At 29.0% G+C, this 72,089-nt stretch overlaps 5 protein-coding genes across 5 annotated transcripts; 2 read left to right on the forward strand and 3 right to left on the reverse strand.

Annotated features, from left to right (window-relative positions):
* The first annotated feature begins 10,245 nt into the window (after positions 1-10,245).
* Positions 10,246-13,947, forward strand: LOC127291410 (uncharacterized). Its single transcript, XM_051320540.1, has one exon. The coding sequence runs from the start codon at positions 10,292-10,294 to the stop codon at positions 13,469-13,471; it is 3,180 nt and encodes a 1,059-aa protein (XP_051176497.1). The 5' UTR covers positions 10,246-10,291; the 3' UTR covers positions 13,472-13,947.
* A 2,732-nt stretch (positions 13,948-16,679) lies between these two features.
* LOC127291436 (uncharacterized) lies at positions 16,680-18,150 on the reverse strand. Its single transcript, XM_051320574.1, has 8 exons — positions 18,048-18,150; positions 17,861-17,950; positions 17,655-17,786; positions 17,469-17,549; positions 17,305-17,382; positions 17,136-17,207; positions 16,887-17,045; positions 16,680-16,801 (listed from the first exon to the last, which is right to left on the reverse strand). The coding sequence occupies exons 1-8, from the start codon at positions 18,148-18,150 to the stop codon at positions 16,680-16,682; spliced, it is 837 nt and encodes a 278-aa protein (XP_051176531.1).
* LOC127291440 (uncharacterized) lies at positions 18,067-21,115 on the reverse strand. The gene is made up of 4 exons (XM_051320587.1): positions 21,070-21,115; positions 18,603-18,698; positions 18,356-18,520; positions 18,067-18,265 (listed from the first exon to the last, which is right to left on the reverse strand). Exons 1-4 carry the CDS (start codon positions 21,113-21,115, stop codon positions 18,177-18,179), a joined length of 396 nt encoding a protein of 131 aa, XP_051176544.1. The 3' UTR covers positions 18,067-18,176.
* A 10,235-nt stretch (positions 21,116-31,350) lies between these two features.
* LOC127291447 (uncharacterized) lies at positions 31,351-34,760 on the reverse strand. Its single transcript, XM_051320600.1, has 5 exons — positions 34,430-34,760; positions 34,104-34,328; positions 33,333-33,599; positions 33,037-33,252; positions 31,351-31,749 (listed from the first exon to the last, which is right to left on the reverse strand). Exons 1-5 carry the CDS (start codon positions 34,634-34,636, stop codon positions 31,432-31,434), a joined length of 1,233 nt encoding a protein of 410 aa, XP_051176557.1. The 5' UTR covers positions 34,637-34,760; the 3' UTR covers positions 31,351-31,431.
* A 4,783-nt stretch (positions 34,761-39,543) lies between these two features.
* LOC127291456 (uncharacterized) lies at positions 39,544-42,177 on the forward strand. Its single transcript, XM_051320612.1, has 2 exons — positions 39,544-40,127; positions 40,188-42,177. Exons 1-2 carry the CDS (start codon positions 39,544-39,546, stop codon positions 42,175-42,177), a joined length of 2,574 nt encoding a protein of 857 aa, XP_051176569.1.
* The last annotated feature ends 29,912 nt before the right edge of the window (positions 42,178-72,089 follow it).

Below are 72,089 nucleotides of genomic sequence, written 5' to 3' on the forward strand. Positions count from 1 at the left end.
GTTACGAACTATCGTAACGAAATTATAAATAAAAGATAAATAAAATGATAATAAATAATTTCAAGAATAATTGAAAATTATTTAAGAATAAAATCTCCAAGTCGATGCCACAATGTATATAGGCATGTAATTTGAATCCCCGATAATCGCGCGCGTTGAGTGATACTCCACACACACAGTCTTATATTCTCGTTGCTTCTAAAAATGTATCTATGACTATGATATTATAATATAACTTTGTTAAACTGTTATATTATAATATATTATTTTATTCTATCTTATGTTATATTATTCTATATTATGATTTATACTATATTATATTATGCTATATTATAAACTATATTAATTATCTAATACCAATATTCAAGCTTGAATATTATAAATATATGCATGAAAAATATAATATAGTGTACTTACCTTATATAAAGATACTAAAATATTATTATAAATAAAACAATTATACTTTACTCATTTTTATTAGTAATTTGCAGTAATTAATTAATTAACAATATGCAAATTATTGTTAATTCATGATTTTTTTTATTAATAATGATAAATCGTATTATTATCATTGTTAATTACATTTACTAAAATTAATATTAATAATTAATCATAATTATTATTATAAACAATTGGATATATTACCAATACTATTTTTCTACTTATTAGAATCATCATTATCAAATATTATTTCAAAGAATATGCATTGTATATGCACGTATGCGTGTGCATTATTTTTATCGTGTGTACGTGTGTTCATAGTATGCCAAAGTGATATGCATAGATATGTGTATACATTGTTTGGTTGCACATTTCTACGCATATTATAGTAACCAACAATAATGTGATTATTATATTGCAATTATTATATTTACGAAAATGTATTATTTTATAAGAAGGGAGAAGAATCGCATATGTCAATTCTATCTATCTTTCTCTCTCTTTCTCACGCGTTCAGGTGCAATGAGTCTCGTAGCGTGGATGCGGTACACACAGACACGGACTCCCCATAGCCTGCGTAACGCATATGTGTGAGGCGCTTGAGGAGTATCGCGCGATGCAAACACTGCCTTCCTTCCCCTATTCTTTTCCTTATAATACCTTCAAATTAAAAAAAAAAGGGAAATAAAGATAGAATAATTGTTGATAGCTTAAATTGGAACATGTCACATTTTCCAAGCACATATAAACTCGCAACAATTAAGATTTTATTTTAAGAGGGTCAATTTTGTAAAAAAAACAAAATGCATATAAAAAAAAAAAAGAGAAGAAAATTTTTGAGACATGTATGTCGTGCATATATGTATGTGTACTAAGGTAAATGTACGTGTGTATGCGTAAAATGTATATGCATATATAAAAAAGGAAAATAGTTTCATTTTTAATATGAAAACGATAATCTGTGCAGAACTATGACCGCTCTGGAATTCAACAAAGGTTGCGAGTTATACTTTATTAAAAACACATATATACACTTACACATATGGAGATGTGCAGTTCCAATAGTGTCAACAAAGAAAAGAATAACAAGAATCATGGGTTCTGAGAATATCGATGGACGATGATCTAAGTTTTCTTATCGATACCCCTGAAACCCCCAGAATCCTTCTACCCCTGATTCACTAATCCCACTAAGTGCATCTCGCGATGCTCTTTATAAGCAGAAGCTCATAGGGCCTCATTGCCTATTCGTCTTCAGTCAATCACTTAGTACGTGTTACTGATTTTTGCATTATTTCTTTAAAAAGTGAACTTAGAGTTTAAACTGTGGAGAAAGCTCAATAATATACCTGCTGAATCACGATAGATTTTCGTTGAGCCAGGTAAATTAACAGCAGTGCTTAAATTTCTAAAATTAAAATTGCTGAATCACGATAGATTGTCGTTGAGCCAATTTTTAATTTTAAGAATAAGGCCCGTCTGCGAGCTGGCTCCAATTTAAATTCTATTTTCTTTGGGCGGACGTAAAATTAAATCGAACCTTGAACCGGCTGAGTCCCAATCGGTTGATCAGTACAGTGAGAAATTATTTAATAAATTATTTATAATTTATTAAATAATTTTTTGTTCTTAAAACCGGCCAGTCCGTACGGATTGTACCTGCGCCGCTTGTGTCTGATAGGGTACCGGTACCGCGTTTCGAGACGCGGAAATACGCATAACACCTTTCTTTCGTTTTGCCCGTTGATTGTGTGACGAGATCGCGAGAATTCTCCCTTCTCAACAAGCTCTCTCGACGGTAGTGTGTAAGAGAAATCTAGCCGTAAGTAATAAAAAACTGTATCGTTCCAAAAACATTATTCTTTACAAAAGAAAGCATATAATGTGTAATTTTTGCAATTTTTACTTTGATTTTTAATAAATTTTTGTAAACTAAAATTCCAATTGTTCTATTCAATCAAATAGACCTTTTTATTTGTGCTGTCAAAAATAGTGTGGATTTTCATCTCAAAGCTAAGAAACATTATTTACGATCTAAAGATTAAATTGGCAGTTTCGTCTTCTATCGGCGATATAATTAATCGAACCCACATAAAAATAAACATTATTAAGTTAAATGTTCATTTTGACTTTTAATGGCAACTTGGTTCCTCCGGCGAATAGAAAATTTTAAGTAATTGTTTAAAATTATAAAAATTAAATAATTAATTTTTCTCGTTCGTAACAAGTTGATGGTGGCAGCGGTGGGATTCAATTAAAAATAAAATCAGTGGAATTTTTATTTTCAATAATTTGGATTAAATTAAAAAAAAAAAAAAAAAAAAAAAAAATTTTTTTTTTTTATTTTTTTTTAAATTTCTAATTAAAGATAAATGCTTTCTCTTTAAAAACTCTGCCTACTCTTTCTACCTTATTTAAACTATTTTCAAGGCAGTGCTTATTGTTTGCACGCCTGACCTCTTTACTATTTTAGAAACTAGCAGTGCTTATTGTTTGCACGCTTGTTTCAACTATCTCTACTCTAATATTTCAGGGCAGTGCTTATTGTTTGCACGCCTGACTTCTATACTATTTTAGAAACTAGCAGTGCTTATTGTTTGCACGCTTGTTTCAACTATCTCTACTCTAATATTTCAGGGCAGTGCTTATTGTTTGCACGCCTGACTTCTATACTATTTTAGAAACTAGCAGTGCTTATTGTTTGCACGCTTGTTTCAACTATTTCTATTCTAATATTTCAGGGCAGTGCTTATTGTTTGCACGCCTGACCTCTTTACTATTTTAGAAACTAGCAGTGCTTATTGTTTGCACGCTTGTTTCAACTATTTCTACTCTAATATTTCAGGGCAGTGCTTATTGTTTGCACGCCTGACCTCTTTACTATTTTAGAAACTAGCAGTGCTTATTGTTTGCACGCTTGTTTCAACTATTTCTATTCTACTATTTCTTAAAAATGAACTTTGATAAAAATAAATAAATCTTTATGATAGAAGAATGGTCAAATCTAACTTTTAGTCATCTAAACCATACGACCATAGTAACAATAAATTCAGATTGTTTAAGGGAAAATTCTGGAGATTTTGTTTACGATCCTACTGTTAATTTCAATTTAATAGAAAGGAAAAATTTAGCATCATTCGTTCAGATTAATTATACAAAGTTTACGGAAAATGAAATATTAAGTATATTAGGATCGGTAAAAATTCCAATACTATGGAAAGAAATTAAATTCTGTATTGTTGACACAGGACTAAATTCAAAAGCTATCGGTATTGTAGGCAAATCGTTTATGAGTGAACTTAGTTTACCTATTCCGGAAAATCAGTAGCTTTCAAAAAAAAAATGTATTAAAATGAATTCTTCAAAAGGTAGACGTGGTGGTAAAAAACAAAAAAATTTTCGCGACGAGAAAACTCTCTCAGAAGAATTCGGTATAACAAAAATTGAACGCGATGACCTTCAAATTCGTGAAATAAAAAGTTTTGAAGAATTTTCGAAATTATTTGATTTTGTTCTTGAAAAAGCTGAGCAGATTATAAATAAGAAAATTTGTTGAATTTCTTCTCTTTCCAAATCCTATAAAGAAGTCACAGAATCTTAATTGATTTTTACCTGTAATCTTGCCGCTCGAGGTTTATTCCTTTGAGAGCTTGATTGTGTACTTCTTTCCTGAAATTTTTAAAGTTGTCAAAAGTGTCAAATTATATTAGAGCAATATAATTGCTCTAAAATAATCATCGTTCATAAGCGCAAAAATATTTACTTTGATGCTTTAGCTCGAGTAAGTATTCTGCAGCATTGAATATTTTGACGTTTAAAAATAAAAACCACATATTAAAAAGAAAACAAACATTTCTGTAAAATTGGTTCTTTATTTAAAATTTCTGCAAAAAGTAGATATTGAAGATGGAGTCTTAATTTTCAAGAATTAGTTTTCTTTCTCCAATATTCCAAATCCTAAAAAAAAACCTCAAAAAGAAGACGCGGAAATCTTAGTTGATTTACCTGCGACCTTGCCGCTCGAGGTTTATACCTTTGAGAGATTGGTTTTGTTCTTCTTTCCTGGTGCCCTTTTAATGTGCAAGAGTGCTAAAATTATATTAAAATAATGTAAATTGTTTTAAAATAATTATCGCTTAAACGCGCAAAAATAATTACTTTGCTGCTTAAAGCGCAAGTGATTATGCTGCAGCTTTAAGCATCTTGCTATGTTAAAAGAAATAAAAACAAAATAAATTTCTTAAAGTAAGATATTACTTATTTTAGAATTTATTTTGTAAAACTTTAATTGTATAAAGTTTTCCACTTTTCCTCAATGCCGAAAAACGGTAAAAATCAACAACCATCCTCTTCAAGGAATTCGAAAAGAGGTAAACGCGGATCGAGAAAACTAAAGCTCGTTACAAAACCATCTCTTTACCAAAATTTAGTAAACTCACAAATTGTAAATAGACCAGTAGCAAAAGTTAAACCAACTGTTAGAAATATACTAGAGCCGGTACTCGTTAATAACAACAATGAAAACATCGACATTTCGATTATAGATCTAACAATTGAAGAAGCTATAGAACAAAGAATTTTATCTCAGCAAGAGGAAATCAGACAAATTGAATTTGAAAATAATGATATCGATATAATAAATTAATGAATTCTTAATGGCGCCTTTACTTGATGATATACGTGTTTTATTTGGTCGTCCTACCGGAATTATATTTCAATCGCCACATTTAACCGGAAATAGAGTTAGATTATCGATTTTTCCAGGAACACCATACAATTATATTTCGGAAGAAGATTTGCAAGTAGAATTTCTTCATTTTACACAACCAGAAGATCACATAGTTAATAATACTCACTATAGAATAATCGGTCAAATGAATGTAGTTGCTTTCGGAACAACTGTGACTTTTCTGGTAATATCAAAAGATACACCCTTCAACCATCCTATAGTTACCGGTGTTATAGGAAATATAACAGGTCAAGTTTTAGGATTATTGCCCTAAAAATAATATACGAAAAGGGCAAATGTTTCCTAGACTAACTAGGGTAGCTTCCGGACTATCTAGCGATCAATGGTCAGAAATAAACGAGCGATTAGAGAACTTAGAACATCACAATCAACAGTTAGCTATTTATTGCAAATCCGTCTATTGTCATTTAGAAAAAATTGAAAGACGAATTAAATTTTTATCTTCATGGTTACATGCTCTTAGTGATTCGAACACAGCATTGGTAGATTCGGCTATTGAAATAAGAGAAAATTTAACAGAACAAGAGAATGTGATAAGAGATCTAATTGACGAATTTAAATCTCTAAGTATTAAAAAGGGCATTTAAATAATAGAATGAATCCTTTCTGGAAAAATTTAACATTCAATAATTCTGAAGAACAATTGACAATAATAGACAATAGGATTCAATCTTTTCTTGACGATTACCTTAGGATAGCACAGTATGCGTTCTACTTAAGAACTCAGTTGGAAATAGCCTATGAGATAGTAGATAACCTTACTGACAGAATTCGTGATGAAACTGATAGAGACATGCGTTTGAAGGATAATATAAAAGAAATAGAGCAATTATTATCGGATCTTAAATTGTAACAAAAGATAACAATAAAAGCGAAACAAAAATTATCCGCGGTGGCGAAATACAGACGATACTGCCAATTTTTTTTTTGCATATGATAATAATTTACGAATAAAAAAAAAAAAATAATAAGCACATTACATGTTTAAATAATGAATGCGTGATGGCTGAAGCCATTTCTTTAGTACCACCCGAAGAAGTACTAATTTTGTCTTCCGGTTTAAGATCAGGAAATGTTAAATTAAAAATCTCATCCGACATATATTACAATTTTATTTCAGAAGATGCCTTAATCGGTTATCAAAGAAGGTTTCCCCCATACTATTATCCGATTGGTAACGCTTATCATCTTATTTTAGGCGAAGTAAACTTGTTCTTTTCGAATGTGGCTCTGACATTTTACGTAGTATCATCTCAAAGTCCTTTACAAGGACCTTATGAGAACGGAATTTTAGGGTCATCAGGATTTAGTGCATTGAGACCTAATTAATTTTTGCGACAACCTGGCGAATCAATTAAGAAAATCTTTATACCATAAAATAATATTTAATAGAGACAATACCATAATCAAAATGGCTGACGAAGACCCTCCTGCCCATCATAGCGGTACGACTCTTACCGCGAATATTACAGCTCCCACTATTAACCCAAATACTAGTGCAGCTATGGCGTCCGTTTTAGAGTGTATGACATTACAACAAAGCACTTATCATATTCCACATTTTGACGGTAAAAATCCCTCGTTAAATGAATTTTTACAAGATGTGCTAAACGGTGCTGTATTCATAAGCGAAAACAGTGAATCGGCTTTTATAAAAGCAGTTCTTGGTAAATTAAAAGGACCTGCTCGAGAAAGTGTTAGAGATAAAACCTTTGATAGACTCGACGACCTTATTACTCACTTAAAAAAACGTTTTGCCTCTACAAAAAAATACCAATGGTACTTTGAAAGTATCATTAATTTGCGAATGAAACAAACGGAAACAGTCAGTGACTATAATGATAGATTACAAGGGTTAATTAGCGGTGCGAAACATGCCCTTGGAGAAAAGTATGGTGCACGTTATCGACGCGTTAACGATGATGATGAAGATAATGATATATCTGTTAGTGAAATTATGATCAAGCCAATAATTGACTGTGCCCTTGAAGCCTTCATAAGGGGTCTTCCTGAGGAAATGTCAATTTTCGTTGACACACGAAACCCGAGAAACCTATCCGAAGCTTTTGAACACGCGTTACGCGCAGAAGAAAGACAACGGTATTCAGAAAGATCTAGGTCATCATCCTATCACATTTCTCGTACAGGAAATATAGACCGACCACGTTCGCCAAGTCCATATTCGCGACAGTTAGAGATTGGAAACGAAAAAAGAACCCGCGAACTAATTCAGGATTCTCGGTCAGAAAAAGTAAATGCTGAAACAAACAAATCAAATCTGATTCAACTCACACCTGAACAATTGGCCCAGTTTTACAAATCAATGTGGCCTCAAAAATCTCAGTCTGTTCCATATCAATATCCACAGGCTGCGAAATACCCGCAGCAGATGCAATTTCAAGCACCTGTTCAAACACCGCAGGTGATGTCACCATATAGAGGTGGCAACACACCCCCAAGGTCATTATCACCAGGACCTCAAACTAATTTAAACTCCCAACAGACTCGCCGCTCAGACGCGGTGGCGAGTCCGATCCTCCAGCGTTCGAAAACGGTACACTTCGCGGAGAATTCAGTAAAATCCTTAGAGTCGGAATTAGGAACGAAGACTCCCCAGTAGTCGAATTGACTGCTCCCGAGTTTAGACATCCAAAAATCAAATTTTTAGTTGATCCTGGATCAGATACTAATTTGATTAAACTGAATGCTCTGGACCCGGAACTAATAATTGCAGTCAAAAACAGCGCTGAAATTACAGGAATAACAAATCATTCCGTTAAGACTCTGGGAACTATCGAACTTACAATTCAGAAAAATCCAGTCGAATTCCACGTGGTTAAAAATAATTTTCCGATATCCACATCAGGTATTTTAGGAAGACCTTTTCTTCGTCAAGAGCAAGCTCAAATATCGTTTCGACATAATGCGTTAGTTACAATCTCGGATCCTATAACTCCTATACCCTTCGTAGATTTAGAATCACAAGAATCGAAACAAAATTTGAAACCTGAAATTAAACCATTTGCTCGAATTCTCAGAATTAAAGCGAGGACTAGACAACCAATCGCGATCGACGTTTCTAACAAGGGCCTAAAAGAAGGTTATTTACCTCTAGTACCTACACCCGAAGGACTTTACCTTGGTGAAGCAGTGGTTACCAATACCAATGGTGTATGTCATGCAGTGGCTATCAATACCACTGAAGAGGATATTGATCTTGAACTAACTCCACAAGAATTAATACCTTTTGATTTCTGCAAGTTTCCTGGAGAAGAATTAACAGATTCGGAACTAGAGGAACTTCAGGATCAAAATGTTAATGGTTATTCTGATAGAGTTATAAAGGTTAAAAATGCCCTTTACGTTTCACATCTGAGCCCTGAAGAAAGAAAAGTTGTTTACGGTTGGGCAGAAGACTATGCTGACATTTTCTACTTGAATGGGGAACCTTTGTCATGTACCCATTTAATTCAGCATAGAATTCCAACAAGAGATGACAAAGTCATCACTAGAAAACAATACAGGTGTCCTCATGAAGCTCGAGAACAAATGGATCTGCAGCTCCTAAAACAATTGAGCTGTGGAATCATTGGTCCTTCGACTTCACCATACAATTCCCCAGTTCTTATCGTTCCCAAAAAACTCGATGCTTCGGGTCAAAAGAAATGGAGAGTTGTTGTAGACTATAGGAAACTAAACGAGCAAGTTATAGGTGACTCTTTCCCGTTACCCCATATAAATAGCCTGCTCGAAAAATTGGGCACTGCGCGGTATTTTACAGTTTTTGATCTAGCCATGGGTTTCCATCAAGTAGAAACACACCCTGACGATAGGATTAAAACAGCTTTTTCTACCGGCAACGCTCATTACGAATATAAGCGTATGCCCATGGGAATAAAGAATGCCCCTCCTACATTCCAACGATTATTAAATAACGTTTTAAACAGTATGCTTGATACGGAAGCTCTCGTATATTTAGATGATATCATTATTCATTCCGACACTTTAGAAGAACATGATAGAAGAGCTAGACGGCTTTTTAATCGCCTCCGTGAAGCAAACTTAAAATTACAACCTGACAAATGCGAATTTCTAAAAACGGAAGTAGCATATCTCGGTCATATAATCGGTCCAGAAGGGGTAAAACCTAATCCTAATAAAATAAATGCGATAAGGAATTTTCCCCATCCTACCACTATCAAGGAACTTCGAGGATTCCTTGGATTAACCGGTTATTATAGGCGATTTATACAAGATTATGCAAAAATATCAAATCCATTAACAGACCTCTTAAAGAAAGAAACTGTTTGGAAATGGACTGATGATCAGGAAAAAGCTTTTCGTCAACTCAGGAACCATCTTTGTAAAGAACCTATTCTACAATATCCTGATTTTACGAAAACTTTTAAGTTAACTACCGACGCATCTGAGCGTGCAATAGGTGCTATTTTAACTCAAGAATGCGACGGAATCGATTTACCCGTGGCTTATTTTTCAAAGGTCATAAATAAAAATGAACAAAAATATCCGAAAGCGGAAAAAGAATGCCTTGCGATCCTATATGCCGTAGAAAATTTTCGACCTTATCTATATGGTCGAGAATTTATTCTAGCTTGCGATTTCGAACCGATACACTGGATGAGTTATATTGAAAATCCAGGTGCGAGATTACACAGGTGGAGGCTACGTCTTCAAGATTACGTGTATAAATTCGAGTACAAGCCAGGTAAAATTAACAGAATTGTAGAAGCATTATCAAACAGTCCCATAAAAGAAAAAGACAATCAAAGCGACGTGACGACGGACGCAGATACAGATAAATCTACATCCTCGAACCTTAGTGCAAAAAGTGAAACTCTTAATCCTGATCAGATTCCAATGAACGTGTTAATAGATAAGAAACAATCCGTGCAATATCGAGCCTTACCCATAACGCGAAGCGAATCTAGCAAGAAGGATAATAAGGAAAAGTGCGCGAAAAAGGATTCTTCAAATAGTGAAAAGCCCTCTACTTCTGCAAGGTATAAGGAAAGGCCAAAAACAAATATTTTGAATCCTAATTATAAAAGAACCTTAAGTGATCCATCACAAGTTGTAAGAATGCGAAGACCCCTCCCTAAAACTCTCATAAAATCAACGATTCCTAAGCAACCCCTCTCCACAGGTAAAAATCCGCCGGGTCGACCTAAAGGTAGTACCAAGAGAGATGAACGAAAGGATCAAACATTTACCTTACCTCGAGGTACTAAAAATCTCGTCGATCCGAACGAGAGTTGTATTGCAAAAAGGCTAACTAGAGGAAGGGAAATTCCAAATCCAGAAACCCCTGTTTCTAGTGAAAAACCATCATCTTCTAGCGAAATAACAACAGATGAGGAATTAAATGAAGATTCTGATCCCCCAGTTTTCAGAAAAAGTCATAGCGGTTTCCCTAGTGTAGAAATAACCCCAAAACAGAAACAGGCGAGTCCAAAAATAGTAGGTTCCGAGGATCAAATTCAAACCACTATTCCTCTGTTCTCCCCAGCGAAAAACACTTATACAGACGTTTATGTAGATGGCGCCTGTAGTTTCAACGGAAGTGGAGAACCAAGAGCTGGAATAGGTATTTGGTTTGGTCATAATCATCCCTTAAATATTTCTCAGCGATCCAAGGGTCGACAAACAAACAATGCAGCTGAAATAGAAGCAGCAACTGTAGCCGCCTTAAAAGCTCAAGAAGCAGGAATCCAAAATCTGAGGATTAACACCGACTCAAAATTCTTAATTCAAAGTGTTACGGATTGGATCCCAAAATGGAAACTAAACCAATGGAAAACTAAGGAAAATAAACCTGTTAAAAATCGCATTGCCTTTGAAAAATTAACAAAGGCTTTAGAACCCTTAAACGTTGTCTGGGAACATATACCGAGCCATCAAGGCCTAACTGGTAATGAAATGGCCGATCAATTAGCAAAAGAAGGTGTCAATAAAGAACAAATCATGGACGATTTTGAAATCGAAGAAGAAAAAGAGGAAGAAATTTGTGATCTTGAAAATGTGATTATTAATATTGCTCCCCAACCGATTGGAAGCACAGAAGAAGAATCAGACGTCAAAGTGTGGAAAGTAAAAAGTGGGTTAGAAAAATCATTTCAGCAATTTGACAAGTCAATGCAAAATAGAGGATTCGATCAAACTAACCTAACATTAGCATGGGACCACGAAGGAATGGATAAAGAATTTACTCGTCCAGAATTAACGCATGTATCGGAAGGTGAAAATGACGAAGAACTCCTTGATACTCTAGAAGCCCTGGATCCATGCCAAAATAGTGATGTCGAAGATGATGCATTCACAGAAAGGATAAGAAAATTTTTGGACAATTACAACAAGCGCCAAGTTTCAAATGTTGAAATAGAAAATTCGCCGCGACCTTCGCCTACATTACCTGCTAAACAAATTGAAGGAAGACAGAGTACAGTACGTTTCAGGGACGATCCAGATGTCATGCATTCCCCCGCTAAGGATTATTCCCAATGGCAAGGATCAATATTTCAAACACCTGGATTTTCCGTCATTCCTGATGCTCAATCTACTCCATTTGTCTACATGAAAACAAATGGTTCAAAAATGGGAAAAAAATCTAGTGTTGTGCCACGCCGACTACAGGAAAAAACTAATGATAATGTGTCGGGAACAAAGTGTACACCCATAGAAAAATCTTCCAAAGGTGTAGGTATTCCGTATTATGATTCCCCATCTTTTTCTGATACTTGTGACGACAATGACTTTAAAATAACGAAAGACGTGTTGACTAAAAATAACGTAATTCAAAAATGGTCAGAACCATTAACATATGAAAGAGACAATTATGCTCATTTCATGTCAGAAGATTGTGAACCAGTTGATGCTATTTCAAAACTTTTAGTGGCAACCGAGAGAATCGATCTTCAAGAACTGCAGGAAAAACGACCAAAAATAGGTCAGATACTTATTACCCCTAGTGGACGATATTGTACCTATTCAATAATTGTTAAACAAAGACATTATGACGAAATTGACTGGCGAAATGTAATTCTAGGTTTGAAAAATCTTAAATTAGCTTTGAGCCGAGATACTCGATCTACATGTCGTATGGCAAATACAGGTGATTTGTTAGGTTCCCTTCCCCAAGGTAAAATGACAGAATTATTAACAAAAATATTCCGCGGTGGCGATATCATTATGATATTGTGCCACGGAAAAATTGAAGTTCCACCCCCAGAATTGAGGCCAAAAATTATTTCGGAATATCACGAAAGTCTACTAGCAGGTCACAAGGGGATAACGAAGACATATAGACGAATTAGAGAACGCTACCTTTGGCCTCGAATGCGAGATGAAATAACAGAATTTATACGAGGATGTCAGAGTTGCCTTCAAAATAAATTAGTTAGAGCTCGTACTCGTGAACCAATGATAATAACCGATACTCCTGCAGGCCCTTTTGACAAAGTATCCCTAGATACCGTAGGAAAGTTACCTACTACTCCAAATGGGAATCGGTATATTCTCACTATGCAAGATAATTTCAGTAAATATTGTATAGCAGTCCCTATTTCCGATATAAAAACAACCACAATCGCTCATGCAGTAGCTACTCATTTATTCTCTCAGTTTGGAGCGCCTAGATGTGTTCTTACTGATCGAGGAGGAAGTTTTATAAGTTCACTCATGAGAAAATTGGAAAGAATTTTTGGAGTTAAACAAATAACCACTTCTGGCTACAGACCTCAAACCAATGGAGCATTAGAAAGAAGCCATATTGAGCTGACAGATTTTATTAAACATTATGCTGAGGATTTTGACGATTGGGATCGTCTTTTACCTTTTGCGATGTTTAATTATAATACATCAGTTCACGAGGCAACTAATTTCACTCCTTACGAGTTGGTTTTCGGAAAACTAGCAAGAATTCCAAGTTCATTTCCCCAAGGACCAGAGCTTGAGACTTATGGATCCTATTTAAAAGAACTTATAACTAGAATGAGCGAAATTCAGGGAATAGCTGCCAAAAATCTTGTCCAAGCGAAACTAAAGTCTAAAGAATATCATGATAGGACTGCCCGCCCTCTAAAAGCGAAAATTGGCGACAAGGTGTTCGCGTATAAAGAAATCCGAGCGAATAAATTCGATAAGAGAGCCGAAGGTCCTTATACCGTAGTAGGATTTACTCAAAATAATAATGTAATCCTAGAAGATGAAAATAACGAGAGATTTTCAAAACATAAAGATAAATTAATGATGGCATATTGTTAATTAAAATCTTTCTCTTTTATCAGGTTGTGAAGAGATTGAAGCAAACTGTGTAAGGAGTACAAAAAAAAAAAAAAAAAAAAAATCAATATGTACTTAAGCGTTGAAAATGCCACCTGCCAATTTTGAGGATGAAATAGTGTTAAATGGAGAAGAATATATAACGCTGATGTCCCCAGATTTAATTGTAGACGAAATAGACGTATTACTATCTCTAAAAACAAAACACAATTTTATTTCTGTAAATCTTCTAAACGTGGAATATGAAAATATTAGTCATTCTATAGAGAAGATAGGAAATGAATTTCTTTTAGTAGTTGGAAGTGTAGAATTAGAAGTTAACGGTGATAAAATTTTCTTTCTAGTTATAGACCCTAATACGGAATCATCTTTTCAATTTAATTCTGCAATAATTGGAACTAAAACTGCTATAACATTAGGATTAGTTTCAAACCTAACTGTAGAATATTATCTTCAACATCCCGTTTAATTATTAGGTATATATAATATATATATATATATAACTCAAAATGAGTGAATTTTTAGAAGTCTTGCTTCCCAATGTAGAAGATGTCCCTATTTCGGAAATTAGTCGGAAAAATCCACCATTAATTATCAAAAGATTATTAAAGGATTTCGAAAAATCATGGAAAATCCCAAGAACACTAGCTAATTTAGCATATAATGCCATATTGCTAGATTGTCTAAAAACTGCTCAAAATATTCGTGATGTTAGAGTTGCTGGTCAAACAATGATCATTTATGATGAATCCGACAATGAAATTCTCGAATCATTGACAGTAAAAGTATTTTCTGGACAAAGGACAATATTTCGATTAAAATCTGGTTTTATTTGTCTATATCCCAATCTCTATGCTATTCTAAGATCTATTAAAATCATAGATCCAAAAAGCCTTTTGTATAATTATGTAGTGTATGTTATTCTAAGCAGTAATACACTCACTCTTCAAATAGGTTTAGATATGGGTTTTTCTTCCTGGATATATTATCTAATAAACAACATGAATTGCTGTTTTAGGCCTTTACAATTTCTACCAGATGGTCAATGCTTACACGTCTCTTTCCCATTGTCTCTCCCATTCAAGACACCTATCCACAAAGCTAGGAAAAATAAACTAAACAAAATAGGAATAACTGATTTTCATGAAATACCTATAAATAGGAGATTTACAAGTTGTTTGTGTTCATGTTTTGATTTACCACCATTGTTTAAAGAAGCAGAAGAGTCAAAATATCAAATTATAAACATACCCTATCCTTGGTATTTAAAAGATGATTTCGAATATATAGACCATAATTTCATAGAACGTTACAATGAAAATGACTGGCGACAATCTACTATAGAAAGCTTGTTCGAAACTCACTTCAGGAAAGCGTTAGTCGTTGGAGGGCATTTTCGAACTATTACCTATTACGAAAAGGAACTCGGAATGTCAGATACGCATGTACGACCAAACGAGTGTGAATAGTATCAGTCCTAATGTCAGTATGTATTGGAGAAATTCAAATACAAACACTGTTTTCATTTAAATTCAATTCTAACATTTATTTCTTCTGTAAAAATAGGAGGTCTAAAATCCCATTCAATAAAAACTATCTGGAATATTTCACCACGGCAAAGAAAGGATGGAAATTCCACTAATAGGAGGCATTTTAGATGTGAAAAACTACATCGCCATTGGATTCAAGGTTATACTATTGCTATTGATGCTGATCCTGTCTCGCAATATCTACCTATGCTATCGAAAGATATCTAGCAGACGTAGAAGAAACAACAATTTTCCACCGCCTCCTCCACCTGCGCCTCATGTGATGCTCCAGGACAGAGTTGCTTTTGACGTCTCTGTCTGAATAATAGTCGATGCTGAATCCTGCTGCTCCTTCCAAAATTAAATGTGTCCTGCATCAGATCCAGCAAACGACCCAGATTTCATTCCCGTTCAACAAAAGAGTCATACCATTGAAAATTTATCTTCAGTAGCTAAAAGAAAATTTATAATTACTCTCACGAAATTTTTAATTAAAATCAAAAACAATATTATAAAACTATACAAACCATCATCAAACAGGAAACCGAAGCCAATTTTTCAAAAAGAAATCCTACAAAAATAAAATAATAAGAAAAAGCAAAACAATAATGAATTAAGTGAATATTAACTATACGAACCAGTGTATATAATTTTCATCTTGTCAACATTCATCAACAATGCAGCGAGTTTTTGTTTGTTTTTCTACAAATAGTCCCAAAAATTATCCAAATACGATGCTGAACTCTACAACAAATTCCAGTTTTCCCCATTCAAAATAAAATATACGAGTCCCAGTTCTATCCATCAATAAAAGAATCTCCGTGTGCCAAGTGTAGTTTAATAAAGAAAATGGCCTCTCAGTTCTAAAGATGTGAGTGGTAAAATTGTGATCAGTGCAACGATGTTGACTACATGCGATGAAATTCTACAAAAATAACTATGGTTAAAACAAATAAAAGACAAAATTTTTTTGTATATATATATATGTATGATTTTTATACTCACTCTAATTGCTGCTACAGTCATACCCTAAGTTTAAATTTTCAGTTAAAAGAATCAAAAACAGGAAAGTTTTACTGGAAGTGGAGATGAATAAGTAATTAAACTATTCTTAAAAAAAAAATAATAATAATAAATAAATAAATAAATAAAACAAAAACAACAACCAAACAAACATTCTTTGCTATTGAAAAAAAAAAAATAAAATATATATATTTTCTAAATACATTTTTTTTATGTGTGAATGTGTGAATGAATGAATGCGAGTAAATGCATATGTGTGAATAAATGCCGTGTGAATTTATTTACAATTTTATAAAAAAAAAAAACAAAAAAAAAAAAAACAAAACGTTCTGGATATATCCGTAAATCCTGTGTCAGATTTTAGCATACAAAATTCGAAGACAATCCGTTAAAATTTTTGAGATAATTTGTACACAATATTTTGTGACACACACACACACGCATACAACCGGACATTTGCTCAGAACTTAATATATATTAATTCTAGATGAAAATGAGTCCATATAACACAAATTAAAGTTAAAATAAAATAAAATAATAATAATATATATATAATAAATTTACAATTATTAACTAAACAAGAAAATAAAAAAAAAAAAAATTTTTTAATAATAATAAAATAAAATAAAAATAATATATTAATCGTCGAATCCGTAAATTACGCGATACTCAGTTCGAGTTCCTATTGCCTCCACAATTCGCAACTGAAGAATTACGCATAATAATTCTTCGTAGGGGTTAGTGGGCCCAAAACACCAATCTAAAAAAAGAAGAAGAAAACAAAATTTACTTATTGAATGTACCTATATATATATTATATATATTTTATAAACAGATTTACTAACACGGAGGGGGTGCGTCAGATTCCTCCTGATAAATTATGCGGTAATCGGCTGTATCATCGTCCTCCCCCCTCAATTTTATTTTCAAAAGAACTCCAATCACTTTCTCAAAGTGTTGGAGCTCAGGAAGAAGCTCTTGTCGACGCAAGAATGGTACCCAACCTAATAAATTAATAAAAGATATACCACAAATCATTAAAATTATAAATAATTAAAATACTATTGTAAAAAAAAAAATAAAATTATTATTACCATCATTATCAGGCATCATGAGATCAGGAGGAGTTCTACTCCTGCCCAAAGTTCGTGCTGAATGACCATAATCTGTAAAATAAAATAGAATAAATGTAAGTATAAATGTTAAAAAAAAAGGCGTACAAATGTGATATAAAATGTATAGGAAGATAAATTTTTTTTTTACCATTGCCCGCCAACACTAGTTCAGGCATATCGGGAGGAGTCGTACTCCGACCCGAACCTCGCATTGCTCGACCCTCACCTATAAAACGAAATAGAATAAATACAAGAATGAATGATAAAAAGGTCATACGAATATGATAAATAAATAATATATATATATCTTACCATTATCCACCCACGAAAAGAGATCGGGCATATCGGGCGGAGTTATACTCCGACCCAAAGCTTGGGCTGCAAAACCATAAGCTGTAATATAAAAATTGAATGAATAAAAGTATGAATGTCAGAAAAGACGTACAAGTGTTATACAAAAATTTATATAAGGATACATGTAATGATAAAAAAACATACCGTTATCTGCCCAACAAACAAGCTCGGGCATGTCGGGGGGAGTCAAAGCCCTTGCTCCCTCAAACTCATCTGCCCAAGAAACAAGCTCGGGCATATCGGGGGGAGTCAAAGCCCTTGCTCCCTGAACATCATCTGTAAAAAAAAAAATAATAATAATGTTAATATAAACCCAAATGTGTATTTAATATATAATATTCATGACTCACCTTCGACAAATATGTCATCTCCTAGTGACTCTATGTCACTCACATCTGGAGACGTAACATTCTCCGATTCGTCTTCTTCTTCTGCCTCATCTGTAAAAAAAAAAAAAAAGAAAAATGTATATATATGCATATATAGGAACCCATAATTATGTATATGTTTTTCATCTAAAAAAAGAGGTTTTGTTACCTTCTAAATCTTCTTCGCAATTTCGTGACTCAATGTCACTTACATCCGGAGATGTAACATCTTGATCAGCTCGATCTATAAAAATTAAAGTATTAATATGCATGTCTAAAATTTATACACGTATGGGCTTTACGTTAACAATATCCTACCTGTTATAGGCAGATCATCACCTGCCAGGCCATTCTCTTCAGGCCAATCTTCACCTACCGGTTCCTCCACTAAAAATCCAGAATAAACCACAAAAATCAATAAATACAATTGAATTTAAAAATATTTCTCTAATATATATATATATATATAATACTTACATGTGGGGGGCAAGATGTGCTCCTGACTGGGCGGGCGTGATGAGCCGGGGCTGCGATCGCGGGCTGCAATATTGCACCCGACCGTTATCCTTTCCTCCTCACCGCGCTCATCATCAGCATCGCTTGCACCTTCATATTCATTGGCCTTATACCAATGCCATCCGTCTGTAATTAAGTACAAATGTATATGTGTATGTGTATATATGTATATTTTTTCTTACCTTATTTTCTTATTCACAGTACTTACCCTCTTCAATCGTAAAGCGGTATCTAATACCGGTGTGGGAACACACAGCGGAAACCACCCCTCCTACAGCTCTTGCTGTAAAAACTAACAAAATCTCTAGGTTATAAAGTTTTTTCGATTCATATATTAAAAAAAAAAAAAAAAAAAAAAATTTGATTGATGATAATAGTGCAATTATATGAAAATTTAAATAAAAATTATTACTAAAGTTTAATAAAAGTTTTATTAAATAATTGTAATTTATAAAAATTATCTCAAATTTAATAAAAATTAATAAAATTCTATTTTTATTGTTCAATAAACAATTTCTGTTAAATAATAAAAATTATAACAAAATTTATTAAATTTATTAATAAAGCGCAATTTTAGAATAATTAATAATTTTTGGTAAATTATAGAAAAATTACCTGTTAATTATAAAAATTGTTAAATAAATAAAAAAAAAAGGGGGCATAAAATAATTAAAATTTTGCAATAATAATGCAATTATTATTCTTCCTAATTCGAAATGATTTCAAGTCTTACATAGATTATATTATATTCATCTATATCGGATTTCCTCAAAATTTCTATATAGATTCTATACTGTTAAGCCTATATAGAAATCAAATAAAAACTCCATATAGATTGTAGAACATTTGACCTACGTAAATAATACATTTAAGTCCTATATAGATTCTACATACTATGGCCTACATAGCGCATATATATATCTTCTATAGAGGTCCTATATTACTTAGCCTACATAGAGGGGATATAGTCAAGCGACAGATTCAGCATTTGTCATTAGATAGGCCGACCGACATAGATCCTACATTGAACCAACTTTAAATTTAATTTTAACAATTTTTCTTCAAAGTAATAAAAATTATTATTGAATTTCGTAAAAATTCGATAACTAAACAAAAATACGTTAAAATCAGATAAATTTTGGTAAATTTTTATTGTTAAATAAACAAAATTATGGAATAAATAAATAAAAATAAATAAATAATAATATAATAATTATTAAAGAAATTGTTACAGAAATAAAATTTTATAATAATAATATAAGTATTATTAAAATTTAAATAATTATCAAAATTTTATTACATGTACCAAATTTTATTATTAAATTTTTGAAAATTGTTAAATAAACAATTTTTTATATGTATAAAAAAAAATTTGTTGCTAAAAATTTATAACATTAAATAAATTTATTAAATAAACAAAACTTAGTAAACTTAAATTTTTTTTACGAAATTTCTATTAAATAAATAATTAATTAATAATTAATTAGTTAACTAATACATGTTGTTTATTAAATAAAAATATAGGAGAAATTCATTCATAAAACTCAGTATATGCACTGTGCATTTAAATCCTATATTGTGGTCACTATGTTCAAACCGTAAGCATGTATACTCTCTCTCTATATATATATATATATATATACTGTGTACAAGGCATGAGCTGTGGCGCCGAGCTGTCTGTACGCGCACCCATCTAAATCGATGGTACCCATGCCTAATAGCGCTTTGAATATATGAACCAAGACAAAAAAAATGCAATTTTAAATGTCAATTTATTTTTATGAACAAAGAATTTTTATATAAAACATCAATAATAAAGTTGAAAATAATTACTTATTCTAATCAATTTTAATTTTACATTTACAAAATATTTTGATTAAGTAATTTTATATTGCTAATAAATTATAAACAATTAAAATTTTAAAGAAAGTTAAAAAAAAAAAAAAATTATATATATTAATTATAATCGATTGTTAATAATTAAAAATATTAATTATATTTAAATTATGTACAATGTATGTTATTAATTTAATTAATAAAAAAAAAAAAAAAGAAAATTAAACAAATATAATAATAGTAATAATAATATATTTTAGTTTTAATTTTAAAATATTTTTTTTTGTAATATAATGTGTCTGGGTTCATATTATGATCATCGCGCTGGAACTGTGTATACATGTATATCTATATATGCTGTCATCAAGTGTAAGATACGGCGCCGCATCGACTATATACATACCCCTCCAAGAGCATGGAATATACATTTGATAGCATTTAGAAAGCAAATTCAAAATTATGAACGATTTTCATTTTGAAATATTTTTAAATTGTTTAATTAATATTTAATGATCAATAATAATTATTATTATAAATTAATAACAAAAATTATTAATTTTATTTGAAATCTATAAAAAAATAATAATAATAATAAATAAATAAAATTTTTATTATAAACAAAATTAAAATTATTAAATAATTATTAAGATAAATAAATTAGGTTAAAAAAAAAAAAAAAAAAAAATTTTATAATAATAATAATTATTATTATCTATTTTTAAAAGGATGTGTGTATTTGTTTACCGAGAATGAGATATATTTATTGATTGTTATAAACAATCAATAAATAATTCAATAATAGTAAAAAGAAATAAAAAATAGAGAATCTTGAAACTTACTAAACCTCTCCATAAATTCTCTGCTGTTTTCCGCATTTCCAGCCATTTTTTTACTCTCCACCCGCACTTTTACACTAATTGTTTTTTTTAAAAAAAAAAATAGTTTTTTTAAAAGTTTTTGCACCACCCGCACTTTTACACTAATTGTTATAATAAAAAAAAAAATATAGTCTTCCAAAGTTTTTGCACTATTCGCACTTTTACAATAATTGTTTAAAATAAAATCCTCCGATATCCACTAAAATTGTTCAAAATAAAATAATCCCAGAGATTTTAAATTTCACAAGCGCACTTGATCACTTCACGAAATGAACTGATTTGTATCAGCACAAAGACATTGATACTGGGTCCTATACTGTAGCAGTGCTTAGAAGAGTCACCAAGTAGACACAATATTTAGATTATATGTCGATATACAAAGTATAAGGAATGCTGTGGTCGAGACCATGAGTTTTCGGGGACGAAAACGGAAAAATCCGCGGTGGATTGTTACGAACTATCGTAACGAAATTATAAATAAAAGATAAATAAAATGATAATAAATAATTTCAAGAATAATTGAAAATTATTTAAGAATAAAATCTCCAAGTCGATGCCACAATGTATATAGGCATGTAATTTGAATCCCCGATAATCGCGCGCGCTGAGTGATACTCCACACACACAGTCCTATATTCTCGTTGCTTCTAAAAATGTATCTATGACTATGATATTATAATATAACTTTGTTAAACTGTTATATTATAATATATTATTTTATTCTATCTTATGTTATATTATTCTATATTATGATTTATACTATATTATATTATGCTATATTATAAACTATATTAATTATCTAATACCAATATTCAAGCTTGAATATTATAAATATATGCATGAAAAATATAATATAGTGTACTTACCTTATATAAAGATACTAAAATATTATTATAAATAAAACAATTATACTTTACTCATTTTTATTAATAATTTGCAGTAATTAATTAATTAACAATATGCAAATTATTGTTAATTCATGATTTTTTTTTATTAATAATGATAAATCGTATTATTATCATTGTTAATTACATTTACTAAAATTAATATTAATAATTAATCATAATTATTATTATAAACAATTGGATATATTACCAATACTATTTTTCTACTTATTAGAATCATCATTATCAAATATTATTTCAAAGAATATGCATTGTATATGCACGTATGCGTGTGCATTACTTTTATCGTGTGTACGTGTGTTCATAGTATGCCAAAGTGATATGCATAGATATGTGTATACATTGTTTGGTTGCACATTTCTACGCATATTATAGTAACCAACAATAATGTGATTATTATATTGCAATTATTATATTTACGAAAATGTATTATTTTATAAGAAGGGAGAAGAATCGCATATGTCAATTCTATCTATCTTTCTCTCTCTTTCTCACGCGTTCAGGTGCAATGAGTCTCGTAGCGTGGATGCGGTACACACAGACACGGACTCCCCATAGCCTGCGTAACGCATATGTGTGAGGCGCTTGAGGAGTATCGCGCGATGCAAACACTGCCTTCCTTCCCCTATTCTTTTCCTTATAATACCTTCAAATTAAAAAAAAAAAAAGGGAAATAAAGATACAATAATTGTTGATAGCTTAAACTGGAACATGTCACATTTTCCAAGCACATATAAACTCGCAACAATTAAGATTTTATTTTAAGAGGGTCAATTTTGTAAAAAAAAACAAAATGCATATAAAAAAAAAAAAGAGAAGAAAATTTTTGAGACATGTATGTCGTGCATATATGCATGTGTACTAAGGTAAATGTACGTGTGTATGCGTAAAATGTATATGCATATATAAAAAAGGAAAATAGTTTCATTTTTAATATGAAAACGATAATCTGTGCAGAACTATGACCGCTCTGGAATTCAACAAAGGTTGCGAGTTATACTTTATTAAAAACACATATATACACTTACACATATGGAGATGTGCAGTTCCAATAGTGTCAACAAAGAAAAGAATAACAAGAATCATGGGTTCTGAGAATATCGATGGACGATGATCTAAGTTTTCTTATCGATACCCCTGAAACCCCCAGAATCCTTCTACCCCTGATTCACTAATCCCACTAAGTGCATCTCGCGATGCTCTTTATAAGCAGAAGCTCATAGGGCCTCATTGCCTATTCGTCTTCAGTCAATCACTTAGTACGTGTTACTGATTTTTGCATTATTTCTTTAAAAAGTGAACTTAGAGTTTAAACTGTGGAGAAAGCTCAATAATATACCTGCTGAATCACGATAGATTTTCGTTGAGCCAGGTAAATTAACAGCAGTGCTTAAAATTCTAAAATTAAAATTGCTGAATCACGATAGATTTTCGTTGAGCCAATTTTTAATTTTAAGAATAAGGCCCGTCTGCGAGCTGGCTCCAATTTAAATTCTATTTTCTTTGGGCGGACGTAAAATTAAATCGAACCTTGAACCGGCTGAGTCCCAATCGGTTGATCAGTACAGTGAGAAATTATTTAATAAATTATTTATAATTTATTAAATAATTTTTTGTTCTTAAAACCGGCCAGTCCGTACGGATTGTACCTGCGCCGCTTGTGTCTGATAGGGTACCGGTACCGCGTTTCGAGACGCGGAAATACGCATAACACCTTTCTTTCGTTTTGCCCGTTGATTGTGTGACGAGATCGCGAGAATTCTCCCTTCTCAACAAGCTCTCTCGACGGTAGTGTGTAAGAGAAATCTAGCCGTAAGTAATAAAAAACTGTATCGTTCCAAAAACATTATTCTTTACAAAAGAAAGCATATAATGTGTAATTTTTGCAATTTTTACTTTGATTTTTAATAAATTTTTGTAAACTAAAATTCCAATTGTTCTATTCAATCAAATAGACCTTTTTATTTGTGCTGTCAAAAATAGTGTGGATTTTCATCTCAAAGCTAAGAAACATTATTTACGATCTAAAGATTAAATTGGCAGTTTCGTCTTCTATCGGCGATATAATTAATCGAACCCACATTAAAAATAAACATTATTAAGTTGAATGTTCATTTTGACTTTTTAATGGCAACTTGGTTCCTCCGGCGAATAGAAAATTTTAAATAATTGTTCAAAATTATAAAAATTAAATAATTAATTTTTCTCGTTCGTAACAATAATCAAACAATACAATTTTTTAAGTACTTTTTTTGTCAAAAAAATTGTTTGGCATGAGCATGAAAGTTCTACCTTTAAACATCAGCATACTACGATTGCAAGAATTCCATGCTTTTTCGGTATAAGTTTTCTGCAACTGTAGTATAAGGCCACGCCTCTTAAGCAGGGACGTCCATACATAATTAACATAGAGGGCTCCCATACAACAAACGCTTGATTTTTCTTTCCGTGTTTCTGGACTATTCAATTAAAAGGTGAAAAATATTTAACAAAATTTTTCTGCATTCGATTTATTTAAAATTCTTTAAAAAATGTACTGTAAAAAGTTGCCATGTATTGGCGCTTATTACTGTGTGTTACAAAAAAATTTTTTGATATCTTGTTTACTTTCAATTTTTTATGTTTTTTTAAAATTTAGGTGTGGTGTTACGGTAGACAAACTTTACTTTAAGCAATACTCTGTCATACTTTCATTTTTACGCGGGGGTCTAAAAATATTTAACTAATTTCTGATTTTTTTGTGAAGTTTACATTTCGCTGAAACCAGTTCTCAAAGTTGATGAATTCTTTAATTAATTTACTGTAGACTAATGTTTCCATTTAGTTTAATAAATATTTGACTAAATCAAATAATATTAAAATTTAGACAAGTTCAAGTGATCTTTATCACTAAAATCAAATTAAATGCATCAGATACAACTATTAGCAACATAATAAAGGAAATTAACAAATATATTTGAGTTTCTTAATTTTTCCATTAAGTTTACATTTTACTCAACACAATTTTTGATACTTGATAGAAAAATATTTTAATTTGACCGAGTTCAAGTGATCTTTAGTATTAAAATCAAATTTTATGCCTCAAATAGGTCTTTTAGCATATTAATAACCAAAATAAATAAATATTTCAATGACTACTAATTTTTTAAACTTAATTTACATTTTGCTTAACACAATTTTAACAACTAGATCAAAAAACATTAAAAATTAGACGATGTTAAGTGATGCTTAGCACAATAATAAAATTTTAAGCCTTAAGTAAGACTACACAGCGCCACAAAAAAAAAAGTGTCATGTACTTTTGACCGGAATACCCTAACCCTATGTATTTTGACGCGCTGAACACGAATCCGAAGTCCGTTTTGCTCCATCAAGTCAGGATTTTTTTCTAACCTCAAAAAACATGTCGGATTTTGAGAAGTAGGCGATTTTTTTAAAAATTGATGTATTAACTTCAAACTTGGTATCTGGGGGTTTTTTGTGTCGCTGATTACGAATCTGAAGTTAGATTTTCAAAATTCAAAATGGCGGATCCAATATGGCGGACGAATTTTGAAAAAATTTTAAGATTTACTTCAAACTTGGTATCTGGGGGTTTTTTGGGTCGCTGATTACGAATATGATGTCAGATTTGAAAAATTCAAAATGGCATATCCAACATGGACTTCTATCGGACATATTAGATACGCCATTATCTGTATCTGGGGGTTTTTTGGGTCGCTGATTACGAATATTTTGCGGAAAAACAAAACATACGTGTCAAATTGTTTTTAAAAAACTACAAAACTGCCAAGTTTCAGAAAAATCGTCGTATGGCACTTCCCTAGTGTTACTTGTCAGCAACTTAGAAAACCTGTAGATACCAAATTTCATAATAATCTGACAATTTTTTAAAAACAATTCCTTAATATTGAATCAGACATGTCGAATTTCGGAAATCTGACATCAGATTCGTAATCAGCGATACAAAAAACCCCCAGATACCAAGTTTGAAGTTAATACATCAATTTTTAAAAAAATCGCCTACTTCACAAAATCCGACATGTTTTTTGAGGTTAGAAAAAAATCCTGACGTGATGGAGCAAAACGGACTTCGGATTCGAGTTCAGCGCGTCAAAATACATAGGGTTAGGGTATTCCGGTCAAAAGTACATGATACTTTTTTTTTTTTGTGGGGCTGTGCTATTAGAAACGCAAGAAATGAAATCTATAAATATTTTAGTTTTTTAATTTTTCTATTAAGTTTACACCTTTAAAGCATTGGATATTTATGGATATCCATTTGCTTCTTAGGTAGCGATTTGGGTATCTCTCGGATATCCTGAGCAAATCTTAGGATTCTTGGTAAGACTTTTTGCAACTCATACAAAGATATTTGTGAATCATTCAAATTTTCATAGTTTTTCTACTCAGTTTATCCTCAATTTAACTTAATTTTCGAAACTGTATCCAAAAATATTAAAATTTAACTGAGTTCAGGAGTATCCGTCTACGTTATGAGTATTTTCCTGATAAAAACTCGTTGTGATTAATCTGACGATTCCCGCGACAAATTCTTTTCTATTATTTTTATTTTTCACCATCAAATATCCTATAACATAAATAGTGCCGGATACAAATGTGAAGCCTCGAAAGGAGGACAAACCAAGAAGATGAAGAGGTAACTGACCATTAATATTCATAATTGTAACTTTTAGATTGTAAGAGTACTTTGTACGAAAGGGCTTGACCCGTATATTGTTGTTAAATAAATAAATAAATAATTCTTAGCTCGCTAAAATTCAGGTTTCCATCCCTCCATCTTATAGCCAGGTGAAACGAAGGCGAGAAGAATTACAAAAAGAAAGAGAACTCGAAAAGGAAATTAGATCTTTCTGGAAAATCAACATTGAGGAAGTGACAAAGAAATTCCACCTACTTTTCGAAAATCACTCGATTTTTCCCAAAAACATCGGCTCTTAGAGGATGTTAAGTGTGAAGCCAAAAATTCTCCACTAGAATATGTCTTAATATTAGACAGCTCCCCATCCAGGGTAGTATCCAACATGAATCGGAAATTATAATTTAAAAATAAAGAATTAATTCTTTCACAACTAACAAAAAAATGATAAAACAATCGGTCCTTTTCAGGACCACGATTTAACTTTTAACGTCAGATTATTTTGTTCCCAAAATTGACCTGAAAATATATTCCCGCTTCTAGAGCGTCAATTTAGCCAAGTTCAAGTGATCTTTACATCTACAATCTAATTAAATACTCTTGGTAAGACTTGTAGCAACTCAAACGAAGATATTTATAAATCATTGGTAGTTTCTTGGATTTTTTACTCAGATTAAACTTAGTTGAACCCAATTTTCAAAATTAAATAGAAAAATATTAAATTTTAGCAGAATTCAAGTGAACTTTGCATGTGAAATTAAATTAAATGCTTTTATTAAGAATTTTGGCAACTCAAACAAATAAATTTATAATTAATTTATAGTTTTCTAAATTTTCTACTCTGTTTTTATTTATCTAGACTTAATTTTCGAAGCTCGATGGATAAATATTAAAATTTATCGGAGTTCAAGTAAACTTTAAATCTAAAATCAACTTAAATGCTTTTGGTAAAAATTTTGTTCTTAAATTTATTTTAAAATTAATCATACAGCTAGTTCTAAATTCGCTTCTGTAATTGATACTAAATTTGATTCTAAAATTGTTGCTAAAATCAGTCTTACATTTTCTACTAAAATTGTTGCTATAAGCCAGATTAAATTTAGTTCTATAAATGGTACTAAAAGTAGTCTGAAACTTAATTCTAAAACTCATGCTACATTTGAATTCAAAACTGATGTTAAAACAGTTTCCACAGGACTTCGCATAAGCTATATGGGAAAAAATCTTTCGCCTAAATTTTATTAAACTTTGTAGTTTTGTAGTTCATCGCCTCCTGAACAAAAAAATTAATGGCAAAACCTCCAAAATCGAAGCATTTTTAAGCTGTACAACGTTGACAGCATAATGGAGCGGTCACACCTCACCTGCAGGAGCAGTTGCCAATGGCAACCGTGTAAGAGTAAGTGAGAGCAACATCGGCGGTATGACCACGGTGGACCCACGCAACAGCCGCGGTATTCCCACGGTAGATCCACGCAACCGCCGCGGTATTTCCACGCAACAGCCGTCGTATGCCCACGATAGACCAACGCAACAGCCACGCTAAACAAAACGGTAGACCCACACAACCGCCGCGGTATGCCCACGGTAGACCCACGCAACGGCCGCGGTATGCCCATGGAGACCCACGCAACATCGGCGGTATGCCCACGGTGGACCCACGCAACAGCCCCGGGATTCCCACGGTAGATCCACACAACCGCCGCGGTATGCCAACGGTAGACCCACGCAACCGCCGCGGTATGTCCACGATTGACACCTGCAACCGCCGCGGTATGCCCACGGTGTACCCACGCAACAGCCCCGGGATTCCCACGGTAGATCCACACAACCGCAGCGGTATGCCCACGGTAGATCCACGCAACTGCCGCGGTATGCCCACGGAGACCCACGCAACATCGGCGGTATGCCCACGGTGGACCCACGCAACCGCCGCGGTATGCCGACGGTAGATCCACGCAACGGCCGCGGTGTGCCCATGGAGACCCACGCAACAGCCCCGGGATTCCCACGGTAGATCCACACAACCGCCGCGGTATGCCCACGGTAGACCCACGCAACCGCCGCGGTATGCCCATGGTAAAACCACGCAACAGCCGCGGTATTCCCACGAAACAGCCACGCTAAACCCACGGTAGACCCACGCAACCGCCGCGGTATGTCCACGGTAGACACCCGCAACCGCCGCGGTATGCCCACGGTAGACCCACGCAACGGCCGCGGTATGCCCATGGAGACACACGCAACATCGGCGGTATGCCCACGGTGGACCCACGCAACAGCCCCGGGATTCCCACGGTAGATCCACACAACCGCCGCGGTATGCACACGGTAGACCCACGCAACCGCCGCGGTATGCTCATGGTAGACCCACGCAACAGCCGCGGTATTCCCACGAAACAGCCACGCTAAACACACGGTAGACCCACGCAACAGCCGCGGAATGCCCACGGTAGACCCACGCAACGGCCGCGGTATGCCCATGGAGACCCACGCAACATCGGCGGTATGTCCACGGTGGACCCACGCAACCGCCCCGGGATTCCCACGGTAGATCCACACAACCGCCGCGGTATGCCCACGGTAGATCCACGCAACAGCCGCGGTATGCCCACGCAATAGCCACGCTAGCGCCATGTTAGACTACGGTATTATAATAAATAAGTTTTTTTATGAATTTATAATACTTATTTTTATTGAAATATAAATGAAGAATAATAATAATTAAATAAAAAATATCCTTGTCTTGAACCGATTAATATTGAAAAAAATTGTACTGTACATTCGAAATCACAAGTATTGCTCAAAATTACCGCCCTCATGTTCGACGCAGCACTGTGCGCGACGTAAAAGACTCCGCACTGCATTGCGTACTTGGCCGCGGGTAATTTGATTGACTCCTTCAATTATTCTTTCGCGCAAATGGTCAACATCATTTATTTCCACGGAGTAAACATAATCCTTTACGCATCCCCAGACAAAGTAATCCATTGGATTGAAATCGGGAGAACGCGTAGGTCATGGGATTTCTGCTCCTAAAGCTATTAAGCGATCACCAAATATGTATCGCAGGTAATTAATATTGTTTGCTGTACTGTGCGGTGGTGCACCATCTTGAGCCACCCACATAATTCTCAAATTATTAGGAGTAACTCCCGCCTCTCTTAATAAGCGTGGCAACTCGTTTCGCAGAAAAAGGCCATAACTTTCAGCATTTAGATTGCCATCAAGAAAGAAAGGCCCCACCTGAAAAAATACAATAATCTATGGAAGTCGAGTACACAGCAACTACACTACAGCCACGTTCCATTTACGATACATCCACACAACAGCCACGGTCCATTCACGATGGTTGTTACATAGAGTATGTATTCCACACCAAAGTGTAAGTCCATCTGCAATTGCATATCCGATTTAAAAATTTTTTTTTTCTTTTATTAATAATTGAGACTAAATTCCATGAATTTTTTATGCAACTTTTAAGCCTGGGCCGATAATGGGCAAACGATTTTTACAACATTTTCGGAATTTTTCAAAAAATTTTAATTTTTTAAAAATATTTTTAGTTTTTTTTTATACTACACTGAAAAAAAAATTTATTTGATTCAAATACTTCAAATTATTTGAAAAATATTTAATTGGTTTAAATACTTTTTATTTGGATCAAAAAATATGTATTTGATTCAAATAACTTGAATTATTTGAATTGCATTTATTTGAACCAAATACATCGTATTTGGTTCCATTAAATAATTAATTGAATTGAATAAATGAATTTATTTAATACAAATAATGAGTTACTTGAAACTATTCGTTCATTTATTTCACTCAAATATTTCGTTTATTTGATACAAATAAAAAGTATTTGACACAATAAATTTATGTAATTGATTCAAATAAACTGAATTATTTAATACAAATAATTCGTTATTTAATCCTTATACAGTATTTTATCAAGACAAATAAAAAAATATTTCAATCAATTGAATATTTATTTGAAACGAGAATAATGATTTACTTGAACACAGAAAAAACCTAGATTCATTTTTGTTGCAACTCATTTTGAAATCCACATCAAATTGAGTAAATTGCAAACTTCAAGTTAGTCAAAATGAGATTCAATGTAAAGAAGTGTCAGCTTATGTTAGGTTTAATTTTTTCAGATTTCCAGGTTGGCAGCATTTGTAGTTTTTACATGTTGCGCCTTCTCACGGAAGAGACATAATTTAAATGTGTAAACATAACCTCTTTTAATGTCACAAACAAGTTTAATCATTTATTTATTAATTAAAAATAGGTTTCTAATAAATGAAGGGAATTAATAAATTTGTGTATTAATGAAAAATATATTTTTATTTAAAAATTGACTGAGTTACTTTCTTAAAATTATTTTTTTCATAATTTTATCACCTTGTTAAAACTAAAAAGAAAAAAAATGGAGACTACAAACATTTTGTACTTAAAGATGATTTTCAGTCTTAAAAAAATATGCAATAGTAATAGCACAACTTTGACTGGTGGTATACACATACGTGTATACCAATTGTGAAAACAAAAAAATACTTTAAAAATATTTTAAACATTTTTTAAAACCATATATGAAAATTTTGATAGGTTTTTCTTAAACATTAAATTATGCGAACGTATAAAAATTATGCAAAATGTAAAAAACAAGTTATAAAAAAGTCGAAAAGCAAGAATTTAATTATTTGCTTCCAGTGGAAATATTTGGCTTTTTTTGCTTTAAGTAAAATCTTATTAAATTTTTGCTTGTTGTAGTAGTGTCTTTACTGATCTAAAATTTGTTAGATCTTTTGGTAAAATTCTCTCTGTTTTATCGCGGAAAAACATAGCGGATAACAAAAAAAATTGTCTCCTTAAAGCTTTTGGAAAGTTAATTTGAAAAATCCAATACGAAGCTAACAACAATGGCACTGCTTCTGACGCGGTAGTGGTAAACAGCGGATTCCCATCAACGTAACAAATTAGATTAATGTCAGAGCATTCTATGTTACCTATTCCAATGAGGTGTGGATGACCATCTTCTGGAATTATTTCCGGGATCAAAGTACCTTGCTAAAAAAATTGAAGATAATTAAAAATTAAAGTTACATATTAACAACGAAGTTCTTGACAACATTTTCATTAATAATTAAATGTCTTTAAGATTCAATCATTTTTTAAATTATTATCTTTAATTATTTAGTAAATTATTTTTAATAATTTTGTCTAGAATTTTTTGCCAAATGATTTACTTTTAATAATTTTATTATATTCTATTAAAATTTCAATAAAATAATATATTCTTGACTTAAAAATGTTATAGAATTCAATTACTGAAATTTAAAAAAACCATATTCAAAAGAAATTTGTTTTTACAAAAACAATTTTTTTAGATAATCAGGGTGTCCAGCAATTTGATAGTTTCAAATTCCTGAGTTTTATATTGATTTTTCCGGATAATTTGAAACTGAATTAATAGAGTTTAATAAAGTGTAATTTTTTCAATTATATGAGAATAAAAAGAAATCTGATTTCGAAAGACTTTTTATTTAACAATTGATTTCAAATAACTTTTTCTTATTCTTCCGAAAGATGCAAAAATATTTTTTAAAAATTCAAAATTTTTACTTTTCTATGAAACAAAAATATTATTCACTTTTTTCTTAAATTACGTATTATTTTGAAAAAATTATGTTTTAATGAATCTCTATAAAAAAAAAAAAAATTAACACTCATTCCCATGCGGAATCCATGTAGATTTGAGTAAATCCTCGAGGATATGATTCTTTTTTTTATTTTCCTCGACGAATCCTTGAGAATGTTTTCTTTTAATTAAATTTTATCAAAGAATTTTCGAGAATTTTTTTTCATTTTATAAAATTTCTTCCAGAAATTTTTAAGGATTTTTTGGATTTTATAAATTTTTTTCGAGGAATCCTCGAAGACTTTTTTTTATTTAAAACATTTTTCAATTTGCTAAAAAAAAATTCCAAAAAATACTGATTTTGGAAACAAGTCAAAAAAATTTCTAATTTCAAACAAAGAGTCGAAAATGGTTTAAAAAAATTTAATTATATTATAAAATATCAAAAATACTTTATGAATAGAAAATTCCAGGATTTGAAAAAAAATTCTCGGGTTTTTCCAGATTTCCCGGGTCACTAGACACCTTGTTAATATAATACAAATTTTTTGTTTTGAGCTACAGTTAAAAATTTATTGGCATAATCATTTCAAAGTACTTTTTTCGATGAACTTTCGTTACATCCCGTTTCAATTTCTACAACCTTTAAATTTATTGTGCACAAGTTTCCATTTAAATGATTAAAAAACTAATTAGAAATGAATAGTTTTACTTACTTCATACACTTTTAAAATGGTTTTGTCTCCTGACAACTTGTCCGCTAACAAACGAGGAAGGATACTCAAAAGTTGCAAAGCTAGCGCATTGTTACTGAATTTTAAAACATCTTCATCCGTTAAAAACAAGGAACAGATTCGTGACAAAGCATTGATCCAATTGCTTTTTAATATTGATACTTCAATACTCACAAGTTGTGCGAACTCCCAAAGAATCTGAAATAAAAAGGAAATAATATTATCATGAAAATTGAAATAAATATATTAATTTTAAAAGACAATTTCTGAATTCTTACTAAAATTTCCTTTCTTAATGCAGGATATTTTTCTAGGATTTTTGTTGCTGTTTCTTTGCGAGCTTCGGCTGTTCGTACAGATCGTGTGGAATTGAGAAAGGTTTTTAATAAGGTTATATTGTGTCTTCTATCAGCTCTCTGCATCTCAGCCTTCATTCCCGTGATCGCATCAGAAATACTTTGTTGAACTACAACACTGTCTTCTGACTTATTGACTGTTCTATTTGCATTCGCAAAACATCTTTTGATTCTGTCGGTTAAATTCGCCTAAAAATAAATTATTTTTTATTAAATTCATTATTTTAGTATATGTATCAATATGACATTACTGAAAACTACAACAAAAAGTACTTGTATAACTGTTTAAAATTTTTTAAAATCATTTACATTTGTTGTGCGACTGCAATATTTACCTTCTCTATTTTTATATTTAAAAAGGTTTAATCAATTTTCAAATTTTTTTACTTTTGTTAAGAGATATGACATTTCTAAAAACTTTAAATTGTAAATTTAACGACTTTATAGTAAATTTACAAAAAAAAATGTGTCTCTTTTTATGATGTATTATTTCTCAAACTTATTTGTGAACTGACTTGAAACTCTGATGAATTGTTCATTTTAATTGGTAGTTACATTTTTATTCATTTCGGAACGGTAAAAAATTCTAAAATTTTTAAAAGACACGAAACTTACTGAAAGGAACATTTTCTGAAAATATATAAAAATTTTAACTATTTCGATTTTTTCAAGTACAGAGCTTTTAGAGTTTACCAAACTGTTTCCCACTGAGCTGCTACTACATAGAATCGGGTATTCTTGTAGCAAAAGTGTTGCCATTTGATTTATGTCAGAAGGAGAAGTTCGATTCCTCGACTTCATGTTGTTGCAAGCAATCCGGATGATTGCATTTTCTTGTGATGGTAAAAGATAGTTATTATCTAATCCTTGTTGGATGTCAGAGCGGAATGAGATTGGCATTAGGGCTTTCATAGGGATCTGAAATATAATTATTTTCTAATAGGTTAATTTTTTTTCAAATAAAAATTAATTTTTTAAAAAAGTCTTTACTGAAATTTGAAAATAGCGTTAATTCTTACTTCCTGAGTTGCCTGAGTTTTCGATCTCTTTGCATTGTTATTTAAACTTTCGGGTTTTCTTATGGTTCCTGATTTCATCGATGAGCCTTGTGAAGTGGAAGGAGCATTTGTATCCATAAACTCAAATTCATGTAACACGTCAGCTGCAGATTCTTGAGAAATGACGAGATTTTGACAACTGATTCCTTCAGGAGACGTGACTTCCATTTCTAAAATGATAAAATATTTATATTACAATATTTATATTATATATACATATATTTATAAAAACACAAAAATATGTTTTTTTACCTTTCATTTCAACATGTCTCATGGGTGCATGTGCACAATATTCGCATTGTGACTTTTTATTATCTGGTTCGCGCTCATATTCCTGACATGAGCAATCCAAACATGCTCCTCTTTTAACGCCTCTAGTATCTTCATTGGTCATTATTCTAAAGATATATGAATTTAAATCGAATGCTATTTTAAAATTGATTTTTCCCCATATTAAATCATTGTACTTTTGGATCGACTTAATGAATTTCGTTAATTAAATTGAAAACGTGCTGTATCTCTTTCATTTTTTAATCGTTGTAAAAAATTTAGCAAGTTTAGCAATTTTCACTTCAAATTCAGATTTGGGAGGAAGAATTACATAAGAATGCACTAGTATAGTGTGTTGGAAAAAAATTTGTTTAAATATATTTTTCTGTGTTTCAGAGCGGTTTTTTGAGTTTATCTCAAACTGCTCACCTAATCTGACAATTGTGACTATAGATTCAGACTCAGAGGGAAACAATATATGAAAACAGACTAGTATTGTGACATAAATTCTAGTGTATTTTCAATTTAAGATTTTATTGAAAAGAAATCGGAATGTAAGGAAAAATAAACTTTATGTCAAAACAAAATTAAGTTTTAAGCTGAAAATCCACTACAATTTTTAACATTGTTTACCTTTTAAACTAAATTCGGGACCAAAACGAAACCTTTTAGAATGTGTAAATTTTTTTTTTGGAAATAATTTTTATGACAATGATAAATATTTTCATTTTTTTCCAACAAATGTATTGAGTTTTTAAATTTGCAAAAATTTAGAAATTTTGTTTTTTTAACTTAATTTTTCTCGTATTTTCAAAGTAAAGATTGATAAAGTCAAGAAATTTTGAAATTACTTTTCATTTAATTATGTGAATTCAATTTTTCTAAACAGAAAAAAAATGTTTTATCTAAAGGTAAGTTATAATGATTCGAAGTGTCAAAATAATACTTTCTAATTGTAAATTATCTTTTTTGTATTGAATAATATGAGGAAAAATATTGATAACTATAATACTTCATACAAAATTAATGTACGGTCTTCAATGTGCACGCCGGGATGAAGAAATGATATAACCAAATGAAATATACTTACCGAAGAAAATTATAAAAATTGTAAACAAAAATACTGTAGCTGAAACAATCTTTCCGTTTTCCTCTTTTTTTATAGCCTGAACTTTGTATGATTCACGGGTATTATAACACATAAAACTGATCAACAATGATTAACATTAGTTAAACATACACGTTTCAACGTTAAAATTTGGTTCAAACTTGAAAAACAAAATGTCTACAAGGTTCTTGTAATATTAGGTTCACTTATTTCACATGGTGTGTGAAACAACATATACGAAATAGGTGGGAAAGCGCCTTTATACATTGTAAATGGTCCTTTATGACTACGTATTAAGGTATGTCTACACAGCCATTGCTGAAAGTCAGGGATAGGTAATCAACAGTTTGTTTAGTGTGTCCTTTTTTATCTCATGTGTTGCTTCGGTAACTATTGCCCCATGAAAAGGCACCGTTACGACCAACTTGGCACCACCATTTCGTGTTGAAAAACTGTTATCAGGTGTAGACAATTATTTTATTGAGTTTGTCATTTCGAATTGCATCAAATTATAAATATATTAATAAAACAGCATCGCAAATAATAAACTGAAACAAATTATAATTATAATTATAATTACGAATGCAAGATTAACATAATTATTTTTTCACATTGTATACATACAAAACTGTTGTGATAATTTTTTCATTGAAAAAATAAACTAACAATGTACCAGCAATTGACATTGTAAATTAACGTGAAATTTGTAAGTTAACGGCAGTTTGTATTTTAAATGGTGAGTATTTCTTAAACCACGTAATTATAAATGTATTTTAAGTTTTACCAATAAATGGTTTGTATAAGGTTACATTTTTAGGTTATGTTGTTACTCTTTTCATATTGACAATTAAAACAATTTTTTCTTAAATAAAAATTATATTTTTATTAAATGAGATTGATGATTTCATTTGTGTTAAATTGTAATCAAGAATTAAATTTTGTAGATTGTGTAAATGAAATGAAATAAAAATAATCACTGTATTAGAGGTGTGAAAAAATCCCGAAAACTTGATTCGGGTCGGACGCGGCCTACTCAAAAGTGTCGGGCTACCCAAAAATGTCGATTTACCCAAAAAAAGGTCGAGTACCTGAGTGCATTCGGGTTTTTGAAAGCACTTGAATTCTAAAAAATTTACTTTTTCCAGAAGTCTTGACAACTGGATATATTGAATTGATATATCAAAAACCCGAATGCATTCAGGTATCCGAAAAATTCTAGAATCCAAATGTTTTCGAGTTCCCGTATATATTCGACTTTTTGACAAAGTTCGACTCGAAAATGGAAAATCTCGAAATTATCGAGTCGAGTTTCGGGTTTCAGGCTTTTTGTATATCTTTACATTGTATACATTTTACATTTGTCATTTATGATTGAAAGTTACTTTACGTTGAAATAATCCATTTTGTTTTCTAAATATGGAAATTCAAATTGATTAAAATTTTTTTAAAAATCAATATTAAAATTTAGATGTATAATAAAAGTACGTAAAAATTTAAATTGAGTTTAACCTTCATTACTGTAAACAATAATTTCATTGATTATCGAAATTAATTTTCTCATTATGGAGTTCAACATTTTTTTTTTCAGTTTATTTGACAGTATCTGTTTTTGATGTTTAAATAATAATTACATTTTTAGTAAACATCATGTGACATTATTTCCTAACGTTGATCTCCACTTTTCGAAACATTGAACTCACAGTTTGAGCAAATATTGCACTGTATCATTTGTAAAAATAATTTTTATTTAAAAACAACGTTAACTAAATATTGCACTTTAATATTCTCTGAATACAGCTGTACACTATTTGATTAAACAATTAACAAATTTCTTATTTGATACTTTAGTATAAAAATATACAAATTTAGAGTTGAAAATTTTTCTTCAAATTGTTGATAAAAAAATTATAAAAAATATTTTTCAGACAAAATTTTAAAAAAGCGTGATACATAAATATTTTTCTGTTTAATCGTTGATCACAAATGTAATGAATTTTAATTTCGTAAAAATATTTAATTTGTTTCGTGGTTGAATATTTACAAAATTACAATCCATTATCTTAATAAAATATTTAAAACATATATTGCGTTATGTTGAATATTTTGTTGATAATTTGTTACCTATTTTAACCCTACTTGATACTCTGGGGTGTTGAACACCCCAAAAAAAATTTCACTCTCATGTTTGACAATTTTTTTAATATTAAAAATTTTTACTTTCACTCTAAAACCTATTGGCTCATCTTTTGCAATACTTCGAGAATAACTATAGTATTTTCGGTAATTCTTTTAAACTGTATTATTTCAAGAGAACATTACTTTTTCAATGTTGACTATAACGATATTTTAATTAAGAGGTCATTTAAGGTTCAAAAATAGTGATAACAGTTGAATGTTTATAAAAACAATTGATTTTAACGAAACAAAATTTATTATTAGTTACGTATTAAAAAAAGAGACGACTACTTTTTAAAAAGTAGTCGTCTCTAAAAAAGTATTCTAAAAAATCAATGTCATTTTACAATAATATTTAATTTACAAATACACTTTACAAATAATTATTTTATAAACTTATAATTTCATAGATTTAGTAAATTCTTTGAATTTTAAATTAAAGAGAAATTTACCTCAAAAGTATACTTTACTACATAAAAAGAAAAAAATTTTGAAAAATGTGTTAAATTGAAACTATTGATCAGAGAAATTAATTCATATTTATCTTCATTATGAATTCATTTCGTACCTACTTAGATAAGGCTATGGCAAATGCATTTACAAATTTTTTCGTTTCAGAAGGAAAATGAACTTTATTTAACTTCGAATTGGATGAATTCAATGAAATGTTCACTTCATGATCGGAATAATTTCAAATTGAATATTTAACATCTTTTATATTGGTAAGTGTAGTGATATTCTTTTTTTAAATCTCGACTATAAAAAAGTGAGTAATCTGTAAAACGCGTTACCCACAACAGGGTGTCTACAACACCTGGAAAACCTGGAAATATCAGGGAATTTTTTCAGGAGTTAGTTGTAGACACCCTGCACAAACATAAATGGGTAATTCCACGTCAAATTTCAGATCAGATTTTTAATTCGATTTTAAATTCTACTTGTGAATAAAAAAAAGGAAAAAAAATTTTTTTTTAAATTTTTATTAAAAAAAATTTTTTGCTTTATTTCTTAACTAAGGATGATAAGAATACTTTGTACATAGTTAGAGAGTGGGCCTGATGAAAATTTATTGTTTAATTAAATTGTTTACAGAAAAAAATTATTTTTCGTCTTTATTTATTTTTTAAATAAAGATGTATTTTATTTTGCTCTTTTATAAAAAAAAATGTATAGTTCTAGTGGCTAAAGAGATTTTATATTTAAAAAAATTTTTAAAAAGTAAACAAACAATTTATGATTTTTTTTAATAAAAATTAAAAAAAATTTTTTGTTAATTTTATTTAAAAGTCGAAGAAAAACTAAAATTTTTTACTTATGAATATTATGTCTTGGCAATAAATTATATGAACGTTGTAGATTTGTCATCGATCACTAAAAATGTAATTTATATGCTCATCATTTTTTAAAAAATATAATTTGTATATTTGTGGTCCCAAGAAATAATGTAAGTATACTACCACTTGAAATTGATTATTTGTATTAATTTCAGAACCTACTGCAAATTGCTGAATTTATTACGGAAATGAGTAGCAGAAAAGTACAGTGCCGTTTTTGCACACAAGATTTGGAGAAGGAATATTTAGAACAACATTTAAAGCTAAATCATCTAACTCATCCCGATTTTCAAATTACTTGCGGGGTAAATAACTGTCAAAAAGTATACAAAAATTTAAGTTCCCTTCGATCACATAGAAGCAGACAACATTACAATCAACGTAGAGCTGAGACCAATGATGAAGAGGACGATATTGATAGCAACTCAGAATCTGTTACCAATGATGAAGAGGAAAATATTGATAACAACTCAGAATCTATTACCCACGAGGAAAACGCAGCAGATCATTTGGACATAGATGATTTAGATTATGATGATAATGGAGAAGATACTGATTACGATAGCGATGATTACGATGAAATTCTTGATTCTGATGACGACAGTGATGAAGAAGATGGCCAAGATCATGCTAATAATGAAGAAGAAACAGAAAATCTGCAAAAAATTACTCTTGGATTAATGTTTCTAAGTATGAGAGCACAAACTCAAGTAACAAACGATATTGTATTAAACGTTATAAAAAGCTTGGACGCAGTGGTGAAACGATACGTGTTAGATGCTTTATTAAAAACTGAAAGAATTTTATTGGAACATGATATTTTTAATTTAAGGGAACTTATTGATATTAATCGGGAGGTCGCAAAGATTGATACAGTCCACGGTTTGAATACGATTTACAAACAAGATGCTTACTTTGCAGAACAGTTTGATGTTGTTCAACCGACGATTCAGCACCTCTCCTCGGAGTTTCAAATCGCTGGACATGGCCCCAGTGGAAATCCAAATGTTAAGCTGAAAGACGATGAATTCATTTACATACCGATCCGAGATGTGCTTTCTAAACGTCTTTCTAACGACAAATTTCGTGAACTATTAGAGCAAAATTCTGAAGATAAGGAAGGAATATTCAGATCATTTAAGGATGGCTCACGGTACAAACAGCATCCAATGTTTTCTTCCAATCCAAAGGCTGTACAAATAAAACTATATTACGACGAAGTTGAGTTTTGTGATGGACTAGGCTCAAGAGCTGGCGGGAAACAGAAACTGGGATTCGTCTACTCTCAGTATGGAAATCTTCCACCTATGCATCAAGCAACTTGGTCTTACATTGATTTAGTTGCAGTTATAAAATATTCCCATGTGAAGGAATTTGGTCTTTCTCCTCTTTCTGAAATTATTGTTAAAGATATTAAAGAAATTGAAAACGGAATCCGATTACCTAACGGAGACATAATTTATGGAACTGTTTCCGCTCTGACAGGCGACAACTTGGGGATACATATGATGTGTGGATTTAAAGAATCTTTTACGGCTAAACATCCATGTCGATTTTGTATGGCTTCCTTACAGGAAATGCAGATAATGATAGAAGAGGATACTCAACGTTTACGAAATCCAGAAACACATCGTCAGCAATTGGCAAAAATGGAAGCTGCGGCAACAGAGGAAGAAAAACAAAAATTGTCTCAAGAGTATGGTATAAATAGATCTTGCCCTTTAAGTAAAATAATTGCATTCGATCCTACGACATCGACAACACCTGATATTCCTCACGATTTTATGGGAGGCATAATACTGTTACAAATTAAATTATTTCTCAATCGCTTTTGTATTAAGGGAAATTGGATAAACCTTGATGAATTTAATGGAAGAGTGGCATCTTTCGACTATGGATACAGTGAAAAAAGTTGTAAACCTTCTCCAATAAAACCGCAGCATTTGAAACCAAAAAATAAAATTAAACAAACAATGACACAAGCATGGATGTTAGCTATCATTTTGCCATTCATTGTCTACGATCGTATCAATGATGAAAATGCTGAATACCTCGAAAACCATTTACAATTATTGGAAATTATGTCAATCGTCTGCTCTCATACAATTTCACTAGGGTCACTGAGTTTATTAGAATCATTGATTCCTGCATACCTTGAAACCTTCGCAAGAATTTATAAAAATGATGATTCAACTTCAGGAAGAAAATTTATCCCGAAGCAACATTTTCTTTTGCATTACCCAAGACTCATTGCGATGTTCGGCCCTTTAGTTCACTTCTGGACGTTACGGTTTGAGGGAAAGCATCAATATTTTAAAAAAATCGTCCAAGCTATGCGGAATTGGAAAAATCTTCCTCTGACTTTGGCTAAAAAACACCAGTTATGGCAGGCGTTGCAATGGACTCTTTTTCAGGAAGATCAAATTTCTATAGGGCTAAAAAAAATGGTTACAACATCAAAATTTCCTTTTAGTCACCTTTTCCCAGAAGAAGATGATTTGTTGATCGTCAGTTGGGTGGAAATTCATCATGTTAAATATACAGCAAACAAATGTTTTATTCCAGTGGGCTACGAAAACGGATTGCCATTGTTTGCTGAATTATTTAAAATTGTTTTGAAGAATGAAAGTCCTATTTTTGTTTGCAAGAAAGTGCAAACAGTACAGCACGATTCACAGCTCATGGCATACGAAATAAAAAAATCAGATGAATTCATTCTTCACACACCAGATTCTCTAGTTGCTCACAATGTTCTACACTGTCACAAACTGCAAGAAAAAAATTATATAATATTGAAACAGTTGTGGTTCGACTTGTATTGAACTGTTCTTTCCTTCAAAATTCGAAAACATTGTTGAGACAGTTTATATTTCAATTTTGTTAAATTGTAACGTAAAAATGTAAATCGTTACTTATTTCTTAAAAATTACATACTATGTAAAAAATACATTTTTTGAATAAATTTAATATAAAAATACACATTCACTCAGATTTTAAAAATTGTATACTTTTCCTTGTAAAAATATTATTTTAAAAAATCTAGATAATAATCAACAAAGTGTTTGTATCAGATGTATATATTTTATTTTTTACAGTGAAGTTCAAAAATATTATTATTAAAACTATAAATTACATAATCATTTTTAACAATTTTACAAATATTTCTTATTTTAAAAAATTTGTTTTTTCTGAAAAAATTGAAATTTTTAAAAATCCATGCGCTTAATTTTTCAGAATCATGAAAAGAAGCTTATAAAAAATCTGCGGTGAAAAGTAATTAAAATTGTGAACAAAGTTTATAATGTAATTAGCTAAAAAAACGCGCGCGAGTCGTTTCCAATTTTTCTATTAAATAATTATACTAATTCAGGGTTTCTACAGAACCTAGAAAACCTGGAAATGTCATGGAATTTTAAAACCAGATTTTTGTAGAAACCCTGTAATTGCAAAAAAAGTATTTTAAAATTTTACATTCTTAAATGTATTGAATTAAATATTAATTAGTCATTACAAGTTATTATCAATTTCAATAATCTTAAAAAACAAAATAAAACTCAAAAATAAATTCACGTTTTCAATAAAAATTTGTTATGGAAAATGTTTTTGCTCATCTTTTTAATATGAATTTCAAAAAATCTAATTATATGTTAGACGAGCTGATTTAAAAATTATCATTGAACTTTGCAAATTTTTTTAATGAAATATTTTGATTTAAAAAAATATGCGATAAAAATTTTTTTTCCAATTATAGAAATTTTAAAAAATTTCCCAAAAGAATATTAAAAATTCTCTATAAATGTTAAAATCTTGAATAAAATATTAAGTAATTTTAAAAATGTTTATTATAATTTTAAGTTGAATAAAAATGAATGAAAGAATGAAAGAATACCAAGATTATTATAGTTAAGTTTTCGAGTATTTTGAATGTTATTTAAAAATTGTTAACAAATTTATAGTTTTTCAATTTTTATAGATCATAATTTTAAATACTCAAAATTCTCAGAAAAAAAATTAGGGACCCCAAATAGTATTAATTTTGATAAGTCAAAATTTTACCGATATTTTCCCTTAATTAATCATAATTATTAAAAAAAATAATTGAAGTTTCAAAAGATTTAAATAATTTAAAATTTATTATTTAATTAAAGCATATTTTATGTGATTCACTTAATATTAAATTAATTATTTGAGAAATACTTTTTTGGATTTAATTTACATTATTTTTTGGATAAATGGCTTAAAGTAAAAAACAATTAATATTTCATTAATAAGATTTATAAATTACAAATAAATTAACAAATATTAAACAATTAAATCGACCTGTATGTGAAATTTCCTTTATATTATTATTATTTATATTATTATCATTTTATTTATTTTTCATATTAAACTATTTATTATTTATTAAATATAGAACTTTTTTAGAAGTTTTCAAATTTAGCGCTATTATTCGAGTCTTTCGGCAGTGGTGCCGATAGTCCAAAAAACTTCCGCAACATGAAGTTAAAAGCGCTCTGGTTATTTGTCATAATCATAACCTAAAAATATATTTTATTTTACAACAAAAATAAAAGGAATTATGCTTGAAATTTCACAACATATTAAATCTAAAATGTTTTTTGTGTCAGGTAATTGTTTTATATCGTGTTCTTTCACTAAATTATTCTATTTTTGATAGTATTTTTAACTTATATGTTTTACTCAAAATAAATCTGTCCTTATTCATTTTGACACTTTTACCATTGAATCAAAATGAGATACCCTGTCTCATTTTTGTTGCGAATCAAATTGAGTATAGAATCTATACTCAATTTGAAGTCAGGTTTTTTCTGTGAAACAATTAATTAATTTATTTCACTCAAATATTTCATTTTTTTCATACAAATAAAAAGTATTTTATACAATAACTTTATTAATTCTAATTAATTAAATTATTTAATATAAATAATGTGTTATTTAATGTTAATACACTATTTTATTAAATGAAAATAAAATATTTTGATCAATTAAATATTTAAGTGAAATGAGAATAATGAGATATTTGATACTATTTATTTATTTATATATATTATTTAATATTGTAAGTCCAAAAGTCAAATATTTTTTCATCAACAAAAAATCAATGTTTACAATGATTTAGAACAACGAAAAACGCGTTTTTAATAAAAATATATTTACACTTTTTTTGAAAATTCACCTGGGATGTTTCATGATAATAATTATGAAGCATATAGTTAATTATATTTTATAAATTGCATTTAATTGGAAAATATGATTTAATATCTTAATTTTAACTAAATGATGTTAAGCACTTTTCTGAGTTAGATCTTTTACAAATTTAAATGACATTAAGAAGTTAACATTCGTTTTCACGTAGCGTGCGTAGCGTAGTTTGTAAAGCGTTAGACTCATAATCCGCAGGTCGTAGGTTCGATTCCCCCTATGCGTTAGATTTATCTATTTCTCTGGTTTGCGTTTTATAATTAATTCTATATAAGAATTAATTTAAAAATGAAAATATGTGATCATAGTATGCAGAAATTACATATTTTTTAATTTATTTATTTGAATAAGATTTTAATTTAGAAATGGAAGAATTAGTAAATAAATATGTCATTTATTCAATTCAAATTTTGATTTATTTGAATCAAAAAATTCTTACATTTTATGCAAATAAATTATGTATTTGGATCAAATAAAATAATAATTGTCGCAATTAAAGAAGTTTTAGTTTCAATTAAAACAATTACTTATAACAAATTATCGAATATTTGATTCAAGAAAATTTTTAGTTGTTTCAAGAAAAATATTTTATTAATGCAAATAAATATTTATTTGAATCAAAAAACATGCAGTATTGAATGAAATAATTTTCATAGTTGATTCAAATAATTATTTATTAGCTTTGAATATTCTATTTATTTTATTTAAATACTTTGTATTTGATTCAAATAACTATTTATTTGATACGATAAAATAAAATACTTAGATTTTATTTTAGATTTTATAAATGTGTATTTGGATCAAATACATATTTATTGGATAATAGACAAGTAAATGATGTATTTGGATCAAATACTTTTTATTTGATCCAAATAAATTTTTTTTTCAGTGTACTTACTTTTATGTATTTTGATGCGCTGATTCATTATAGTTCAATCATAGTGACAATACCCGAAAATTTGATTTTTATGGTGAAAACCATAAAAAACCTCAAAATTTATGGTTTTTTTCGTTTATTGGGTAAAATATGCAAAATTAAAAAAATGCGAAAGATATAAAGAATGTATTTTAGTAAGGTCTACAACTTTTATTTTATGCATTATTTTTAATTTTGCATATTTTACCCAATAAATGAAAATAACCATAAAGTTTAGGACTTTTTTATGGTTTTCATCATAAAAATCAAATTTCCGGGTATTGTTACTATGATTTTCGTAATCGGCGCATCAAAATACATAAAAGTGGGTAGTATAGAAAGAATATATTTTTAAAAATTCAAAAAATTTTGAAAAATTACAAAAATATTGTAAAAATTGTTTGCCGATTATCGAACTAGGCTGAAAAGTTTCGTAAAAAGAAGTATTTTTAAAAATTTTGAAAAAATTGATCAGTACGTCAATTGAGAAAAATGACTTTAACATTAAAAGTCCAAAATTTGCTAGTAATATCGTTTAAAAAAAATTCAATTTCCTTTGAAAAGTACGTTTAAAAACACACATTTTGAAAAAAGACTTTAAAAATTGATGCATCTTTAAGAGACTTATAAGCATTCAAAAATTAAAAGTCATGAAAATTCTCCAATTTTCAGAATTCCATAACTCAAAAACGGATAGCTACAAAAATTTGAAAAAATCATGGAAGATAGTCTTAAAGAGAAATTAAAAGAAAAAAATTCGGAGTTGCAATTGCAGATGGACTTTCACTTTAGCGTAGAATAGATCATAGATATTATATGGTCTTACAATTCGATCGCCGACAACAGCAGCCCAAACATTCAAAGAGAATCTCCTCTGGAATCTTCTACAAAAAACAAGGTGTGGATTTTCTTCAGCATAATAGTGATTATTATGATAATTGAAGTTTTCTCCACACCTGCCAAACGTAGCTTCATCCATAAATAAAATTCTTTCAACAAATCCACGTTGCTGTTGTTGTTGTTGATTAAGCCAATTGGCGAATTGGATTCGTCTCGCTGGATCTTCTGCATGCAAATCTTGGACTTGTTGAAAGTGGAAGCCATGCACTCTGTTAAAAACACAATTATTACATAGTAAACATAATAATAATACTGAGAATGGTAATTATGTTTTTTGAGTTTTAATATTGTAGTTAACCCTTTCAGTCCCATAATTAGGACACTTGATAAATAGCTGCAATAAGTACTGCACCTATGGTTTTCAGAGTCGCTGATTACGAATCTAAAGTCAGTTATTCAAAATTCAAAATGGCGGATCCAATTTGGCGGACGACTTTAATAAATAATTGTCGTCCGCCATATTAGATCCACCATTTTGAATTTTTTAAAACGGACATTCTGAATTTAAAAAAACTAACTCCAGATATGTAATTTGAGACCCCAAAAACCCCTGAGTAACGATTTTCAAATTGATTGGAATAATTTTTAGAATTGTCGTCCGCCATATTTTATCCGCCATTTTGAATTTTTTTAAACTGATTTTAGATTCGAAATCAGCGACCTTAAAAATCCCCTAGTAACAATTTTTAAGAAAATTTGTTTAATTTTTAATTTGATCGTCCGCCATATTGGATCTGCCATTTTGAATTTTTTAAAACTGACTTTAGATTCGTAATCAGCGACCCCAAAATCCCCTGAGTAACGATTTTCAAGTAAATTTGATTGATTTTTAAAATTTTCGTCCGCCATATTAGATCCGCCATTTGGAATTTTTAAAAACTGACTTTAGATTCATAATCAGCGATCCCAAAAACCCCTGAGTTACGATTTTCAAGTAAATTTGATTGATTTTTAAAATTGTCGTCCGCCATATTGGATCCACCATTTTGAATTTTTTAAAAACTGACCGCTGATTCGAAATCTGCGACCTTAAAAACTCCGAGTGACAACTTTTAAGGAAATTTGTTTAATTTTTTAATTTAATCGTCCGCCATATTGGATCCGCCATTTTGTATTTTAAAAAAACTAACTTCAGATATGTAATCTGTGACCCCAAAAACCCATGAGTTACGATTTTTAAATAAATTCGATTGATTTTTAGAATTGTCGTCCGCCATATTGTATCCGCCATTTTGAATTTTTTTAAACTGACTTCAGATTCGTAATCTGCGACCCTAAAACCCCACGAGTGACAACTTTCAAGCAAAGTTGATAGTTTTTTAATTTTTCTTGTCCGCCATATTTGATCCGACATTTTGGATTTTCAAATATAATTTGAGATTCGTAATTAGTATTTCCGAAAATATAAAAAACATCCATGATTTCAATCATGTGTTAGTATCTTCATTTTATTACAATAAAGGTTAACTTTATATAATGTGTTGCCGTATATAAATATGTCAATAACAAAAAAATATAAATAGTATAGATTAATTTGATACTAAAATACTAAATATTTATTGTAGAAACATGAAAATGAAAAATATGCATTAGTTTTAAATTTTACTTTAAATTATTTTTAATAAATTGATGGCTTTAAAGGTGGTCGATATATCGACCACTGGGACTGAAAGGGTTAAGATAGTAAATAGGTTTCTGTAATTGAATATTTTATTAACATAATCATATCTGATGATTTTATTTACCAACTGTCAAATTTTATATACGAAACACCTATTTATCATTTTAACAATAATAATAATAATTACCCTTCATCTCTAAGTGTTCGCTGAATTGTGGAATAATTTATGTTCAGTATTCGTTCCATATCACGAATACTGCATCGAGGAAGCTGAGCAACATACTTTAAAATTGATTCCTCATTTTCGGGATTTCTCGCCCTTCTAGGAGCTCCGGCGTTATTATATTGAGGAAGCACATTTCCATTCTCCCTCATCCGCCGAACAGCACGGAGAACTGTCATATGGTTAGGCCTTCGATTTGGATGCAACCTTCTGAATTCTGCTGCAGCAGCATTCGTGCTATGGTTAAATTCCAGATACAAATCATACATTTCCCTATATTCTTCGGCAGTATACATCGGCATGATAATGAAAAACGATAATGTTTTGAATCAAGCACACAAAAAAATTAAACCTTTCACTAACGCCACGAAAACAACAAGAAAAGACAAATGAATAGACACCGTGAAGGCAACTGAATATTAATTAATCCTATCCATAAATTAATGTTAATTTTTTTTCAATAAAAAGCGCATAATTCAAATACGACCGAATTCATGTCAAATCATGCAGGCTGTCCGATGATATGTTGCGAATTAATTTCAGAATGAAGTATGTTATTCTACTTGAAAAATAAAGAAATACGTGTTTTTTTATATTTTGATTCGATTTTGTGTGTAGTTTTTACGACTTTTTAAAGATTTTTTCAAGAAAATTAATTTTTTTGCATTTTTCGCTTAAAAAAAGGATAACTTTCGTAATTTTTAACCTTTTTTGTTGCTACTGGGCTTATTTTTTTCATTTTTTTTACTCTTTTAAAAAAAATTGCTCCGAATGAAAAATATTAAAAAACAAGGATAAAAATGGAATTTTTCGAAAAAACAAAATAAATTTTTTCTCAAAAATGCCACCTTTTTTTCGCCCCAAATTTTCAGGATTTATTGGTACATATATGTACTACATACCATTAAAATTTCACTTGGTATTTTTTTGTTTCTTAGGAGAAAAAAAAATTTTTCATTTTTTTGATTAAAAACTCTAAAAATAATCAAATTTAAAAGGTTTCTAACTGCTCCTTGATTCATTTTTTACTTTTCAACATTATTTTCGAAAATTGCGCAAATAATAAAGAATGTTAATAATTTGCAAGAAAAATAACTTTGAATAAGAAAAAAACGAAAAAAAAGATTTCAAAAATTTTTTTTTTTCAAAATTTGCTTTTTAGATTTTTTATGTATTGATCAATTCTAAAAGCAATATTTAGAAAAAACAATTTCAACAATCCAATCAATCGATCGAATTATTTTCGAAAATTGCGTAAAAAATAAAGAATGTTTATTAATTTTTAAAAATATCTAATTTTTTTAGAGAAAAGAAAACGAAACAAATAGGTTTCAAAAATATCTTTTTTATACGTACATTTTTTGTTTGTTTTTTTTCGGGTTCTATAAAACTACTTTTTATATTTCCTTTTAAAACGATTTGACAAATAAAAAATGTATGTAAAAAAAAAATATTTTTGAAACCTATTTGTTTCGTTTTTTTTTCTCTAAAAAAAATAGATATTTTTGAAAATTAATAAACATTCTTTATTTTTTACGCAATTTTCGAAAATAATTCGATCGATTGATTGGATTGTTGAAATTGTTTTTTTTTCTAAATATTGCTTTTAGAATTGATCAATACATAAAAAATCTAAAAAGCAATTTAGAAAAAAAAATTTTTTGAAATCTTTCTTTTCGTTTTTTTCTTAATCAAAGTTATTTTTCTTGAAAATTATTAACATTCTTTATTTTTTGCGCAATTTTCGAAAATAAGGTTGAAAAGTAAAAAAATGAATCAAGGAGCAGTTAGAAACCTTTTAAATTTGATTTTTTTTAGAGTTTTTAATCAAAAAAATGAAAAAATTTTTTTTCTCCTAAGAAACAAAAAAATACCAAGTGAAATTTTTATGGTATGTAGTACATATGTGTACCAATAAATCCTGAAAATTCGGGGCGAAAAAAGGTGGCATTTTTGAGAAAAAATTTATTTTGTTTTTTCGAAAAATTCCATTTTTATCCTTGTTTTTTAATATTTTTCATTCGGAGCAATTTTTTTTAATAGAGTAAAAAAAATGAAAAAAATAAGCCCAGGAGCAACAAAAAAGGTTAAAAATTACGAAAGTTATCCTTTTTTTAAGCGAAAAATGCAAAAAAATTAATTTTCTTAAAAAAATCTTTAAAAAGTCGTAAAAACTACACACAAAACCGAATCAAAATATAAAAAAACACGTATTTCTTTATTTTTCAAGTAGAATAACATACTTCATTCTGAAATTAATTCGCAATATATCATCGGACTGCCTGCATGAATTGACATGGATTCGGTCATACATAAAAGTAGGTAGTATAAAAAAAATGTTATTAAAAAATTCCAAAAATATTGTAAAAATTGTTTGTCCATTATCGGGCTAGGCTTAAACGTTTCGTAAAAAAAAGTAATTTTTTTTAATTTTTAAAAAATCAATCATACAACAAATGAGAAAAATAACTTTTTATCATTACAATTGAAAAATTTGATAGTAATGTCGTTTTAAAAAAAAATTCGATTTTTTTTGAAAGTACGTTAAAAAACACACATTTTGAATATAAAGACTAAAAATTGATGCATTTTTAACCTTCGCCGGACTGGATACTTTTTATATACACGGTTGACAAGATCCCACCTAGGGTGGGCCAAATGTTTTCTTCTTTGTATATTACAATAAAAACTTAGAATCATTCAGTTTTTTTCCAAAATTGTTATATGTTACCAAATAATATATTTTATTAATGTTTTATTGATTTTTTATTCGTTTAAACAATTTATTATTAATAATTTATAACTTTTTCAAATATACATACGACAGTAGAAGAATTTTATAAATTTTATAAATTTGTTACCTTTTCTTCGTAGTTATTAATTCAAAGGTTATAAATAAAATAAAATATATAATTCAATTTGCAACAACTATTATTATAAATTGTTTAAACAAATAATTGTTGCTATTTATTAACATTCTTCATAATATTCCTAGAAAATTGCAATTTTTTTCTAATTTTTCAACTTAACAAGCACAACATAATAACACAAAGATTTTATATGAATTTACTATTTAACCAATTGTTTAAACAAATAATTGTTGCTATTTATTAACTTTCTTTATAATGTTCCAAGAAAGTTGCAATTTTTTTCTAATTTTGCAACTTAACAAGCTCAACATAATAAACATGAAGATTTTATATGAATTTAGTATTCAAACGATTGTTTAAACAATTTATTGTTGTTATTTATTAACTTTCTTGTAGTGTACCTTGAAAGATGCAGTTTTTTCCTAATTTTGCAATTTATCAAACCGAATATAATATAGCCAGACAGATTTGACATAAATTTACTAATTTAACAATTGTTTAAACAATTGTTGAATTTACAATTTTACATCAAATCTATCTTTTTTTATATTCGGCTTGATGAGTTGCAAAATTAGAAAAAAAGCAACTTTCCAGGTGTCGTACAAAAAAAGTTAGTAAATAATAACAATAATTGTTTAAACAATTGTTGAATTAATAATTTTACATCAAATCTATCTTTTATTATATTCAGCTTGATAAATTGCAAAATTAGAAAAAAACTGCATCTTTCTAGGTGCAGAACAAAGAAAGTTAATAAATAATAACAATAAATTGTTTAAACAAATGAAAAATGCAATATAATATTTTTTATATCTATTATTTGACATCATAAAACACTCACAGTAAAAAGTCTGCATGATTTTAAGTCTTTTTGTAAAATAGAATTAAAAAAATATCTGAATCATCCCGGTTATCTCCGTACATACATTGATAAAAGTTATAAATAATCAAGAAGAAATTTTTTTTAAAAATTTGTTTTTACATTTTTTGAAAGTTCTTAAGATTTTGTTCAGTGACTTAAAATCGCGATTCAATTAAGGCAAAACTTTAGAAGATATGGCAATTTCAATTTGTCTGGCCCACCCTGGGTGGGCATCTTGTCAAGCGAAGGTTAAGGAACATTCAAAAATGAAAAGTGATGAAAATTCCCTAATTTTCAGAATTCCATAAATCGAAAACGGCTTGCTAAAAATATTTACCAAAAATAAGTTTTATTTTTAAAAATTTATAGTAATATTAAACGCGCGCAAGCGCGCCAAATTGAGTATTTAATTGTTTGTTATAAAGAAATTAAAGATTAATATTATCAATAATAATTTAAATTTATTAGAATATTATTCCATATTAAATGATAATAATGAAAATTATATGTTTACAGGCGTCGGATTATACGGCTTTTTTTCAAAAATACGACTTTTATCGTTTTATCGACTTATTTTAATAATATGTGATTTTTTCGACTTTTTTTACATTAAAAAAAAATTTTAATAAAATACGTTTTTTTAGTATAAAATGTAGATCTTCTTCAGATCTTCTTCAATTCAATTATTTAACAAAATTTTGAACTAAAATGATTCATCACTAAATTAATTATTTTTAATAATTTTAATGAAATTCATCACCAATTCAAATATTTCAAAATTATTTTTCAATTAAAATTTTTATGAAATTTAACAATTGTTTATAATTTTTAAAAAATATCACAATACAACTGAATTATTTTCAAAAATTTCAATTCAAAACAAAACTAAAATTTAATTATTACCTGAAATTTTAATTCAAAATCAATTAAAATTCAATAATTATCCAAAATTTCAATCGAAAATCAACTTAAATTGAATTATTATCCATAATTTCAATTCAAATTCAATTATTTTCCAAAATTTCAAGTGAAAATGAATCATCAAAATTTTCAATCAACAATCAACTAAAATTAAATTATTATCCAAAATTTCAATTCAAAATCTAAGAAAATTGAATTATTTTCAAAATTTTCAATTTAAAATCAACTAAAATTCAATTACTTTCTAAATTTAAAATCAAATAAAATTTAATTTTTTTATGAAATTTCAGTTCAAAATTAATTATCAAAATTTTCAATCAAAAATCAACTAAAAATGAATTATTATCCAAAATTTTAATTGAAATTTAATTATTTAAAACATCTCAATTTTAAATCTTTGAAAATTCAATTAAATTTAAAAAATGTTTTCCAAAAATTATTTGATAAATTATTTTTAGTTTTGTAAAATTTAATTATTGTTTGAAAATTAACAATATCTTTTGAAATTTAATTATTTCTAAAAATTTCAACTTTAACCCTTCGAAAAGTATTATTATTGAAAAAAATTTAACGTTGAGATACACAAGTTTTATAATTATAACAATTTTTTATTAGTTATTTAAAAATTTTTATCAAAAAACGCGATTCCTGAAAATCTCAATTTTCGTCTATTCCCAAGAATGTCAAAAAAACATTCCTTTAGTAATTATTGTTATTCTTCGATTTTAATTATTTTTCTTTTTTTTAATTCAGGTATACACTGCTAGGTTAATCTTAAAATTTTATTCCCAAAAACATAAATTTTTGGATCAAAAAAATTCATATTTAAAAAAAGTGAATATAGTCGCAGAAGATTAATGAAAAAACATTTGATGTTCTTAAATGCATATGGTTAAAATAAGGTTAAGAGTTAGATGTAAAGATGTGGGCTTGTGTCAAATTTTGTAGTGAATGTTCAACACACGGCAAAATGTCGTACATAGTGGCAATTTCCGATGTTGAAATTGAAAATCCCGATTCATTCGACAAAAGTAAATCTTACTTGGTCAAATGCCCGGGTGATTCATTGAAGAGAAAGCAATGTTTGGAGTCGGTATCAAAACTACACAAATTTTTTTAAAAAAATGTTAGATTGAACAAAAAAATAAATTGTTAAATTTTACATTCAATTTTTTTTCTTTTATTATTTAAATATATTCATTTTTTTTTTTTTTTTTTTTTTTTATAAATAAAAATATTTTTTTTTGTTTGTTATTTTGTACATAAAATTTTTTTTTGTTTTTTGCAGTGTTATTTTTTACATAATTTTTTTTTTAATTTGTTATCTATTACAAATTTTTTTTTAAAATTTGTTATTTTTTACATAAAATTTTTGTTTGAATTTGTTATTTTGTACATTCAATAATTTTTTTTAAACTGTTATTTTTTACATAAAAAAGAAAATTTGTTATTTTGTAAAAAAAAATTTTCAGAATCAATTTTGTGTATAATTTTGTTATTTTGTACAAAGTTAAAAAAAGTTTTGTCTTTAAAACATTCGAATGCTTAATTTTTTTGTCTTTTCATTTTTAAAATTTTATTCCTTCTTTCTTTCCTACTAATATTTTAGATTATAAATAATAATTGAAGTAACTGTTAAATTGAAATTTTTAATTTTTGAAGATATATTGTTAGCAAATTATTTTTTTTACTTTATTAGAATTTCTTTTATTTTTAAAAATTAAAAAAAACTTAAATCTTATGGCAAAAGCATTAAAATATTTTTATGTGGGGGTTTTAATTATATTAATAATAAAGATAATAGGCAACTTTATTTTAATAAATTTCAAAATTATTATTTTTAGTATTTACTATATTTTATATCAAACTAGATAAGGGGATGGTCAGCTGCTGAAATGTCGTTTATTGTTGAATAAAAAAACAAGTCCTGATCAAGTCATATTATTTTTATTACTAATTTAAATCTAATAATACAGATTAAAATATGTAAATTTTATCAATAATGTCATTATCTACAATCTTTATTTATGTTTTTGATTTTATATAATAAACTATCAAACTTTAAAAAGATTGTTGTCAAGTTAGCATCAACTAATTCACACCGGCTGAATAAACTCCACCAAAATTTAAATGTAAACCATGTTTATGACAACAAACTGTCTCCAAAAGTTTTAGTCACATTGATTCACTATTTACAAAGAAAATTGAAAAAAACTGTTTTTGACGTTACGGAGTAATTTTTTTCTTGAAATACAATGCTGATTTTTATATAGATAGAACAGTTTTTAAAAAGAGGTGTAATTGTTACTTTGTTTACTCATGGTTTAATTGGAATAATTTAAAATATTTTAAAATTTTACAAACAATTTTTATTTAAATAATTTCTTGCGATTGCTTAATTTAAACAGTGGGACATTTAACACTGGGACGGGCAAAAATTTAAGTTTAAGAAACGTGGATTTTATCAACACTGATTATAAGTTGTGTCAGTTTTACGCATGCGCATTTATACTTACACAGCGACTAAAAATGTGATTTTTTTATGCAAAAAAACAATAAAAAATTCAAAATTTATAATTAATAATTATTACAATTATTGTTCGACAACATTTAAAAAGTAACACTTGATAAGAGAACAAGTATTCAAATTTTCCTCCAAATTGTTTTTAGGTTATGACCAAATTATGACGTATGATCAGCAGTAATGTAAACGTGAAAAAAATAATAGCAATTTTTTTATGAAACTTGACATCGTATTATAAAAATGTAAAATATTATTAAATTATGAGTGTTATGCAACATTTTTTAACGTTATTTAATGCAAAATATATATATTTACAAAGTTTGAAGCAGAATATTATTATTGAAATAATTATTCGGTTCTTAATAATAGGTGTCCCACTGTTAAACACAAACCTTCAAAACAAGAAAAATGTTTCAAGTTTCAAAAACTTCAAATTTTTTTATTTAATCACACTATAATTTTAATAGAATATGTGTATTGTGTAGAAAAGAGTTCAAACGTCTTTGAAAAAAGTGTCCCACTGTTTGTATTTTAATTTTAATTTTTAGTTTGTAAATTGTTTTAAAGTTGACAATATTGATAAATTCAGTACAGTAGTTCTTCGCAACCTATACAATTTTTGACATTTTAATATATTTTAAAATACGCATAAAAAATGTTTCCGTCGGTTATCTAACAATTTAATATTTATTTAAATAACATTAATATTTAATAAGCCCTTCAAAATAGAAAAGTTTTTTAAATGAAATATCAGTAAAATAAATGTTACAAAAGAATTGGTTCGTTTGTTTTGTTGGAAATTATTACATAAATTATTACAACAAAAAATATTTAAATGAAGAATGAGTAATTATTTTACACAGTTGTTAATGCATATCAACAATAAAATTTAATAACATTACAACTTACAGGCCAATTAATTCTGTTTTCAAAAATATGTTAAAAAATGTGTTTTTTGGAACAATATTTAAAAATGAAAACAGAATTAGATGATAATATATCATTTATAAATTTGTTTTGTCGATTATAAATATTAGCGTACATTTTTCAGAATATAGAAAAACATTTAAGCATTAAAACTACTTTTAAATGGAGGGAAAATTATAAAGAAAGAATTTTTAATGTTCTATAATTATATCACCTTTTTAAAGTTATAAAAGAAGTTTTTGTAATGAAAGAATACCAAATTTGTTGAATTTTTTCACCCCTACAAAGTATGGAATTGAATTATTTGCTTAGGATAAAAGAATTTGCACAGATGAATTTTCATTCCTAACATTTAAAGGCAAGTGAGCCGCTGGATCGTAGGAGGGTACGCAAAGTTATTTCGTATAGAGGCGTCTGAGCGTCTCTTTACTCGCTACTTCCAGGAGACTCAGTTTTCTGTTGAAATAAATTTACGTGCCCTTCTACGATCCAGGGGCTCACCAGGGGAGTGCGCCAATGTTTCCATAGCTTTCTGTAGAAAAAACTTGTAGTATTGGAAGTTCAATATTCGTATTGTTTTATCCTACAATGGCAAAACCTATTAGCTCAAATTATTCGAGAAATCGAATTTTTAAAATTGAGCTTTTTGCGCACGCTGAATAAGTATCTACTGTCGAGTCAAGTGATACGAGTGAAGAGGAAGCGCAGTAGTCATGGCTCTCGGCTCTTATTCTAGAGGTGCGGGGCTCGATTTTTCTTTTGGGGTAAATTTTTTTTCATAATTGTTTTCTTCAAATGTATTTGATATTTTTAAATTAAAAAAAATTAAAAGAAAACAATACTGAAAAAAACTTACCCAAAAGAAGAATAGAACTTCCTCCAGAAGAAGAAAATTCCTCCAGCAAAAAAACCCTGACTACTGCGCTACCGTTTCCCTCGTCTGATTAGTCCCTGCGGCAGGTACTTATTCAGCAAATGTGAAAAGCTTAATTATAAAAATTTGATTTCTCAATGAATTTAAGCTAGTGGTCGTTGTCATTGTAGGATCAAACTATATTAATATTGAACTTTCAATTCAGTTAGCTTTGTACATAAAGCTGAGGGAACATTGCCGCACTACCCTTTTTAAATGCTTATTAAATTAATGAAACTTTATTGTTAAAACTAGGAATTATAACACTTTACGAAAAAGTTAACATTCTGTTTCGATACACAAAAAAAGAAATATCTGTGGTAGGACATTTTTCTTGATTAATTATTAATTTACAAGTTCAGAGGTAAAAACAACCCTTAAATGGAAAGTGACTGATTATCGTTTAAAATTACAAAATTTAAAATTAAATTTAAATTTTTTATAAAACTTAGTAAATGTTGATCTTGGAGGTCGATGATTATGAATCTGATATTACATTTTCAAAATGACGGATTTATTATGGTAATCGAAATTTATAAAAATCTGTTGATTTTTTGTTTCGATCACTATATTGAACAAGTCATGTTTAATTTAGAAAGTTAGACATCAGGCTCATAATCAGCGACATCAAAATCCCTTATCTACCAATTTTCATAAAAAAATCAACACTTAATTAACAATAATCTGTTTTATATTCCATTTAAGGGTTGTTTTTACCCCTAAAACCAGTTAACAACTTAATCTTTTCAAATGCTTAGATACGAGTACATTTTTTCATCAATATTTTCCAAAAATGTTTTATTTTTTACGTGAACAAATAAGTGTCTTAATAGTGAAATATTTCAATTTCATATAGGTATTCAAAATTAACACAAACATATTTAAGAAAGTATTATACTTAATCATTAAATGTATTTTTTAAAGGAGTTTTTGTAATAAAGGATTCACAAATTTTTCATTTTCATCGCCTCTATAAAGTGCGGAATTGAACAATTTGCTCAGGATGACTCTCCATTTTTAACTCCAGCAAGCGTATGCATGCGAGTAGTTATGGAACACCTTAAGAGAGCCATCGATCCTCAATGGGGTGACCCTCAGTGTATAGTCAAACCCAGGATGTGATACATTTTTTAGGATATAAATTTTAAAGAAGGAAATTGCAAAGACGCACAAATTGAAAATCTTTACCCTTAAAGGGTAGAATTGTGCATCATTTACAATAGGGTGTATGTTGATTTGGAAAAATATAGTGAAAAAAAGGATTGGGTGACTTTCCTATACTCTAGCTAGCAAATGCATCGCGAATATTTTTGTGGAACACCTTAAGAGGGCCATCATGTGGCCGAACCATCATTCCCCAAAGAGGTGCCTCTCAGTGCATAAGTCGTGTTTAGTACTGGAATGATTAAAGTTTTCATGTATTTAAGGGGTTACGCCACCCTTAACGTCTGAAAGTTAGACGGTATTTCAAAAATAATTTTTGACAAAATTATTAAAAATACAACTTTTACAACTATAATTATTAAAAAGTTGTATTTATAATAGTTTTGTCAAAAATTATTTTTGAAATACCGTCCATTTTTCAGGCGTTAAGGGTGTCGTTACCCCTTAATGAAGAAGATAGGATTTGCAAAATAACACACATTTAAATTCTTCACTCTTAACGAGTGGAATTGTGCATCGTTTACAACAAGGTCTTAGAAAAATTCGTTATGGTTCTCTATTTGATGTTATACAGTTGAATATATAATAATTTCAAAAAAATGAGTTGCGTGATACATTATACCTGACAATAATCAGAATGAATAAATGGATGTTTATAAACTTTTGTTTGTAACGGAAGATAAAATTCATAAATTAAAGGTCAATTACATATTTTGTAAATAAAATACGTTTATATCGAGAGACATTAATTAAAATATTAATACTTCTGAACTTATTTATCGTGACAAAAATATTCTGACAATAAAATTAGTTAATTACATAAGATTAACAAATTTTTTTTTGGTCGGACATAAATTTTAACGTAAATATTTCACTTCTTTTAAAAATATTTTTAAAAAGTATTCAATTCAAGCATTAATAGTACTTATGAATGAAGGGATAATTTTAGAGAAAGGATTTGCAAAGTTCTACAATTGCATCGCCTCTATAAAGAGCGGTATTGAAGAACATGCTTATATGGATTTGATTAAACTGAATGTTTTATGGTAATTAGATGGAAAGTTTTTGCAAAGTTGCACAAATTTAATTTTCTCACCATTAAAGAGTGGTAATGTGCATCATTTACAAATAAGTAGGTATAAATTATTTTGGAAAAGATTTGTTTTTATAAAGCTGGACATGTGATACTTTTAAAAATATTACGTAACGCATTATACATGACAGTTATAAGCTTTTGTTTGCAACGTAAGATACAATCCATAAATAAAAGGTCAACAATTTCATTCTATATTTCGTTGATAGTAATCGACAATAAATTATAATCTAATTGTTGATTGTATTAAACATTATTTCTCAATCTAGTTTCAAATCTAATATAATAAAATTTAGTCATGTTTTAAAAAATTTATCGTTAAAAAAAATTAAGAATAAAAAATTTGATTTTCGTTGACTACAAATTTCAGAGTAAATGTATTACTTTTTCGGAAAATACATTTTAAATGTATTATATTCAAGCATTAAAAGTATTTATGAATGAAGGGATAATTTTAGAGAAAGGATTTGCAAAGTTCTGCAATTGCATCGCCTCCATAAAGAGCGGTATTGAAGAACATGCTTATATGGATTTGATTAAGCTAAATGTTTTTTATGTTAATTAGATGGAAAGTTTTTGCAAATATGCACAAATTTTTTTTCTCGCCCTTAAAGAGTGGTACTGTGCATCGTTTACAAACAGGTGTACATTATTTTGGAAAATTTTTGTACTTCTAAAGCTGAACATGTAATACTTAAAAAAAATTGCATGACATATTATGAATGACACTTTGAATGAGTGACAGTTATAAACATTTTTTCGTAACTTATAAAACACACTCCATAAATTAAAAGTCAATAATGTTTTTATAATACCTTCATAGTAATCAATATTAAATTATAATATTATTGTTGATTGTATTAAACATTTTTTCTTACCCTTTCTTCAAATCGTATGTTATAAAATTTAATCTTAAACTTAAAAATATTTTTAAAAAGTATTATATTTAAGCATTAAAAGTATTATGAGTAAAGGGAAAATTTGAGAGAAAGGATTTGCACAGTTCTACAATTTCATCGCCTCTATAAAGAGCAGTATTAAAGAACATGCTTATATGGATTTGATTAAGCTAAATATTTCATATTAATTAGATAAAAAGTTTTTGCAAATTTGCACAAATTTTATTTTCTCGCTCTTAAAGAGTGGTACTGTGCATCGTTTACAAACAGGTATAAATTATTTTGGAAAATTTTTCTACTTCTAAAGCTGAACATGTAATACTTTAAAAAAAATTGCATGACACATTACGGATGACAGTTTGAATAAGTGACAGTTATACACATTTGTTCGTAACATATAAAATACACTCCATAAATTAAAAGTCAATAATGTTTTTTTAATACCTTCATAGTAATCAATATTAAATAGTAATATTATTGTTGATTGTATTAAACATTTTCTCTTAACCTGCATCATTTACAAATAGCTATAAATTGTTTTAGAAAATATTTGTTTTTGTAAAGCTTGACATGTAATACTTTGAAAAAAATTATGTGACACATTATGTTTGAGTTTTTAACAAATTTAATTGTCTTTTGAAATAGAAAATTTCTTATTGAGCTAATCACAATTGATTAAAACTCTTACATATTCAGAAATGGAGAAGAAGTACAAGCACCATTATGTTATAAAATTTATACCATGTTTTAATATCACAAACACACAAAAAAAATTTTAATTGACAGGACTGCCATATGGTAAATTTTCTGCTGTAAGTGGTACCTAAAGAAAAATACGTAGTCCGACCTAAATGTTAGTTCGTGTTTTCTTTTCACAGTCATGGTAAGGGAGATGATTTTTGAGAAATTGATTTTTATGGGAACACAGAAAAATTAAAAGGCATGAAATTAGCTGCAACGCTTATTATTTTAATCCAATTTTGCTTATTTTAATCCATTTTGGTATTAAAATAAGCAACATTCGATTAAAATAATAAGCGTTGCAGCTTATTTTAATATCTTATCATTTTCTGTGAATTCACTCAATATCTATATCTAAAACTGAATTTTTGCTTCTTCTGAATGTTGATTTAGATTCAGTGATTTTAATAACATAAAAATTGGATATATAAAAAAACTTAAAAATGTCGGAATCAAAATGGCGGATCTAAAATATTGAATTTTTTCAACAAATTACTAGGATTTCTTTGAAACTTGCTACTGGAGGGTTTATGGGGTCGTTGATTACAAATATGATGTCAATTTATAGAAATTCAAAATGGCGGATCCAATATGTCGGACAAAATAATTTTGAAATGAATGAAATCGATTGAAACTTGTTACTCAGGTGTTTCCTGGAGGGGCTAATTTAACTAGAACCAAAAAAATTTGAAAACAATTTCATCGTAAGCCGTATTGGATACTCCATTTTGAATTTTTTGAATCTAACATCAGATTTGTTTTCCACGACCTCGAAAACCTCCATCGAGTAACAAGTTTCAAAAGATTTCATTCATTTCAAAATTATTTTGTCCGCCATATTGGATCCGCCATTTTGAATTTCTACAAATTAATATCCGAGAAATTTTTTGAAAAAATTCAATATTTTATATCCGCCATTTTGAATACGACATTTTAAATTTTTTATATATAACCAATTTTTATGTTATTAAAAGCACTGAATCCAAATCAACATTCAGAAGAAGCAAAAATTCAGATTTAGATATAGAAATTGAGTAAATTCCCATAGAAATCTATGTCTTAAAAATCACCCCCTACCATTTTAAAAAGTATTATATATGAGCATTAAAATTACTTATGAAAAAGGGAAAAATTGAGAGAAAGGAATTGCAAAGTTCTACAATTTCTTCGCATCTATAAAGAGCGGTATTGAAGAACATACTTATAAGGATTTGATTTAACTAAATGTTTTATATTTTTGAGAAAGGAAGTTTCTGCAAAGTTGCACAAATTTAATTTTCTCGCCCTTAATGAGTGGAATTGTGCATCGTTTACAAATGGGTATTAATTTCTGTAAAAAAGATTCTTTGTGAATCTATATTTGTTCTTCTAAAGTTGGATATTTAGTGATACTTTTTATAAACAACTTTGTAACATGTTTTAATCGAATAATTGAATTATATTTATATTAATGTTGTGTAATAAGTACGCGGACAAAAATTTTAAAATATGATATAATTTTTATAACTTGTTCTTTTGTTGGTTACAAATTGTTATATATGAATACTGTGCAAAAAAAAAATTTCTGATGGAGTGGGAGAAGTAATTGTGTAACGAATTTGTTGATATTTCGATTACTGTGATATTAATTAAGTACATCGGTGAAAAATTTGGTGAAAGTTTTTAAAAACAATACATGACAATTTTAGCATTAATAACAATGATATATATTCTGAAAAAAAATTTTGCATTTCGTAACTATGCAACGTATTTAAAATTTTGTTCAATTATGCATTAAAGGGTAACACCACTCTAGAGGCAGAAAAAATAGACCTATTTGTGATGATGTATTTTGGGAAAATGAAAAAAGGAATAGGATTTCTTTTTAGAGGGCTCATTAACTACATATTAAAGCGAAAAAAAAAATTTTTACTTGAAATTTTACTACAATATGGCGGCGATAGATGCCATATTGTACTACTCATTTTTCAGACCAAAACGGGCGGAAAGGTTTCTTGAGCAGTTTAAGACCTGGAACAAAAAATCAAGAAATTTTATAATCTATATTGTATTAGGTTTGTAAGTACATATGGGTTTTTTTATATTAATTTTTATAGAGATGGCACACGTTTTAGTAAATTAATCTAAGTAAAAATCAAAAAATTTACTAAAAAGTTGTGCAATTTCTGTAAAAATTGATTTTAAAAAAACCCATATATACTTCCAAACCTAATAGAGTATAGATTATGAAATTTCTTGGATTTTTGTTCCAGGTCTTAAACTGCTCAAGAAACCTTTACGTCCGTTTTGGTCTGAAAAAAGAGTAGTTGATCTAATATATGGCATCTATCGCCGCCATTTTGTAGTAAAATATTCAGTAAAAAGATTTTTTTTACACTTCAGTATGCAGTTAATAAGCCCTCTAAAAAGGAATCCTATTCCATTTTTCATTTATTCAAAATATATCATCACAGTTAGGTCTTTCTTTTCTGCCTCTAGAGTGATGTTACCCCTTCAGCTATTGCAGCACAAACATATATTAGAAAGTATTATCTTTAAGCCATAAAAGCATTTTTTATGAAAGGAATTGTTTGTAATGAGGGATTAACAAATTTGTTCAATTTCATCGCCTCTATAAAGTGCGGAATTGAAGAATTTGCAAAGTTGCACAAATTGAAAATCTTCACCCTTAAAGAGTGGAATTTTGCATCTTTTACAAAAGGGTGTATGTTGATTTGGATAAATAATTTAATTGTTTTTATTTAGCTGTACACATAATACTTTCAAAAATATAAAAAATTGCTTCACATAAAGGAAGAAAATAATAATTAGTATAAATAAATAAGCAGTAAAAAATATTTACATATAAAGTAATAGATTCATTCAAAAAATTCAATGTGTGAAAACTCAAATTTTTCATCGAATTGAATTTTGATTCAAATTGAGTTGATAAAAATTTTTATGAGGGTAATCAAATTTTATCAATGTTGATACCTATTATTTTTCAGAGAAAATTCTTCCACATTCAGTAAAATGAATTCAAGTATGTCGTTACTATCGATTATAATAAAATTTCTTTCAAAGCATGTTTTTCAAAAATATGTTAAAAATTTTATATTAATTTTAAGCAATTATAACAAAAAAAGACAATTTTATAACAATAATATACTCGTTTTTTGTCGACTTTAAATAGTAACTGTTACTGTTTTTTTACTTACTGTTTCGAAAATTTTTTTCAAAAAATATTATTTTCAAGAATTAAAATTATTTTGAAATAGAGAGAAAATTAAAAGAAAAGGATTTGCAATGTTTCACAATTTCATCGTCTCTGTAAAGTGCAGTATTAAAGAATATGCTAATATGGATTTGATTAAATGAAATGCCTTGTGTTGATTAGATAAGAAGTTTTTGTAAACATGCACTTTAAATTCTTTACTCTTATAAAGTGGACTTGTGCATCGTTTTCAAAAATGCTTTGAAAAAATTCATTATTATCAATTTGTTTTTTAATACCTAAACACAAAATAGTTTTCAAATAAATTGAGTAAAATATGAAGTAAAATATTAATGACAGTAGGTAACTATCATTTATATCTTTTTTTGCTATATAGTTAAAAAAATTTAAATTGTACATGAATATCAAATAAAATTGAATTTCAATACAAATAAATAAACAAAAATCAAATACCTAAATTTCATTTCATAAAATACCAACTTAACATATTGAAATATTTTGCTGATCAAAAAATGTAATATTAAAAATATTCATTGTAATAAAAAAAATTTTAAATAAAAACGAAATATTTCATTTTTGTCTATATATGTATGTAAATAATAATAAATAACTGTCATGAAATTGAAGTAGATTGAACTTGATATTACTATTACTATTACTATTTTGGGGATTTTTAAAATTGCTAATAATGAATCCGTTATTAGGTTATAATTTTATCGCGTTTTTAGTACGAGAAAGGCATATATTTATTTAATAATTATAAAATTCTAAATTGAAAAAGACCTCTCACAAAATACATTAAAAAAAGTTTCGGTTAAATATTTTTAAACCCTGATGATTTGTAGTTTATTACGTCCTGAACAAGATATGTTTATGGCAGATCCTCTAAAATGGCATTTTTTAAAAATCAAATCACAATAGAAGCTTAAAGATGAATTAAAATTCAAAACTAAACCGAGGATAAGGAATAGTATAAGTCTCAAGGCTATTCAAGTATTAATTCTGATCGAACTTTGAGATTAAAACGAGCCTTGAGCCTTACCATGTGGAACCACTGTTAATCCTTGGTCGAATACTGTTCCTTCAAAAAGCCATGTTTTTTATGCGTGTCTTAATCCCTGGTTAAATTTGGTTTTTCAGCCAGCTTTGCGTCTTCGTGAGTCTTCATCCATTGTCGAATCTTGATTCTTCAGCAAGGTTTGAGCCTTATTTGATTCCTGATCCCTGGTTGAATCTTGATTCTTCAGCAACTCTTGTGTCTTCTTGAGTCTTACAGCGGTTCCACATATATACAAAATCGCAGAGTTGTTACGAGCCGCGTAACCCTAATGCGCCATCTACCTAATGATTTCCCCATCTGACGTCACAGAGGGGAGTGCATTGAGTAGATGGCGTAGTATGGTTACGTAGCTCGCAACGTCTCTGCGATTTCATATACAAGTGGAACCGCTGTTAATCCTTTGTCGAATCTTGATCCTTAAGCGAGCCTTGCGTCTTATGAGAGTCTTAATCCCTGGTTGAATGTTGATTCTTCAGCAAACCTTGCGTCCTTGTGAGTCTTCATCCTTTGACGAATCTTGATTCTTCGGCAACCCTAGAGCCTCATTCGATTCTTGATCCCTGGTTGAATCTTGATTCTTTAGCAACTCTTGCGTCTTCTTGAGTCTTAATCCTTTGTCGAATCTTGATCCTTAAGCGAGCCTTGCGTCTTATGAGAGTCTTAATCCCTGGTTGAATGTTTATTCTTCAGCAAACCTTGCGTCCTTGTGAGTCTTCATCCTTTGACGAATCTTGATTCTTCGGCAAGCCTTGAGCCTTATTCGATTCTTGATCCCTGGTTGAATCTTGATTCTTTAGCAACTCTTGCGTCTTCTTGAGTCTTAATCCTTTGTCGAATCTTGATCCTTAAGCGAGCCTTGCGTCTTATGAGAGTCTTAATCCCTGATTGAATGTTGATTCTTCAGCAAACCTTGCGTCTTTGTGAGTCTTCATCCGTTGACGAATCTTGATTTTTCAGCAGGCCTTGAGCCTTATTCGATTCTTGATCCCTGGTTGAATCTTGATTCTTCAGCAACTCTTGTGTCTTCTTGAGTCTTACAGCGGTTCCACATATATACAAAATCGCAGAGTTGTTACGAGCCGCGTAACCCTAATGCGCCATCTACCTAATGATTTCCCCATCTGACGTCACAGAGGGGAGTGCATTGAGTAGATGGCGCAGTGGGGTTACGTAGCTCGCAACGTCTCTGCGATTTCATATACAAGTGGAACCGCTGTTAATCCTTTGTCGAATCTTGATCCTTAAGCGAGCCTTGCGTCTTATGAGAGTCTTAATCCCTGGTTGAATGTTGATTCTTCAGCAAACCTTGCGTCCTTGTGAGTCTTCATCCTTTGACGAATCTTGATTCTTCGGCAAGCCTTGAGCCTTATTCGATTCTTGATCCCTGGTTGAATCTTGATTCTGCAGCAACTCTTGCGTCTTCTTGAGTCTTAATCCTTTGTCGAATCTTGATCCTTAAGCGAGCCTTGCGTCTTATGAGAGTCTTAATCCCTGGTTGAATGTTGATTCTTCAGCAAACCTTGCGTCCTTGTAAGTCTTCATCCTTTGACGAATCTTGATTCTTCGGCAACCCTAGAGCCTCATTCGATTCTTGATCCCTGGTTGAATCTTGATTCTTTAGCAACTCTTGCGTCTTGTTGAGTCTTAATCTTTTGTCGAATCTTGATCCTTAAGCGAGCCTTGCGTCTTATGAGAGTCTTAATCCCTGGTTGAATGTTTATTCTTCAGCAAACCTTGCGTCCTTGTGAGTCTTCATCCTTTGACGAATCTTGATTCTTCGGCAAGCCTTGAGCCTTATTCGATTCTTGATCCCTGGTTGAATCTTGATTCTTCAGCAACTCTTGCGTCTTTTTGAGTTTTAATCCTTTGTCGAATCTTGATCCTTAAGCAAGTCTTGCGACCTATGAGAGTTTATACTTCGAATCCTTATTCTACAGCGAGCCTTGAATTTTATATGAGTTTTAATCCTTGGTAGAATCCTTATTCTGCAGTGAGACATAAGTCTTTTTAAGAATTTATCCTAAAACGAATTTTGAACCTGAAATGAAGCTTGAGCCTTACACCAATCCCAATCCTCAGTCAAATTTTGAGTTTTAATTTTTTTTTCTCTAGTTTCTGTTGCGATATAACATTAAATGTAGATATTTTTGGAGGTTTTATCATTAACATTTTTTGTTCAAGATGTGTATAACTGCATGGTTTAAAAATTTGAACAAAACATTTTTTCAATGTATTTTGTGAGGTGTTCTTCATAAAAATTAAATAACACGGATTTTCACATTGAAATTAATTTTTATGTGTAATTAAAAAAAGTAATAATTTTCATATGATATTTTAAATATTATTTTTTTAAAATTAGTTCAAGAATGAACTACAATTGTAATATGTCGACAATAATTTGTTATTGTCGTGTTATACAATAAATTTTTTAATTTTCAAATTCGAATTGCCAAATTAATTAGATATAAAATGTATTATTTAGATTTCTCAAACTAAAAAATTCAAAAAGAATACTAGTTAACAATTCTAAAAATTTTAATTATTATTTACTAAATAAATTCAAAGAAAAAATATTTTTAATCAATTTTAAAAACTTGACAGACTAGGTGATTTTTATTTCAATTTCATTAGTTATTTTTACTTAAAAACAAAACAATATAGTGGTGAAGATAAATTTGTAGTTAAATAAATTTTTTACTACTTTTTTAAAAATTTTCTTTAACAATATAAAATTTTAAAACATTTCTATAGAAAAAGTATTTCAGAAATGCAATTGTTGGTTGATACGTGTTTCGTTCGTAAAAACTTACTAAGTGAAAATAAAAAACTAACGAAAAAATCTTAAATTTAAAGTTCATGATAAACATATACACGGATTTAAATTTTTTTAATAAGAGAAACAAACCTTAAACAAAATTCAGTTAAATCAGGCTCCGCTATAAATTGCTGTAAGGTGGAAATTTTTTCAGAAGATTAAATGGTTTTTAATTATTATTAATTAGTGTTTTATAAAAAATATTATCGCTAAATGTTACAAAACAATTTATTTTAAATTTATTGAATGTAAATAAAATAATAATAATAATTAATAATCATTTAATATGGGAACGAAGTAATTCCTTTCTCTTCGACATAAAGTCTTTTATTGCCTCTTTTCTCAGTTGTTTGAATAAAATCGATCTCTTTGTTGGAAATCGTTTCCTTTTGCGTTTTCTCATCGTTAATTCTGAAACAAATTTTTCTTTTTTAATAAAAATAAATATCGCATAAGTATTCTTAATATTAGATTTGTTGTTGAAATATTTTTTGAGTGGAATTAAAAATTATAGAATTGAAATCAGATTGGTTTGCAATTTGCACAAATTTAGTACCATGAATGAATAATTGAACTATCAATTGTTATTAATTTTCAGAAAAATGATAAACATTAAAATTTTTGGGAAAGTTGAATTGAATTAGAATTTTTTATGTATTTTTACCTTTAGAATACGTGAAAAATATGGGGATCCTAATTACACAGTAAAAAACTAATTCAAATGAATTGGAATAAATTAATTTTTTCTAGCAAGGTCCAATTCGTATTTACATTTAACAATAAGCAAGATTCAGTAAAGCCATTTGTATATTCAATTCAATTCTTACCAATGAGTTTTCATCGGTTGAGAATTCAAACAAAATGACCAAATCGTCTATTGAATTTGTGCTGACGAATTGAAAAAAATTAAAGATAAAAAGTTTGTTTATTGAATTAGTGCGAATAGAGAATTTGGAAGTTCAATACAGCTTTGTCGAATTCAAGAAAATTGGAACATAGTTCTAATTCGAATTTGTCGCTAAGCGGGATTCACTGATGCCCAGGGTGTTTTCATTTCAATTCAAATTAATTAGTTTTCATTTGCTGAATAGATGTGATGTTATAGCATTGCACAGTGTACTATTTTGTCATTTTCTGAGATTTAAAAAGCTGAGCAAAGTTTGCAATTATTTTTAAAAAATGGTAAATTACAGTATATAAACTGGTAATTTATTATAATTTTTATAAGTATTTAAGGGCACTGAATACAAAAATTTAGTCTTATTTGAAAATTCAAATTAGCGAATCCAAAATAATGAACAAAATTACAGAAGTTTCTCAAAATTGTCTGATTTGAACAAAACTTAGTATTCAAATGTTTTGAGGTTGCTAAATTCAAATAAAATTGTTGAAAAAATTCGAAATGTCAGGTCGAATATGTCAGACTGAACGTTTTAAAGTTACTTGAATTTACACAAAAATTATAATTTTGGGTTTTTCTGGGTCTCTGAATTCATATATGTGACCGGGTCTGAGAAAACGGTGCTATCGAGCAAAATCAACTTTTCGAGAAAAACGCGTTTAAAGTTTTACTACTAATTAAAATAAATTTCTTTAAACATTTTATATTTCAAAGGACCTAGATAAGTGTTCGTTATGTATTTTTTTATGCTGAACACGATTTTTATGGTTGAATAATTTTTTGAACATCAGTGTTATTGTTATAAACAATTTGTTTTGCAAAAGTCAAAATATGAAATTTTAAAATTTAATTTAAACGAGTTACTGTTGTCCTAGAGGACTGAAATTTTTTATGCACCTTCAGAACTGACAACCGCACTATAATCCATTGTTATTTTTTACCTACAGAACCAGGTTGCCGATGATGGGTATGCTTTAAGAACATCGCCGAGAATTTAGCTCGATTTTTTTTAATGGTTTTTGCATTCATATTTAAGATTTGAGAAAACATCCTCACACTTAGACAACCAGGTCGCCGATAATGGGTATACCTGGAGATCATCTTCGAGGATTTAGGTCAAATTTTTCGTTAATTTTGAAAAATTTATAAATTTTTTATTTTAAACAAAAAAACCAAGAGTGATTTTTATCTTAGAATTACGTATATTTTAATTTAAAAAAATGTACGAAATTTTTTTTTTAAATTTGTTTATTTGTTTATTTCGATACTAGTTGCATTGTATTTTTAGGATCTTAAACTATAAGAAACCATCATAAATAAAATTGATTGTTTGATCGATAACACCGTTTTCTCAGATCCGCTCACATATAATTATGAAGTTTTATAAAAAGATAAGAATTTTTTAAACCTTCAGTCAACCTCATCGGAGGTGATTTTTGATTTTTGAAATTACATAAGTAATATTTTTGTATCTAATATTTAATATTAATTTCATATATAAATTCAGAGGCCTATAAAACGTCTAAATTTGAAGTTTTGTTTAAATTCAAGCATTTTTAAAAAATACAGTTCATCATTTGATCCATCATTTTAAATTTTTTAATTTTTCCATCATGCAAATTCAGTGACCTGAAAAACATTGAAATACCAATCTTTGTTTTAATCAGCCAGTTTTGTGTAATTTAAGTAATTTTTTCTGTAATTTTAGATCAGCCATTCTGAATTTTTAAATAAGACTTAAGAAAACAATCATCAAGAATTCCTTATAATTTTTCTCTATTCTACATTTATTAAGCTTCATGTTGAAATTACTGAAATTACTGAAAATTAATTATTTCTGTACCATGACGTTTAATTCGTGTACGGAATTCTCGGATTTTGATCAACTGCATCTAGCACTTTATCGTTTTTTATTTATTTCATAAAATAAAACGTAAAATCATACTAAAATTAAACAAAATGTCGTAGCATTTTGTTATTGACAGCGCTAATTATTATTTTAATAAATTTTATTACTTTAAACATGTTAAGGGACATTTTTGTAGTCTTTATAAAATATTTAGACATTTTCTACCTATCAAGATTTTCCACTGTACATTTTTTGAAATATGTAAATATACTTAAGATTTTGTCTGAAGTGCTAATTTTTAATTCAAACAATTTAAATTCTTTAACATTTAGAATATGTGCAGGTAATTTGTTAAAGATCCTTAAAAAAAATTATGATTTAGTCTATCCCCTTTAGCTTTTTTTATTTAACATTTTTAGGTGAATAGTAAAATATTTTTAGATTTTTGTAAATTATGTGTTATGCTAAATAGATTTGAAATTAATTTAATATTTAAAAAATTATGCTAAATCTAAATTCTATAATTTTTAATTTCATGCTACAAAAGTTTCTTAAAGTCTAATGTGGAAAATATATGTTCCACATTAGTCTTTTAAAAATTATTTTGATGAATAACATTCAGTGATTGTCAGAAAGCATATTTACTTACCAGAAGTTGTATTAATTTTAACATCTTTTTCATCCTGATTTTCATTTATTTTTTCATTATTTTTTTTTACTTTAAATAATTGAATGTCCAGTTTCTTTTCCAACAATTGATCACCAACTTTTATTGGTTTCTTCATAGAAGCTGAATAAAAAATTAATAGTTATTAAATTTTTTAACACTTTGTAACGTTAGGCATTCTAGTTAAAACATGAGGTTTTTCAATTTTAAATTAAAAATATTTATTAAATCTTCAAACTAACGTAAACAGCTTAAAGATTATTTAAAAACGTATTGACATTGAATTCTAAATTTAAAAAAAATTATATTTTAAAATTTAATTTTTTATGAAAATTGATAGTCATTTTAGTACGAATGTAAAAATCGTAAAAATAATATTTCTTACCATCATTATTCTTCTTTGTTTCTTCTTCTTTCTTATTTTCTTCTTC

The sequence above is a fragment of the Leptopilina boulardi genome, unplaced genomic scaffold (genome assembly GCF_019393585.1).
Source record: "Leptopilina boulardi isolate dan_hultmark-lab unplaced genomic scaffold, ZJU_Lbou_2.1 LbouV2_10, whole genome shotgun sequence".
Lineage (NCBI taxonomy): Eukaryota > Metazoa > Arthropoda > Insecta > Hymenoptera > Figitidae > Leptopilina > Leptopilina boulardi.

What these genes read in the sequence shown, in the direction of transcription:
- LOC127291456 (XM_051320612.1), top strand. Translation starts at nt 39,544, where the DNA reads ATGAGTAGCAGAAAAGTACAGTGCCGTTTTTGCACACAAGATTTGGAG. An exon ending in GCAGTGGTGAAACGATACGT is followed by an intron (nt 40,128 to 40,187) that starts GTTAGATGCTTT and finishes TTTTAATTTAAG; the next exon opens with GGAACTTATTGATATTAATC.
- LOC127291440 (XM_051320587.1), bottom strand. Translation starts at nt 21,115, where the DNA reads ATGGCTGGAAATGCGGAAAACAGCAGAGAATTTATGGAGAGGTTTA. An exon ending in AGAATTTATGGAGAGGTTTA is followed by an intron (nt 18,699 to 21,069) that starts GTAAGTTTCAAG and finishes TTTATAACCTAG; the next exon opens with AGATTTTGTTAGTTTTTACA. An exon ending in CCGCTTTACGATTGAAGAGG is followed by an intron (nt 18,521 to 18,602) that starts GTAAGTACTGTG and finishes ACTTAATTACAG; the next exon opens with ACGGATGGCATTGGTATAAG.
- LOC127291447 (XM_051320600.1), bottom strand. Translation starts at nt 34,636, where the DNA reads ATGGAAGTCACGTCTCCTGAAGGAATCAGTTGTCAAAATCTCGTCATT. An exon ending in GCTCAGTGGGAAACAGTTTG is followed by an intron (nt 33,600 to 34,103) that starts GTAAACTCTAAA and finishes ATTTATTTTTAG; the next exon opens with GCGAATTTAACCGACAGAAT. An exon ending in CCATTTTAAAAGTGTATGAA is followed by an intron (nt 31,750 to 33,036) that starts GTAAGTAAAACT and finishes CAATTTTTTTAG; the next exon opens with CAAGGTACTTTGATCCCGGA.
- LOC127291410 (XM_051320540.1), top strand. Translation starts at nt 10,292, where the DNA reads ATGCGAAGACCCCTCCCTAAAACTCTCATAAAATCAACGATTCCTAAG.
- LOC127291436 (XM_051320574.1), bottom strand. Translation starts at nt 18,150, where the DNA reads ATGCATATTAATACTTTAATTTTTATAGATCGAGCTGATCAAGATGTT. An exon ending in TTGCGAAGAAGATTTAGAAG is followed by an intron (nt 17,951 to 18,047) that starts GTAACAAAACCT and finishes TTTTTTTTACAG; the next exon opens with ATGAGGCAGAAGAAGAAGAC. An exon ending in CTTTTCGTGGGTGGATAATG is followed by an intron (nt 17,383 to 17,468) that starts GTAAGATATATA and finishes TTCGTTTTATAG; the next exon opens with GTGAGGGTCGAGCAATGCGA.